We start from the raw sequence: 72089 nt of genomic DNA, 5'->3' as shown, positions 1-72089 counted from the left end.
CATACAGTTCTCCTTGCAGGTCTAATGAGCATCTTTAACTTAACATGGCCCAAACAAAGCTTTCCTTTTTTTATGTTCGAAACTACTTCTCTGCCAATTTTCCTGTCTCAGTATTTACTACTACTAGGAACTTCATTGGATCAAACAAAAAATCTTGGCATTACCTTTGATTTCTCTCTTTATCTCATCACTTCCCTTTCTTCCAGCCAATCCACCAGAAAATCTTGATAGGTCTACCACCAAAGCAGAGCCTAAATCTGTCACTTCTTTCCATTATCCCCCTGGTCCATAGCACCTTCGTCTTCATCTCCTGTCTAGACCAGCATAGGAGTTTCCTGGTTGCTCCCCCTGTTTTACTTTGGCTTCCCTATAATCCACAAACTACACAGAAGCAAAGAACGACTTTTAAAAATGCATATCAAATAATGTCACTGTCCTCTTTAATTGAAGCTTCCCATCACAATCACAACAAAATCCCAATACTTTATCCTGGCTCACACACCTTGTTGATCTGTCCATGCCCACTTCTCTGCTTTCCATTTTTAACACTCTCCCCTTGGTTTACCCTGCCCCAGCCTCAATGAACTTTTATTCCTCAGTTGCACTAAGGTTGTTGCTGCCTTTGTGCCAACCAGTTCCTATGTAGGAAATGTTGTTCCCTTAAGGAGCCAAACCCATTTACAAAACCATAAGATACCTAGGAATAAACCTAACTAAAGAGGCAAAGGATCTGTACTCCTAAAACCATAGAACACTCATGAAAGAAATTGAGGAAGACACAAAAAAATGGAAAAATGTTCCATACTCATGGGTTGGAAGAACAAATATTGTTAAAATGTCTATGCTACCTAGAGCAATCTGCACATTTGATAAAACCCCTGTCAAAATACCATCAACTTTTTTCACAGAACTCGAACAAATAATCCCCAAATTTGGAGGATATGGAACCAGGATCCATGAACTATAGAACCAGAAAGACTGACCCCAAATAGCCAGAGGAATGCTGAAAAAGAAAACCAAAGCTGGTGGTATCACAATTCCAGACTTCAAGCTCTATTACAAAGCTGTCATCATCAGGACAGTATGGTATTGGCACAAAAAAGAAATGTAGGTCAATGGAATAGAATAGAAAACCCAGAAATGGACCCTCAACCCTATGGTCAAAAAATCTTCAAAGCAGAAAAGAATGTCCAATGGAAAAAACACAGTCTCTTCAATAAATGGTGTTGGGAAAATTGGACAGCCACATGCAGAAGAATGAAACTGGACCATTTCCTTATACCATACACAAAAATAGACTCAAAATGGATGAAAGACCTAAATGTGAGACAGGAATCTATTGAAATCCTAGAGGAGAACACAGGCAGCAACCTCTTCGACCTCAGCCACAGCAACTTCTTGCAAGACACATCTCCAAAGGCAAGGGAAACAAGGGCAAAAATGAACTATTGGGATTTCATCAAGAAAAAAAGCTTTTGCACAGCAAAGGAAACAGTCAACAAGACCAAAAGACAACCGACAGATTCAGAGAAGATATTTGCAAATGATGCATCAGATAAAGGGCTAATATAGAAAATCTATAAAGAACTTATTCAATTCAAAACTCAAATAACAAATAATCCAATCAAGAAACAGGCAGAAGACATGAACAGACATTTCTCCAAAGAAGACATAAATGGCCAACAGACACATGAAAGAAGTGCTCAACATCACTCGCCATCAGAGAAATACAAATCAAAACCACAGTGAGATACTACCTCACACCAGTCAGAATGGCTAAAATTAACAAATCAGGACACGACAGGTGTTGGCGATGATGCGGAGAAGGGGGACCCCTTACACTGTTAGTGGGAATGCAAGCTGATGCAGTCACTCTGGAAAACAGTTTGGAGGTTGCGCAAAAAGTTGAAAATAGAGCTACCCTATGACCCAGCAATTGCCACTACTGGGTTTCTACCCCAAAGATACAAATGTAGTGATCTGAAGGGGTACCTGCTCCACAATGTTGATAGTAGCAATGTCCACAATAGCCAAACTATGGAAAGAGCCCTGATGTCCACTGACAGATGAATGGACAAAGATGATGTGGGATATATATATGATGATGCACACACACAAACACACACACACACACAAACACACACACACACACACAATAGATACTACTCAGCCATCAAAAAAAATGAAACCTTGACATTTGTAATGACATGGATGGAATTGGAGGGTATTATGCTAAGTGAAATAAGTCAGTCAGAGAAAGACAATTATCCTATAATCTCAGTCACACGTGGAATTTAAGAAATAAGGCAGAGAATCACAGGGGAAGAGAGAAAAAAATGAAACAAGATGAAACCAGAGAGGGAGACAAACCATAAGAGACTCTTAATCATAGGAAACAAACTGAGGGTTGCTGGCGTGGAGAGGGCATAGGTGGAGGGATGGGATAACTGAGTGATGGACATCGGAGAGGGTATGTGCTATAATGACTGATGAATCACAGACCTGTACACATGAAACAAATAACACATCGTATGTTAATTAATTGTATTTAAATTTTTTTAAATCACCTGAAATAAAAGACAACTTATTTAAAAAAAAAAAAAAGGAAATATTGTTCCCTCAGCCCTTGTGGTTAATTTCATGGCATTCATGTTGTACCTCAGAAGTCTCCTCGGGGCACCTAGCTGGTTCAGTCAAAGAGCACTCTTGATCTTGGGGTCTTGAGTTTGAGCCCCACATTGGGTGTAGAGATTACTAAAAAAATAAATAAATAAACTTTTTTAAAAAATCACATCCTCAGAGATATCTTCAAGGATCATCTCATCTAATATGGTCTCCAGTCTATCACATCACCCATTTTAATGCTCAGCAGAGCAGAGAAAACTATCACTTCTGACTTTTCTTATTTGTCTATATCTCTCCAACAAGAATATAAGTTCCCTGACTACAAGAACCTTAATTCTTGTTTGCTGCTGTATCCTCAATAATTAAAACAGTGCCCAATAAATATCTGTTGAGGAAGGAAGGAAGGAAGGAAGGAAGGAAGGAAGGAAGGTAGGTTGGTCTGTGGTTTGAATGTTTGTGCCCTCCACCCCAAATTCATATGTTGCATCCTAAGCTCCAAAAGTGATAGTGGTGATAGCACGTGGGGTCTTTGGGAAGTAATTAGATCATGAAGGTAGAGCCCTCATGATTGAGATTAGTATTCTTATCAAAGAAACCATAGCGTTTTCTAGTCCCTTCCTCCATGTAAGGATAATAATATAAGTCTGCAGTTCAAAAGATGGTCCTCATCCAACCATGCTGGCACCCTGATCTCAGACTTCCAGTCTCCAGGATTGTAAGCTAACACCTGGTCTGTGAAACTTTGTTATAGCAGCTCAAGCTAAGATAGAAGGGTATAGAACTATTCTTAAAAAAGTTGTCTTACTGGGTTCCTCAATCTAGTTGTCTACCTACTTGTGAAGATATAGTCCAAATCCAACAATCTTGAGAGACTTTCAATAATCCTTTGATCCTACTTGGTGAACTTTTTTCTTTTCATTTAATATGCATGTTGCTTGACTGTTGAAAATTTCCCACAACCTACACCTGACCTTCTGTAAATTAGAACATTTTTCTTCTTGTTAATTTCACATGTGACAACCAAATAATTCATTTGCAATTAGAAGCAAATCCATGAAAAATCACAACATAATAAGCAAAGTGCAGATAAAGGCTTCGTATATATGTAAGGCAAAAATAGTTTAGGAATTCTAAAGAATATACACAGTACTATTAACCAGCTATTTGGCATCAAGCAGATTTTTTTTCAAGTAGATTTTTAAAATTTAACTGAATTGTTCACTTTTAACACACTACATTAGCAGCATTGAACCAACTAATTGAAGCCTAATATCAAGCAACTTGGTGTTTCTTTCATCCCTTGAGGGTAGTCTGAAGAGGGAGGTAAAGGCAAGAACTTGAAAAGAGTGGGGAGACACATGAACTCTCCAGAAGTCCTTACTGGTTTTCTCGATACTCTAGTTGACTTGATTCACCTCAAGAAGTATCAGGTCTCCACTGACTTTCTTTGGAGGTATGGTTTAGGGAAGATCCCAAATAACAGTTAATGGTTTGAAATCTATTAAAAATACTTCCCTTATTAAAATTAACAAGTCAGGAAATGACAGATATTGGCGAGGATGTGGAGAAAAGAGAACCCTCTTACACTGTTGCTAGGAATGTGAGCTGGTGTATCCACTCTGGAAAACAGTTTGAAGATTCTTCAAAAATTTGAAAATAGAGCTATGCTATGACCCAAAAATTATACTACTAGGCATTTACCCCAAAGATATAACTGTAGTGATCTGAAAGGGCACCCGCACCCCACTGTTTATAGCAGCAATGTCCACAATAGCTGAACTATGGAAAGAGCCCTGATGTCCATTGACAGATGAATGGATAAAGAAGATATGGTATATACATATATTACATACACAATGGAATACTACTCAGCCATCAAAAAATGAAATCTTGACATTTGCAACAACGTGGATGGAACTGGAGGGTATTATGCTAAGTGAAATAGGTCAATCAGAGAAAGACTATTATCCTATGATCTCACTCATATGTTGAATTTAAGAAACAAAACAGAGGAGCATAGGGGAAGGGAGGGAAAAATAGAACAAGATGAAACCAGAGAGGGCGACAAACCTTAAGAGACTCTTAATCACAGGAAACAAACTGAGGGTTGCTAGATGCGAGGAGGGGGTTTGGGGGGTTGGGGTAACTAGATGATGGACCTTAAGGAGGGCTCATGATGTAATGAGCACTGCGTAGCACATAAGACTGATGAATCACTGAAGTCTACCTCTGGAACTAATAATATGTTAATTAATTGAATTTAAATTTTTAAAAAATCCCAGCAAATAAACAATTAAATAAAGAAATGAATACCAGGGAAAAAAAAGAAAAAGAATACTGCCCTTAATATATATGTGATAAGCCATGGCCAAGCCTATTTCATTTAAACCACAAATTAGTGGAGTACAGCATAGACCACGCAGAGGTCTTCCCACCTATGATCACAGGGTAGACCTCATGGGTGCTGAGATGGCTCATCCCATCCAAAGTGCATGGTTGGGATTTCTGACCTGGTAGACTTCTCATTTTGCATGGGTTTTCCAAAAGCACACATAGTGGCCAAGAGGCAAGCCATGGGGATCTAGGATATAACTCATCTTTTTTATCTTGTGAATATTCTTTACATTGCCTTTGAAAAGAAATCAGTATGAAATCGAAGTGAAATCAGTGTGAAGCCAAATCTAAGTCAGTATTCTTATCAGCCTTCAAACTGAGAAAGCAGCCTGCAAACCCCCTACCTGAACAGCTCACCAAATGCAGTAAGGTACATGGAAGGTACCTGGGTGGCTCAGTTGTTAAGTATCTGCCTTTGGCTCGGTCATGATCCCAAGATCCTGGGATCAAGTCCTGCATCGGACTCCCTGCTCAGTGGGGAGTCTGCTTCTTCTTCTCCCTCTGCCTCTCTCTCTCATGAATAAATAAAATATTTTTTAAAAATAAGATGCATAGAATTCTATAAGAGATAGTGTCGCTGTACCGTAGAAATGGAACAAATATGTGAAGATGTGTTCTCACTCACTTCCAAAGTGTGCATGTGAGGTCTGGTGAACTTATCTCACGAGGTTGGTAGAGAGATGTCATCCAAGCGTTGGGCAGGGCTAGCATTTCCTTGGGTTTTCTCAGTCCAGTGTTTTTCTAAACATGTCCCTCAAAATCCTAAGTCCTCAGAGGCCACTGCAGTGGGTGGGCAGAAGGAAGCAATTGGTCCTACATTATCCACCCTTGCATTAGCTAATGTGGCTCCACTTTTGTCTCTTTTACATAATGGAATTCAGAGTAAGATTTGTTTCAAAAAAAAAAAAAAAAAAAAAAAGGAAAGTATCAATCAGGAGCCCAGAAGGAAGAATGTAATTGAAGAAATTTTAAAGGAGGGAACTGCTGAAGTAAGTATGGTCAGAAGTTAAGAAAACCAGTAAGAAATAGGAAAGCACCCCTAAGTTAGCAACAGCAGGAATTACCCCAGATCTAGCTGAACTAGTGCCTAAAGGAGGAAGAGGAGGAAGCAGCTGCCAGAATGCAAGGAGAACTAGGCAAGAGAGACAGGATAGGAGCCGTGACCTTCAGTAGAGGAATATTTAAAAGACACTTAGACATGAAAGAGAGGGTACCAGGGCACTGTAAGTCTTGGCCTCTTTCTCCCTTCCACCTTCTGGATTTCCTGCAGGGGTTTCCCACTGGTCCAGCCCAACTCGGAGCCAAAAAGCAAAGGAGCCTGTGAATGGAGTGAGCAGATCAAGTTCAGCCTTTGGAAGCTGAGCAATTAAGATCTCATACTAAGTAAGAGTCGAGCTATCTTCCCTCTGGAAGAAATGTTGGAAAATAAACTGGATTCTACATAGGTTCATATATACTAGATCTAAACTATTAAGAGCAAAGAGTCTGGCCTGGTTCTAGACATGTCATCCACGCTGTCTACAACTCTATTTAAATGTTATATATGAGTTCACTAAAGTTCAAAAGTCGGAAACTTACCCATGCCTACAAAGCTCTGATTCTTTCCATCTACCACACTGAAGGAGAAACAACTGTCAACATTTTAAAACTCTTTTCAATTAGAAAGTTCTGGAAATGGATGGTGGGAATGGCTGTACAATAACGTGAAGGTACATTATGCCGCCAAAGGGTCCACTTAAAAATAATTAAAATAATTAAAATAAAATTTAAAAATAATAATTAAAAATAATTAAAATTTTATGTTAGGTTCATTTCACCTCAATTAAAAAAGATGTGACAGTGGAAGCAAGGGGTTGGAATTGATGCTGGCATGCTGGGTCTGAGGACCCAACGGGGGTCCTGCCCGACCACCCACGAGGGTCCTTGGCTACATGCAGGATAGAAAACCAGCATGAGGCTCCTGACTGGCTTAGTTGTAGAGTATGAGACTCTTGATCTCAGGTCATGATTTCAAGTCCCACACTGGGCCTAGAGCACACTTAAAAATACATAAACAAATAAAAATTAAGGATGGAAATCAACCATGAACCAGCAGGAAGTGATAGCAGAGTTTATTGAGAATGTACACAGGGAGCAGAGACAGAGGGAACCTCTGGGAGACTTGGAAAGGAAAAGGAGAATGAGTCTCGTCTTTGCTGGAAGTATGGATTTTTACTGCGGATGATGGTCTGGTGTACGTGTCCTTGCAGGCATCCAGGAACTGGTCAAACAAGTCCTTGTTCTGATGTCCTCCATAAGTCCCTAAGGCTCTGGAGCATCAAGGTGTCTGGAGTCGGTGGTCTCAGAAAACATACATGATGACCTCACCTGGTCAGTCCCCAGATATCATCTATTGTGCTGGAAGACTCCAGAGGAATCATTAACTCCTTGACCTTTATAGGGAGGACAAACATTAAAGCCTCTGTAAGGCAGGGGTACAGGTCCTAGCAAGAACAGATACAGGAAAAGAAGCAAAGAAAAAAAAAAAGAGCTTTTTTTATGGAGTCCCTTCAGTTTCCTTGTCTCAGAATGATTCAAGGAAGGGGTCATGAGCCAAGGAGTGCTGCCAGCCTCCAGAAGCTGGAAAAGACAGGGAACGTTCATTTCTTGAGTCTCCAGAGGGAATCAGCCCCTGAAGACACCTTGACTTAAGTCTAGTGAAACTGATAGCAGCCTCTCACCCTAGAACTGTAAACTAATAAATCTGCACTGTTAAAAAAAAAAAAAACACAAAAACCTCTTTTTAAAGAACAATATGTGCATTGAATTTGGAATTTACTGATTGTGACACCATGTGTAGCCTATATCTATAAATGAGTTTTGAAAGATGAATGGAAAGAAGGAAGGAAGGAAAGTGGGAAGGAAGGAAGAAAGGAAGGAAGGAATTTCAGACCACCTGTTGCTAGTAAACTTACTGAGTAAAGCCTCCAAGACATGTAGTCTCTTTTTCCCTGACTGTGGTAATTTAAAAATATGCCTGGAAAAAAAAATACATCTGCAAATTCTTGGACACTCCTTCCACCATAAGGTAGACTCTAATTCTTCCCACAAAGCTGGGCAGGACTCAGTAACTTGCTCCAAATGAATACTTGCTACATGACTTCGGAGGCTAGTTTAGAGTGTTTGCCAAATACAAGTGGATTGTTTGCTTGCTTGTTTGTTTTATGTGATTGTTAGCTCAATAAGTCTTCCAAGAAGTTGTCTTGTTTGAGAAATCATGTGATGAACTTGACCTTGAAGCTTCTAGACAAGCACTAGAACTACTCAACTTTGGAAGGACACTGCCAGAAGGTACACAGAAGAGTGACTGGTATTGTTATTTCTTACCTCCCATATCCTTCTCAATGGATCACCAGACATTCTATGGTTTCTATTACATATTATTTATTTGCTAATGATCTCCAAATCTGCAGTCTGGCTCTCTCTTCTAAATACGAAGCCAAAGGGCACCTGGGTGGCTCAGTTGGTTGAGCAAGAGACTCTTGGTTTCTGCTCAGGTGAGGATCTCAAAGAGTCATGAGATCAAGCCTCATATAGGGACTCTGTCAGAGAATCTCTCCTTGCGATTTTCTCTCTCTCTCCCTCTGCTCCTCCTCCTGATCATGCTCTCTCATAAATAAACAAACAAACAAACAAACAAACCCAAATATTTAATAGCCTACTAGATAAATCTACTTCAACTATGGAATCATCAAGCTCAATCTGAAATGTCTCAACTCTAAAGTGAGTCATTGTCTGCCTCTTCTGCTCACCCTTCACTCGATTCCCTGTGACCCCCACGGTTCCCCTCACAGTGTTGGCACCAGCATGCCCAAATGAGAAACTGTCCTCTTCACCTGTTCCTTTCTTACTTTTGTCCATATTCAATTAATCGCCCACTCCCATAAACTCTATCTCACATCATCCCATTTTTTGAGTCATTCCATTCTAATCTGAGATGCCAGCTCACCTCTGCTTTTGGTCTTGCGTTTCTCTAGTTCATTCTCCACCCTGTAGCGGGAGTGAGCTTTCTAAAGCACAAATCTGATCATCATTACTCCCTTATGAGAAGCTTAAAACTTCTCATGAGTTCCCCATCCTCTTGAGGATAAAAATTTAAATCCAGTGCTGTGGCTTACAAGGCCATCACATGCCCCTGCTCCAGCTACCCCTCTGTTCTTATCTCCAGACATTGTTTCCTTTGTACTGTTACAAATCAGGCATGGTGAACTATCGCTCTTTTCTGGTTCATCAGTCTTTCCCTTATCTGAGCCATTACATATACTATTCCATACTCCTGAAATGTTCCCTATATTCATCCTCCCTTTGTCCAATTCCAATTCGTGCCCAACTCTTAAACCCCCCCCCACACACACACCAACTAAGCTACACAACCTATGTGCACCTCAGTTTTGTACTCAAACCTATTATGGGGGAGAAGAGACCTCAGCAGACTCAGAACACTCTAGGCTACAGGACAAGTTTGTCCCTAAGGTACATCATTCAACTACCTCCTCTTGTTCTGAATACATGACCTCCCCTCACCCCACCACCAGTTTTTCAATTATAATTGGCTTCCTAGGCAGTTTTGTCTGTAAAGAGGAAATGTACTGGTCCTGTTGATGTAAGCATAACAATCCACATGAATATTTTATTGCCCATTGTAAATTAATAAAATGACATTTCAGTCTCGGTGAGCTTGGATAATATGAGTTTGCCAAGAGAAAACTTTACTTTCAATGTGCTGACGAAAGTTCAAGTTTTGAGCCTGCAAAGCGAAGATTCAGAGCTTGTACCACAGTGAATTTACCAATGTAAATGAACTTCCTGATATCTCTTGACAGCCAGTTGGCCTCCCTGGGCTGCATAATTAGAATGATGAGTTGCAGAGAATTTAGACCTACCACACTTCCATGTCCCCCTTACGATTTGATAGGAACTCAGTGCTAGAACATTCCAGAAGCCATCTATTTCAGCACTACATTGCTTAAACCCATAGACAGCTTTAGAATAGTCTGAAAACCTAAAGTAGAATATTATAGTCAGGATTCAAAGAAATGGTCCTTTATAATTTACTAATGTGAAAATGTCTTGCCATAGATATGGTGGGATGAGTGAGGAGTGAAAGATGATAAAGTACTTTACTTAGTATTATTAATAGTTAAATTATTATTGTGCAAAAAATATTTCAGGGGCATGAGGCACTCCCACACATACTTTCTCTATATCTTTCGGTATTTTAAAAAGAAAGAAAGAAAACAGAAAACAAAAAAACAAAAAAACCAGGGTGCCTGAGTGGCTCAGTTGATTTAAGCTCCTGACTCCTGGTTTCAACTCAAGTCATGATCTTGGGGTTGTGAGATTGAGTCCTGTGTGGGGCTCCACACTCAGTGGGAACTCTGCTGGAGTTTCTCTCTCTATCTGTCAAATAAATAAATAATAAAAATCTTTGGAAAAAAAAAACTCTTTATTAAGAGAGAAAAAAATCTCCCTGATAACTCATATCAATCACCTCATTCATGTTATCATTTCTAAATAATATTGAAATATTTAATATCATTATCAGCAAGATTACATAAAAAACACATGGAACGCTTTAAAAAATGCTTTAAGGACAATGCTTGTTACAGGTTAGTTGACTAAACTTTGGGATCCCAAAAGATATTTCATTAGACAGATTTTAGTCAACATATAAAATGGACAAGCAAATTAATTAATCTAGTGAGAAAATTAAAGAAGATCTTGGGGGAAAATAGTCTCCTTTCTCTCCCTTTTACCATGGAGATGAGGAAAAACTTCCTCTACCTGATTCTCAGCTTAAGTACCTGGGGATCTGGAAACTAAAGTAACAGAAGACAGGTTAGCAGGTGAAAAGGCAAACAATTTTTATTGATGTTAGTATTTACATGTGTATAAGGACATCACAAAGAAGAAAAAAGAGGAGGATAAAAAAGAGGTGGAAGAAAAAAAAGAGGAGGAAAAGAAGAGAAAGAAGAGAAAAACCAAAGAAGTGGTTGGATTTGCGGGCTAATGTGTCATTTTAACAAAGAGGGGTATGTTGAGAAGTGACTAGACAAAGGGGAAGGGTGTAGTTATCTGTGGCAGATAACTGTGGGAAAGTGACTAGTGTGGGGGCCACTCTGGCAGGCAGATAATTTTGAGCTGAAGCCAATCAAGACCCTGTAGGCTCAACAGAAACTTTTACCCCTCCATTAATCACATAGAAGAATCTAAATTGGAGGTCTTTCCCAGAATAAGGGTCATTAGCAGAGATAAATTTTATCTGAGTGACCCATCTGTAGTCCTGGGCAAACATCTGTTTACCAAACATTTACTCTTTTTCATCTTGCTATGAATGGCAGTCCCTTCCTTTGAAGTCACACACTCCTCCCCCTTTCTTAATTCAGAATGACAAACAAACCTCATTTTGCCTGTCTTTGGAATTTCCAACTCTGTGTGGTTTTCCCATATATAAGTACATAACGCTATTAAGTTTGATTTTCTTCTGTTAGTCTGTCTCATGCTAATTTGATTCTTAGTTCAGCTAGAAGGCCTTTAAAGGAGAGAGGAATTCTTGTTCTGGGCACTGGCAAATAGAAGTCTTGCCCTTGGCTGGGTGGATGGAATGCTAACTTACCCTTCTGATTTGGCACTGTCCCATTCTAATCAACTTTGCTCAAATAAACTCTTACAATTTTTAATATATCCTAGTTTATCTTGTAGCAAGAAGTAAGGATAGCTCTCCTCACCCGGACAGGGGAGGGAAGTCTATGTCTGGCTTTTAGGCAGAAAGAGGGAGGGCAGAGAACTCTGTTATAAAGATGATTTAAGAAGACAATTTAGGTTCTATGGACAAACTTTATTTCACACTTCATGAAGCGGACAGTCTTCTTTCGGAGAACTGCAAAATGGGGCAGAAGGCAGGGGCGCCTGGCTGGCCTGGTGATAAGAGCATGCGTCTCTTGATCTTGAGTTTGTGAGTTCAAGCCCCATGTTGGGTGTAGACATCACTTAAATAAATAAAACTTAAAAAAAAAAAAAAGCGCAGAGGGCAAGAAGCTTTTATAGGATAAAGAATAAAGGGCCAGGAAGAGACAAATGCAAAATACCTGATGGGCAGGGTCCACATCATCAATTTCAGTGAGAAGTCCCATACTTTCCTTGGCCTTTGGGGATTGGTTGACTGGGTACACAGTGCTTCTGGTCAAGCTCCAACGGTAAAGATTATCTAAGCTTTAATAGGCTTTTGTGACAGCCTCCCTCCCAGCCCTCCCTAGAAGCAGCTCCATCTTGGGCCCAGAAATTTATTTCAATGGCCCTTGATTCTGTCCACTGTTTCTCAATTGCCTTTAGCTCAAAATATGCCCAAGTGGCATGGTCTGAACCCCTTCAATCTAAAACACCTTTCCCAAGGTATGGAGCATAGTGGGGTCTTCAAAAACAATGATTAGGTTGCCCAATTCATTTGAAATCCAGATGGGAATTTGGTTCTGATGGGTTGCAGAATATGTCACCCCAAAATACACCTCTTTGGCATAAGGGTTATTTAGAGCTGATTATTTTGAGAAGTGGCTGATGCAGAAACTGTGAAACAGGATGTAAGTTATCCTTTTGCAAGGAAATCTGTTTGTAAGAGTGTCCCCTCTCAGTACTAGGAAGAGGGGGTACTGCTCCTCCTGGTTACCTCCCATAACTGTCCCCAACCCCAACCTCCCAGTGATGGACCAACACACAAGCCTTTTTTTTTCTTTCATATTTACCTGAAGATGGTTTTTAAACTGGCTTTGGCTTCTTTGGGGAGTTGCTGATTTCTCCCTGGGTATCCCCTCTGTGTACATAGGTATGTATGTGAAAACATTTCTATTTGTTTCTCTTTATCTGACTTTTATTACAGGTGTCTCAGCCAATGAAGGGTAAAAGGAAAGTTGTTTTTTCCTCCCCTACCATGCATTCGAGAAACTACCGCACACTGCAGGGTTTCTTTTCCTACAGTGCCTGTGGTTCTTGGTCATGCTGCTTAGAAGAACGAAGAGGTAGACCAGACGGAAGGCGCTGGGCAGTAAGGCAAAGTTTACTGGGCAACAGCACAAAGGTCTCACAGAAGTATTGGACCCGAGAAGGTTGCCTTGGAGGGTCTAAGTCTAGGGTTTTTTAAGAGATTGTTGGAGGGCTGTTTTAATCTGATTAACTTTCCCTGCCTACCAACCAATCAGGTTTTTGTCCACGTGCTCATCTACCTATCAGATAGTTGTTTATGTGGAGAAGAGTGGTATAGAATAACAAGATGGTGTCTTTTTCCTTTTAAGGGTGGTTTCCTCTGGGGGACTAGCCCTTGCCTGCCTTTCTTCTGACTCTCCTCCATTAATTGCATTATAAAATCCAAGGATAAAATGTATTTAGAAAACAAAATTCAGCCAAGTAAGTTGAATGTTAAAGATCTAATTGGCTTTATCCAATGAGTCATGAATCAGCAGCACCCTATCTCGCAAAGACAAGGAAGCTCTCCACAAGTTGTAGAAAATGGAAGTTTTTTATGGGCTGAAGGGTGGGGTGGGGGGGGACAAGGAAATTTAGAGCAGATTACTCCAGGAAAGTTTACCTTCCCCTAGAGGAAGGCAGGGAATCTCATCATGGAGATTACCTCACTAGTACTGCCCAGGAAATTCCAGACTGACTGGATTAAAATTCCACCTCTGGGAGAGGCTGGAACTACCATTAGGTGAGGTATTTAGTGTTGGCGGGACCTAGCAAAAGTGATCCTGTTTTGGGCCCATTTTTTCTTTTTAACAAATGTAAAGCTCATAATAAATACTTTCATCTTGTGGTGGGAAATTCGTGACAAAAACCATCTTTAAATTCTTTTATATACTGAAGAAAGATTCTAAGATAGTATGTAACCAATTTAGTGGAGTAATTTTAAGTTGCAAGGTTTAAGGTATGTTATGTAAACCAAGATTTCTGTCCATCTATGTTGACAATCTTGATGAGTTCAAAACACTGTGTGGCAGACTAGAATAAAGAGATCCATTGTATCTTCTGCTCTGACTTGGAAAGTTGAAGACACTTGGAAAAACAAATTCATTTTTTAAGCCTGCATAGTATTTGCTGAACCTCCTTAGGAAGTTGGCTTGAATCATTGTGCCAACAGTTTAAAGGGAACTGTATCTATTTTTGTTTTCATTTTATTGTATTTCATTGGGGGAAGCATATTTTTTTTTCTGTTGTTTGGGAAATTATTAACTGCTAACTTTTTGCAGAAGTGGGCTCACTCATAAATCCTCTAAAGAAATGTTTCCCAGATCTTTGTATTGCCAACTGCTCACTCTTAACAGTTAGTTTAGGAAGTTTCTTTTTCAAGCAAAAAAGCACTATTTGAGACCTAGGTTGACTAGAAAACAACATTTAGTTGTGGTCATAAAGTGTTCTGTTATACTATAGAATAAGGATTAAATACAGGTGGGTAAGAATCCATTTTGATTTGAAAAAGCTCTGCTAAGTACAATTTTTCAATAGTGAGAAACGCCGTTCTATTAAACATTGCAAACATCCTGCATTGCTTTTAATGTAATTGACAAAATGATATAAAGTTGCAATGGTTACTTACTTATTCTACATTACTTTGTTTTGTAACTTTTTGTTGCAAGGAGAAAGTAACTCAACAGAAAGCTCACAGACAACATGTATTGAACACTTATTAGCGCTGTTGGGAACTTCTTAACATCACCTCACACTAATCCTATGAGACAGAGAGAAATTAAATAACTTTTCCAAACCAAAAAGTGGTTGAGCCCAAATTTGAAGGCAGGTAGGCGGTCTAACTCCAGAGCTTGACCTAGTAATTATTTCAAATGCTTGAATACCTAGTGGACTGGTATAAAACACCAGGGTGGAGGCCGAGAAAAATCAAGGCCATCCCACCTCAGGTTTAGCCTTAGCATAAGTACAGCCATCTTAGCTCTGGCAGCCATCTCAGACCCCTGTGCCCAAGGGCTGAACTTTCCCCCACCCTACTTTAGTTCCAGAGATCCCCACCCTGCTTTGGTTCCAGAGACCCCTACCCTGCTTTAGTAACAGCAAGTCCCACCCTGCTTTGGTTCCAAAACCCGCCACCCTGCTTTAGTAACAGGAACCCATAAATACCCCTGCCTTAACTAAGCTCAGGGTCCAAGTCCTACTCTGCTGTGACGGGTATACTTGGCCCCAAGCTTAAGCTTGTCAAATAAACCCTCCACGTGTGATTGCATCAGTGTTGGCTCCTTGGTGGTCTCTTGGACATGAAAACTCGGGTATAGCAACCAGTAAAGTAGGTAATATTATTTGAGAAGTTGAAATGTTTTATTTATTTACCTATTGCTAAAGTAGTTAAACAAGGAGGCCAATGATGAGATGGCTTTAATGCCACCCAAGCAAACCAAAACCTAAGCCTGCAATGCTTCAAGATTAAGAAATCAAAACCTGAGAACAACCAATCACAGTCAACTAGACTTTTCTAAATAAGGCAAACGTATAAGTTAGAGCCAATCAAATCATTCCCTTGCTTTGCTCCTGCACCTTATCTAGAAGTCTTTCCCCCAGCTTCTGTGGGTAGAGTGCTGCCAACCACATCTCATTGGACATTGCCAGATTCAAATGGATTTCTGCTCAAATAAACTTAAAAGGTTTAAGATGCTTCAGTTTATCTTTTAACACTATATATATTTTAAAAAGATTTATTTATTTATTTATTTGCAAGAGGGACAGATAGAGCATGAGGCGAGGGGAGGCAGAGAGAGAGGAATAAGCAGACTTCCTGCTGAGCATGAAGGCTGATGAGGGCTTGAGGTAGGGATTGATCCCAGGACCCAGAGACCATGACCTGAGCCAAAGTCAGACGTTTAACTCACTGAGCCACCCAGGTGCCCCAATTTACTTATTTGACAGAGAGAGCTAGAGAGCACAAGCAGGGGGATCAGTAGAAGGAGAGGAAGAAGCAGGCTCCCGGCCGAGCAGGGAGCCTGATGTGGGGCTCGATCCCAGGACTCTGGGATCATGAGCTGAGCCGAAGGCAGACAATCAACCATCTGATCCACCTAGGTACCCCATATATATATATAAAAATAAATAAAATAAATAAATAAAATAAATAAAAACTTAAAAAAAAAATAAAAATGGAGATCATGAGGACCATACAGTTATAAGGGATGAAAGGTTATTGAGACTGTTATATATATATGATATATGTGATATATATATATATATATAACAGTCTCAATGATCTCCATTTTTATTTTATTTTATATATATTTTATTTTATTTTATTTTATATATATATGTGATATATATATATATATATATAACAGTCTCAATGATCTCCATTTTTATTTTTTTTTAAGTTTTTATTTATTTATTTGACGGATCACAAGAAGGCAGAGAGACAGGCAGTGAGAGAGGGGGAAGAAGGCTCCCCGCTGAGCAGAGAGCCCAATGTGGTGATCGACCACATGACCCCAAGATCATGACCTGAGTTGAAGGCAGAGGCCTAACCCATTGAGCCACCCAGGTGCCCCATGATCTCCATTTTTAATGCCTACTATTCCATCAACATTAGAATATTTAAAACAACCCACAAGGGTTTGTTTTTCTTTTAAGTTCTTGTTTTATTTTTTTAATATACATATTTTGAAATATCTGTATTTTTTACTTTTTGGTTGTTCACTAAAGATGGTTGGCAAATCAGAGCTCAGTAAATCAATTCTATATGATCATATAGAATTTTCAGAAAGTTAAAAACCCTGATATAGAATCAAAGAGATGTTTATCTCATTAATGAAAGAGCCAGAAAGGTGATAAACCATAGGGCATAGGGCGGACAAACTACTTCTAGTCACTGAGGGAAAAAATGCTGGAATAAGTTTACTAAATTACATAAAAATTGATTAATGCCCCACTGCGCAATAAATCTAATCTTTGGGTTCTAATCTCTTCTACCAGGCACAAATCATTTGCATCTCTAGGGGACAAGGTTATTTACATTGCTATCACTTACAGATTATTCACATCAATCACTGTCTAGTGTTCTACAATTTACCATCTATTCTTACAGTCATTTTTGCCATTTGTCACTCTAATGTTACATATTTTACATATTTATCTTGCTTATTGTCTACTCCCTCCATTAGAATATAAAGGCAGAGTATTTTCCCTCTTTTGTATACTATAGTATACCTGAAACAGTGCTCAGCATATAAAAGGTACTCAAAAATATGTGTTGAATGAATAAATGAGTAAAATCAAAGAAGGATGTGGTTCACTTTGGCTTTAAGAACACAAACCATTTTAAGAGGAAAATTTGAAAAAATATAAAGTATATAGGCCCACAGTAAATTAAAAAGTAAACTAAATTGTGGTTACCTGAAGGATACCCAAGCCCTCAATAGTGGTGCTTAAATAGAGGCAATTTCCTGACCAACTGTCTACAGACAGATTAATAGAAATGACATATGATGAGGTAGAAAAACAAGCAGCATCTGTAGAAAATCTGTTAGCCCCTCACTTTCAAGATGAAAGTGGAGAAGAATTGTGTGGGTTCTCTGAACAGGGCTGGGGTATGGGGTGGTGGTGGCCGGGACACCTGATCCAGATTGTGAATTTCACCAAGATAAATCCTACCTCAAGCACCCACTCATTGTTGAAGATGACCAGAATATACCACCTCAAAATATGCTACTGTGGCATAATGATTATTTTGAATCAAAGGCAATTAAGATATTACAGTCATGGGAAAAAACTCTCTGCCCTCCCCCATACAACTAAAAGCAGGGGAAACTTTGCCATTCATAAAGATGTCTCCTTCTCCTGTACCAGGAAGAGAAAAACAACTCTTAATCCCAGGGACTCTCAATCACTGGAGACAGCTCGACTCTTACCAGACCCAAGACTGGTACCTGATTAATTTGTGTGACAAACTTTGCAAAATGTTATTATCTTCCATCTTTCTAGAAGCTCAGATCCCTTTTCCTTTGTCTTGTCCCTTCTCCACAATGTATTGCTCTTTGTTAAAATGATATATAAGCCTTTGGGTCTGATCTCCTCTTTGGGGCCTTCACTTCATTTCTGTGAGGACTCTCACCACACATATAAAATAAACCTTCTCCTGTTTATCTATCTTTGGTCATTTCAATTTGCAGGACTCCAGGCACTGAACTTAAGAGAGTAGAGGAAAAACAATTTTGCTCTCCTACATTTTCCGACCACAAATCCCCCTTGCTGGCATCTACTGTGAACATCAGGTCATATTTTTTACATCATATTTTTAAGGCTATCACCTAAATCTCTTAAATCACTTGATCAGCAATATATTAAGTCAAGTCAGTCTAAAACATTTGATAATTACATGAAAAAAAGGAATTTACTGAGATAACTCCAAGTTGACAATCATGTATAAACATTTTGTTGTCTCAATTATAGACTTTTCTTCATACCATAATAAGAAAATGTCTCTTAAATGATTCCCTGCGTCCTCAAAAAACCCACACACATAGAGTATTTGATTTCTCTCTTTAGCATAGGAACTTGTAAAATCAAATTTCTAGTCTATAGGCACCTATTAAAATAAGGTAGTAACTCCCATAACTTTTTAAATGTTAATATTTTTATGATAGAATCCTATTTCTAGTTGTCATAATACACTTATGAGCTTTATACCAGAGACTGAAGAACTTTTTCTGTAAAGGGCCAGATAGTAAATATTTTAGGACTTGCAGGTCATATCATCTCTGGGTCAGCTACTCAATTCTGCTGTTGTATTGTGAAACAGCCATAGACAATACCTAAAGAAATGGGTATAATTGTGTTCTAATAAAACTTTATCTGTGGACACTGCAATAAGAATTTCACATAGTTTTCATGTGTGATAAATATTCTTCCTTTTTTTAAAACTATTTAATGTTAAAACAATGCTTAGTTTCTAGCTTACAAGATAGGCATCAGGCAAGATCTGACCCATAGGTATGGTTTGCCAACATACTGTATATAACATGTATACATAACATTTTAAGAAGAAGTTAAAGGAGGGGCACCTGGCTGGCTCAATTGGAACAGTATACAACTCTTAATCTCAGGGTCACAAGCTTGAACCCCACATTGGGTGTAGAGATTACTTAAATAAATAAAAACTTTTAAAAAAAGTAATAATGTTATTGAATGTTTTTTCTATACCTATTAAGATGACCATATTGCCTTTAATCTCTTGATGTAGCAAATCACACTGATTTTCTTTCTTTTCTTCTTTTGGGGGGGGGGCGGGAGAGGGGGAAAGAATCTTAGCAGGCTCCACACCCAGTGCGGGCTGGACAGTGGGGTGGGTCGCGGGTTGAGCTTACAATCCTGAGATCATAACCTGAGCTGAAATCAACAGTTGAACACTTAACTAACTGAGCCACCCAGGTGTCCCATACACAAGCTGATTTTCTAATGTTGAACCAATCCTGCAGCCTTATAATCAACTTGTCAATGTTATATGGTCTTTATCTATGTCTTGTGGTATTCGGTTTGCTAATATTTTATTTTAGGATTTTTGGCATCTGTGTTCTTAAGTGCAAGGGCTTATAAATTGCATTTCTTACAATGAACTTGTCTATTTTTCATATCACCATTATACCAAACTTCAGAAAATGAGTCAAGGACTGTTTCTCCTCATTTTCTATCCTTTGAAAGTGTATTAGAACTCACTAATAAAATTGTCTCAGCTTGGTAGGTTTCCTTTCATGCATGGAAGGATGTTAAAATACCAATTCAGTTTTTTATGATTTTAATCACTTTCCCTAAATTTGTTCTTTTGTGTATTCTTTCCTTTTAATTTCTGTTTATCATTTATTATTTCATTATTATATGTAATATAACATTGAATTACATATTGAATTAATATTGAATATAATATTTACATTATATCCTTTTCCCCCACTCTCTTTGGTTTTATTCTTTTTTTAAAGATTTATTTATTTATTTGAGAGAGACACACACACAAAGACAGAGATGGGGTGAGGAAGGGGCATAGAGAATCCCAAGCAGACTCTGTGCAGAGGTGACACAGGGCTTGATCTCATGACCCTGAGATCATGACCTGAGCCAAAACCAGGAGTGGGGCACTCAACTGACTGCGCCACCCAAAAGCCCCTTGTTTTAGTATTCTTTTTTAAGATTCTTATTTATTTATTTGAGAGAGAGACAGTGAGAGAGAGCACAAGAGGGGAGAAGGTCAGAGGAAGAAGCAGACTTCCGATGGAGCTGGGAGCCTGATGCAGGACTCAATCCCGGAACTCTGGGATCATGACCTGAGCCAAAGGCAGTTGCTTAACCAACTGAGCCACCCAGACACCCAGTCTTTTGATCTCTTTTCCAATCTCATAGGTTTGAGATTAGCGTAGCTCATTACCTTTTGGTATACTTTTCTTTCTAATATAAGCATAGTGAATTATGCATTTTCCTCTAAGAATTCCTCTCCAGAATGTTTGATACGTATTTTCATTACCATCCAAATTTAAGTATTGAAAAATTGCCATTACAATTTCTTCTCTGAGCCATGTTGTTTTAACAAGTATGTTTATAACATTTCCAATCATGTAATATTTTTAAAAATCTTTTAACATGCATTCTTAACTCAATCACATTGTATTTAGAGAATATGGTCTGTGTATTCCCGCTCTTTTAAAAAAATTTTTTTATTTATTCTTTTTTTTTTTTTTTCCTTCAGAAAGAGAGAGTGTGTGTGTGAATGTGGGGAGGGGCTGAGGGAGAAGGAGAGAATCTCAAGCAGACCCCACTTGGAACATGGAGCATGACTCGGGGCCAGAACCCATGACCCCAAGATCACGACCCAAGCTGAAACCAAGAGTTGGATGCTCAACTGACTGAGCCACCTAGGTGGCTCTGCATAGACCAGTTCTTTAAAAAGTTCTCAAACTTGTTTTTTGGCCTGCTAAGTTTTGACATAAATGTTTTACGGCAAACTGCCAGGAATGTAAGTAATTCAGTTGTTGGGTATGGAGGTCTACATGTGTTTATTAGACTAAGCTTGTTAATTGTACTGTTCAGATCTTCTATATTTCCATTGCTATCTTTTATGATTGACCTATTAATTATTGATACAGATGTATCAAAGTCCCCATTATGGTAGTGGATTTCCTGAGACTCCTTGCAGTCCTGGCAACTTTAACTTTGAGTATTTTAAAGCTGTGCTATGAGACCCATAGAACCTTCAATTATTAAATCTCAATGAAGCTAATCTTCTATCCACGTGTGTATCCTTATCACAGTAGTGCTTTTTGCTTTAAAAATCTAAATTGTCTGATATGAATATAGTCATGCTACCTTTGTGTTGGTTAGTATTTGCTTAGTAAATATTTTTACATCCTTTGACTTTTAGTCTTTCTCTCTTTTTTTAACGACTTTGGCAGTGGTGTGCTGGCAGATGCTTAACAATGAGCTCCCCTGGGAGGGGAGTGGAGCCTGATTTCTAGCATTTACTGGTTTCTGTTGTGTCAACGCTCCCCCCTGGGTTTCAAGATAAAATGCAGGACACCCAGTTAAATCTGAACTTCAGATAAGCAAGGAATCATTTTTTATATAAATACATCCCAAACATTGCATGGAACATGCTTGTATTTAAAAAGTATTTGCTATTTATTTGAAATTCAAATTTAACTGGTTGTCCTGTATTTTTACTTGCTAAATCTGGTAATCCTACTCCCACCAACATGTCATTGACTGCAAAGTTGGGAAGAAATGTTCATAATCAACTGGTTTTAAAATAACTTCTATTAAAACATAATTCCCACATTACACAATTCACCCATTGAAATGGACGGTTCATCAGTTTTAATATATTCAGATTTACACACCTGCTACCACAACCCTCAATTTTCAAAGATGTTCATCACCCAAAATGAACCCTTGTACTTATTAACATTCACTAACCTCCAACCATCCCCTCTGTTCCTGTCCTAGGCAACTGCTGATTTATTTTCCATCTTTATAGATTTGCCTCTTCTGGACATGACACATAAGTGGAATCATACAATATGCTGTGTGTGTGTGTGTGTGTGTGTTCTTTCACCCAGCACATGTTTTCAAGGTCCATATGTGTTGTAGCATGTATCAATATTTCATTGTGTAAATATACAACATTTATTTATCCATTTATCAATTGATGAACATTGATTGTTTCCACGTTGGGGCAATTATGAAAAATGCTGCTGGAAGAGTCAGCTCTTGTGAGCTGTAAGAGCCCTATTTACCCCCACCACCGCCCTCCCACCACCGACCCCCAACTCTCCCCAGTTGAGGTATTTCTTAGAGGTGGCATAGGGTGCCATATTATAATCACCTATTACTTATCTCTGTCTCCCTCTAGCTGATCAGCTACACAAAAAGGATACTGTTCGCTATAATTACATTTCCTAATGCAGTTGCCTGATATTTGATGTTTAATTAATACTGTGTTCGTGAATGAAGTACAGTATGGTGGTTAAGAAAGACAACTTTCTGAGTCATTTAAATCTCACCTATGCCACCTATGTAAATGCAGAAAAGTGAGCAGGTTAACGTTTCTAAGACCTGGTTTTTTTCCTGGTAAGACGTGAAGGACACTGGCACCTTCTTTAGTAGGATTTTATGAGCATTTACCATGTGCCTGGCATATTTTAGTACTCAATAACAGATAGTTACTGTGACTTGTGTCAGACATTGATAACCCATCAGATCCAGTGATCTCCCAATTCCTCAGTCATAGTCATCCCCTTCACAAAGTGTGGTGGGACCACCACAGGTCCCAGAACCACCTTTGGATTTGTGATCACCCAAAGCTACTTCATTGCAGATAAACTGAACTCCCAGATTCCAGTCTCTGATAACAACCTTACTCAAGGAAATTGCATAACCAACATTGAGATTGTTCTTTTCAAAACAAAAAAAAAGCCAGTTTAGGAAGAAAATACTATCTAGATACCATATGTACTTCTGTTCTGATTAGCAAGGTAGAATGTTTTCAGTTGACTGGAAATATGCGTTTCTTTTGTGACTTTTTATGTCTTTTGCTCATTTTCTACTTGTATGTTAATCTCTGTCCTTTGCATTTGTAGGAGCACTTAATGTATTAGGAATATTAATTCTTTGTCCAGGATATATTTTATAACTGATTTTTCCAACTTTGCCTTCATCTTTTAGCTTTTCATGGTACTTTAAAATATATAGAATTTTTCTTATTTCTAGGAAGTAAAAAATATCAATTTTGCCTATTAAAGTTATATGACTTAGAATGTGAAATTCCCACATGTTTTCACTTTCTGCCCACTCCATGAAAACCACTGGTAATGATTTAGTATATCCCCAAAACACATGTATTTATATTCAATATATACCACCAACTGTCTGCTCTTTTCCACTCTTAATGCTGCCAACTGGTCTAGGCCACCATTATCTCTTGCCTCTCTTCCACCCCTTCCTCTCTAAGTCATTGTTCATATAATAGTCAGAATGGTCATAAATGACCATAAATTAACATAAATGACTCTTTTCTAAACATACACTAGCATACAGGTCATTAACACACAGTGCATACATAAGATTCAGCTCTCTGTTCTATTCTCACTTAACAATTTATGTTGAACTTCTGTCTTCAGATGTTGCAGTAGTATTCAAAACTAAGTTTAGCTCCTATACTTGAACGTTTTACCATTCTGCCACACCAAAGACCTTAAATATATATATATATATATATATATATATATTTGATATTTAAAGGGCTTCTTAATTTAATTTTTAATTAACTTTTTATTATAGATAAAATTTTAAGATTTATCTATTTGTTTTAGAGAGAGAGCGTATAAGCAGGGGGAGAGGCAGAGGGAGAGGAAGTTTTTTTAAAAGATTTCCTTACTTATCTGAAATTCAAATTTAATTGGGCATCCTGTATTTTTACTAAATCTTGTGGCCCTATGCCTGTCATTGGTCCAAGGTGGCTGTTCCAGCTGTAGTTTTCTTTCAGTCACGGGAAGGAGGAGCATATCTCCAGTTCTAAGGGAGAGTTTAAGGGCAGAACCTGGACATGTCGCATATTTCTACTTTTATCCCATGGTCCCTGAGTCACGTGGCCTCACGGAACTTCTAGGGATGCTAGAAAATGGAGTATTTGGCTGGGCAGGTAGCTGGCCATCTAAAACCCTATTTCTATGGAAGAACAGAAAAATGGTTATCATGGAACAACTAGTGGCCTGACACAGATAACAATTCCTCCATCAGATACAGTCACCAGAGGTACCCAACCCATTTCCCCATTCCAATCCATGGATGGGCACGTGACCCAAACAGGGCCATTCGGCAATTCTGTCTCTGAAACTGAAATGTTGAGCAAAATGATACAGAGACTTCCAATAGTCCATTCATCCTGATTATAGTGACCTGAGGAATTTAAACATTATGGCTTTATGTTATTCAGATCTCTACTAGAGTTTTTCTGGTTCCTGAGCTTATCCTGAGCCTTCCCAGATCCAGATTGTCCTTGCATGCTCTAAGATCTCTACCCCCCACCCCTTAAGTTACTCAGAATTGTTTTCTGTGACTAGCAATCACAGAACTCCAACTGATCAAAGGTCAAGTCTGGATGGATTTCAAGGTGAGGAGAAATAAAACCAGTTCCCCACTCCTGTGGATTTCTATCTAAGCACTTTTCACGTCAGCATTGCAATCTTCAGACTTAAAAGTAATAAGGCCACTATAATATCAAAGACAGTAGCTTAAACAGAGAAAGAAATGAAAATGAAATCTGATAAAGCTAATATTAGCATTTCCTCTGTGCCTCCTTGAGGACATTACTGATTTCTCTAATATTTGCAGCTACTCTTCACTTCGTTAAGTGTTATATGTATTATCTCATTAAACGCTTGCAGCAACAATCATAGGGCATTCTTATTATTCCCATTTTGCAGATGGCGAAAATGGGGCTTAGAAAGTTAAGTGACTTGCCTAAGGTCACATAACCAGTAACAGTTGTAGCTAGTATTCAAAACTAAGTTTAACTCCTACACTTGAACTTTTTACCATTCTGCCACACCGCAGACCTTAAAAAAAAAAAAAAATATTTGATATTTAAAGAGCTTCTTAGTTTAATTTTTTTTAAAATATTTTATTTATTTATTTGACAGAGAGAGATCACAAGTAGACAGAGAGGCAGGCAGAGAGAGGGAGGGAAGCAGGCTCCCTGCTGAGCAGAGAGCCCGATGTGGGACTCGATCCCAGGACCCTGAGATCATGACCTGAGCCGAAGGCAGCGGCTTAAACCACTGAGCCACCCAGGCGCCCCTTAGTTTAATTTTTAACTAACTTTTTATTATAGAAATTTTTTGTTAAATATTTATCTATTTGTTTTAGAGAGAGAATGTACAAGCAGGGGGAAAGGCAGAGGGAGAGGAAGAGAGAGAGAGAAGCAAACTTCCTGCTGAGTGGGGAGCCCAACTCAAGGCTCTGTCTCAGGACCCCAAGATCATGACCTGGGCTGAAATCAAGAGTCAGACACTTAACCAGAGCCACCCAGGCGCCCCACAGAAAGTTGTACATATGTAAGAATAGAACAGTATAATGCAGCATCCCCATACCCATCGCCTAGCTTCAATTATCATTCCCATCCTACCATTTTTTTTTTTCATGGATCCTCTCCTCAAATTCACACTTCATTTTCCTTTATCTTATAGTATTTAAAAATGAATCCCAGACATCATATCTCATCACCTATAAATGCCTTACAATGTTTCTCTAGTGTATAAGAACTTAAAAGAAAAAAAGCATAATAGCATTATCATGCCCTCCCAAATTCATAAACATTCCTTCATACATTTAATATCCAATGCAAGTTCAACTTTCCCTGATTGTCTCAGAAATGTCTTTTTACAGTTGTTCTAATAAAAATTCAAATACGGGGCACACATTACATACTTAGACATTCTCTTAGGTTTCTTTCAATTTATGACAATTCTCCTTCTCTTTTTTTCTTTTAAGCCATGTGTTTGTTGAAGAGAAAAAGGGATTTTGTTCTGTGGGATTGTTTTTTCTTTCCACATCAGATGGGTAAGGTACCAATTATGTTGTGACAATGTCTGAGGGAGGCACATTTGACATGGTGGCTGAACACCCAGTCATCACACTTGTGAGCAACAAAACGTTCTGTCCCGTGGCATTGCTAATACTCTGAGTTGGCTGATGGCATCCTCCTGGTGTCATTAGCAAGTTCTTCCATCTCCCATCTTTTCCATCATCTGCCAGTTAGTTCAAGAGGCTTGATTAAATTCGGGTTCAAAGTTATTATTATTTTTTTGTTTTGGAAAGACTACTCCATACGTGTAATAATTACTTTTTAACTAAATGGTGTAACTGCTCTATTAAATGTGCTCAGTCAGTGACTAAAATTAGGAAAACAGCTTTTCTTCTCCCACCTCTGCCTTTATTTTATTTTTTAAATTTTGTTTGTTTATTTATTTATTTATTTATTTAGAGCACAAGCTGGGGGGAGGGGAAAAGGGAGAGGAAAAAGAGAATCTTAAGCAGGTTCCATGTTCAACACAGAGCCTGACTCGGGGCTTGATCTCATGGGGCTGGATCTCACAACCCTGAGCTGAAATCCAAAATTGGACACTTAACTGACTGAGTCCTGGTACCTTTATTTTGTTTAATTTTTAGTTTTTTTAAGTAATCTCTACACCCAACATGGGACTTGAACTCCCAACCCCAAGATCAAGAGTTGCAGGCTCAACTGACTGAGCCAGCTCAGTGCCCCCTCCCACCTCCCCCCCGCTTTTTTTTTTTTGGTCAGAGAGAAAGCACATGTCCACACAAGCAGGGGGAGTGGCAGGCATAAGGAAAAGCAGACTCCCAGCTGAGCATTGAGCCCAATGGGAGACTCAGTCCCAGGACCCTCAGATCAGGACCCGAGCTAGAGGCAGATGCTTAACTGTCTGAGCCACCCGGGGGCCCCTCACCTCTGCCTTCTTTAAAGATCTCCCTTCTGTGCCCCCAGTGACATTTCAGGCAGGTCCCTTACCTTTAGGGTCACTTTCAGATGTGAGAAGAGTCTCATTTTCAGCTATGCAAAATTCCAGTTCAACCTAAATTCACTTTAATTTTCATTAAATTCAAATCTCCCTGTTTCTCTTATTATGGCATGGCCTGTCCTTTTATCTCATTTAGTAGAGTGTCTCTCCACCTTGTCCCCTTGGTCCATGAGAAACATAGCTCATTCTTGCCCAGCTGAATGCTAGAACCTTCTGTTCACATCCAGCCACCAAGGGCAGTCCCAGCCAGCTTCCAGTCTACTATCTCTCTATACTCCTCAAACTCCAGGGGACCCTTGTCAGATTCTCCCCAAAGTACTCCTTGAATTCCACTCCTGTCCCAGCACAGGGCAGGTGTACCCATTCTCCCAGCCTGGCAAGCATCTGACCAGGGAGTGAGAGTCCCACATTCTTTTCCATCTAGGCTAGCATTCCCAGTTCCCTAAGGAGTTCTCTCAAGGCCTTCTACTCTTGGCTCTGGTAGGAGAAGTGATGTCCCAGGTGCACAGTAAATGCTGTTGTGCTCTCTCCTCTTGCAAAGTCCCCCTAAAAGATGCATCTGCCTGACTGAATCTTTGGCCTTCTCTGCTAACGGCAGTGCGAGAGATGGTTGCTGGACTGGAATGTCCCTCTCACAGTAACACCTGTGTTCATGAGTTGAGAACCCTTCTCACTCATCTTCTACACCTGTGTGGCTCTATCATCAATTTTTATCAACAGGAAAATCTCCATCTACATCTATACAATCTATTATGATTTACCCTCAACTTCACTTTATAAAGTAGTTTTGCTAGAGATACAGAATTTCCTACTTTATTTTATTTTTTTTAAAGATTTTATTTATTTACTTGACAGAGAGAGAGAGAGATCACAAGTAGGCAGAGAGGCAGGCAGAGAGAGGAGGAAGCTGGCTCACTGCTGAGCAGAGAGCCCAATGCGGGGCTCAATCCCAGGACCCTGAGATTATGACCTGAGCCGAAGGCAGAGGCTTAAGCCACTGAGCCACCCAGGTGCCCCCTACTTTATTTTAAATGAAATGATTTAGGGGCGCCTGGGTGGCTCAGTCAGTTAAGCATCCGACTCTTGATTTCAGCTCAGATCATGGTCTCAGGGTTGTGAGATGGAGCCCCACCTCAGGCTCCCGGCTGGGCATGGAGCCTGCTTAAGAGTCTTCCCCTCCTTCTTCCCCACCCCCTCCACCCTGCCTGTTGTCTAAAAAAAATATATATATATATATAGATATAGATATAGATATAGATATAGATATACAATGAATGATTTATATGGACTCTAATTTAAATACATAAACTTTAATTTAAATACTACTCTCCAGGATATTTTTTCTCATGTGTCAGTGGGATGTTGTTGAATGTCAAGCACAAGTACCAACAACATTTGTCTTCTGTCCTTACTCAAGAAGACCTGGGTGTTGTATGAAATACCAAAAACAACAAAACAAGGAAGGGGCAACCACAGAGGACAAGCAAGCAGATCTACAGTGATACATCGGCCAAATTAAATACACCCAGTCTTGTTCAATATGCCACACACAGATCTATGTACTTGTTGGATTCCCATTTTATTAGATAGAACCTACAACCATTTTAACTGGTGTGTGAAGGTCTATGTGTATTTTTTTAAATTAATGGGTTTAATTACAATTGCTGGGTGGAGAACTGCTTATTCCAGCCTTAACTAGAATTAGAATTAGGAAATAAAAAGGCTTACTGACTCACCGGAGAGTCAGCTGAGTCCATTTTTATTCTGCTCTCAAAGTAGGAGCGAACCATAAAGTAACCAAAAACGGCATGCTGGTGAATCAGTGTCCGTGGATGAATGTGTGTGCGTGTGTGTGTGTGCGTGTGTGTGTGTGTGTGTGTGTGGAGAGGCAACTCTGTTACATCAGATTGGCTGCAATAAGGAGTTTAAACATGAATGAGAGTTTCTGGAGGTGTACCGGCAGTATAATGGGCCAATTTCATCACACTGAATCATGTTAATCGTGGATACAGCTAGCTAAATAGGCCTGAATCCAAGTATTAGATGTCCAAAATGTGTGCACCTAGCAGAGTTTCAGGCTCACGTTAGGATCTTAACAAATGTTTGTGGAAGGAGGAAGGAGGCAGGAGAAAGGGAGGAAGCGGGGTAGGGAGGGAAAGATGGAGGGCGGGAAGGGAAAGTCATTTTTATTACCTCATTTTAACAACTGAGTAAGTATTGATGGGTTAATGGTCTTCCCATAGTGTGCCTAGCATGGAATTTAGGCCTGACTGTGCAAAGGGGGAAAAAAAAAAGTAAGAGTTTAATAAAAATCATGTTACAGTAACAACTGAAAGCTGACAGCACAGGAGTTGGAGAAAGGAAGGAATATTAAACATTCAGGTTTTATGTTTTTGTTTTTAACTCTGGCATTATGAATTAACTTTATTAACATACTTAGCATTCCAGAATATCAAGCCACTGATCTGTTCTCTTAAAAACACCCTTTTCCAAGTCATTTGAATTAAATTACAAATATTTTTAAACACAAAGGCACTACTAATGAATAGAAAATGAGTGTTCCATTAAGGAATGTAACGTAGAATGCATTTTTACAGCAGAGCTGATGAAACAGAATTTCAGGACAAGATAATATATTAGTCATTCGAAGTCTGGGTCATGTGCTGATTTCATAATCATTCTTTCTGTCTTCATCCCACTCTTGGACCCTGACGGCGGAGGGGGCAATAGCCATAGTCCCCTGGCACCCTCTCCCTGAAGGCCACGCCCCTCAGACTTCTCTCTCCTTCCTCTCTCACTCCCTGCTTTGGCTACCTGGTGCTGTCTACCTCCCATTTAACCCTCTTGGAGAACTCTTTAAAGACCTGAGGAGAGACGTGAAATTGCCTCATGGCCAAAGTAACCCTCCCTCAGGTGTTCTAGAACCATCCAGGACCATACTTTTCTCAGAGGCCATCATAGTTCTCATCCCTAGAACCCAGACTCCATGTAGAACCAGTCCATACTCACATCTGAATCCTATCTACATGTCCAACACCAGTCCAACACCAATCTGTGTTAGATACTACAGTTTAGAATTGAACAAAACAGATGTTGTCTTCGGATTTGGGAGGTGTACCATCTTCTGAGGAAGAGCCTTACATAAATCCACAGGGAAAACAGGAGAGTGCGATGTATCCTATGAAGCAAGAATCCAGGGTGCGGGGGTGGGGGGCGGTGGCAAGAAGAGCAGGAGAGGCAGACTCTGACTGGGGGTTTAGCAAAGCTTCTCTGAGGAACCAGCGTTTAACTTGAAGCCCAGTATGGCTCGGGTGATTCAGGTGATTCAGGCTTGAGGGAGATGCAACCGTGTGTGGAAAGTGTGGGGCCCCTGGGGCTGGAATGGCCAGGCCAAGGACATAGGGATGGAAGAGGGTCCTGGGTCAAGAAGCCATGGAGCCTTAGAGGCCACGTTAGGGATTTTGTATTTTATCCTAAATGTAAACCACTGAAGGTTTAAGCGGGAGATGAATGTGTTGTGTGTACTAACGTGCCTTGTGTTTACTGGTTAGTATTGAATATTTACAAACAAACGAATGAATTAAATACACACAGTAAATCAGTGATATAGTTTGATGCCATTTTAGTTTTACCAGCTCTAGGCAGTTAGACGAATCGGATACAACTTGTTCTTGGGAAACCAAGTGGAAACTAGTTGACTTTCAGCTACTCACCACTCATTTTTCTCTTTCTACCAACCCTTCATTTTCTTTTAGGTAACACGTCTCCCCATTGTGCGGATTCTCGGTGGCTGGCTCTTCCTTGGCCGAGAGGCAGGTTGCAGTGGAATTCCACTCCTGGGGCTTAGAGTCTTTAGCAGAGGAAAGGAGGGTATGGGGGGAAATGTCTGAAGAAATGTGTTTCAGCCATGCTAAGTTTAAACCATGTATTTCGGGCTCTAGTGTGCCTCAGAGACAAAACTAATTTCTGAATGCAGTTTTGTCTTTGCCCTATTGATTCTGCCAGTTTTGGTTGGAAACCACTCTCTTTGACTTAAAGACTGTTTTCCAAATTATGTTCCACAAAACACTAGTGTCAATTATTACGTAAGTCTGAAGAGCAGTGAAGACTCTACCCTTTCCTGGGGTCTTAAAGGACACAGTAGCATCTTAAAGCATCCAAAAAAAAAAAAGATCCTGCATATAAAGAAATCTGAGTATTTTCCCAATGTTTCCCAAATGTCTGGTCATGCAAATCTTCTTCCTGCAAAAGGTACTAAAGAAGCAGCATTTTGTGGAACCCACTTTGAGAAGTGCTGTTTTTGAAAATCAAAGCAAAAGTGGGGTTTTTCCATTTTCTCTGTGCCATCTGTTCATGTTCCCTTGGCAGTAGGTTTATTCTCTTTCTTGTTTTTCCTGCTTTAAATACTCCTTGGACATTCTTTTTGTTATTGTCCTTTTTAGAATATTTAAAGGCCTCCATCCCTGCTAGCAAACACTATACTTTGGATTTATTCTAGAGATGGCCCTGAGATGCCTCTTAATGTGAAGTCCTGTCACGGTGCTCTAAGAGTAGCCACAGGGTTCACTTATTTTTCTGAGTGTGACTTTTCTGAATGTCTCTAAAACTGGGAGTGATATGGTAGAGGGAAAAGTCACCATTTGGCCCCTGCATTTAGCCTGTGTCTTATCACATGCACACGAGAACACATGAACATACACAAATACATATCATAGAAGTAGCACAGTCCATTTGCAAGGTTTCCCTAAAGACATCCAGACAATCCAAGCTGAGATGGAAAATGTGGATGGAACTGTGGGAACAGATCATTGCTCTGCCAACTTGCCCTGACTGATCCAGTAAGAGCATGAAGGGAAAGTCAGGGGCCCCAGAAAAAGGCCAGGTTGGACAGGAGGAGGGCAGGAGCCAAAGATTAGCCATGATGGCTGTGACCTTGATCTAAGAGATGAGAGCTAAGCAACTAGCGTCTTTCACTCTTCATTCACTCATTAATTCACTGAACTAACATTATTCAGTATTCATTCTGTAAAGACATTCAGCTTGGTTCCTGTCTTCAAAAAATTTCCTGTTGCAAATGGCAAGATTTTATTTCTTTATGACCAAGTAGTATTCCATTGTATGTTGTGTGGGGTGTGTGTGTGTGTATGTGTGTGTGTATCTCCCAGTTTCTTTATCCATTCATCCATCTATGGACACTTAAGTTGTTTCCATATTTGGACTATTGTAAATAATGCTGCAGTGAACGTAAGGGTACAGATATATTTTTGAATTACTGTCGTCCTTTTCTTTGGGTAAATATCCAGTAGTGAAATTGTTGTATCATAGGGTAGTTCTATTTGTAATTTTTTGAGGAACCTCCATACTGTTTTCCATAGTGGCTGCACCGACTTACATTCCCACCAACACTGCGTTTCTCCACATCCTTACTAACACTGGTTATTTCCTGTGTTATTGGTTTTAGCCATTCTGACAGGTGTGAGGTGATATCTCATTGTGGTTTTGATTTGGATTTCCCTGATGATGAATGATACTGAGCATCTGTTCATGTACCCATTGGCCATTTATATGTCTTCTTTGGAAAAATGTCTATTCAGACCCTCCACCCATTTTTTAAACATTGTTTTCTTGTTATTGAGTTGTTTCAGGTCTTTACATATTTTGGATATTAACCCATTATTGGATATATAATTTGCAAATATCTTGCCATTTACAACAACACGATACCCTAAATGAACTAAGTCAGAGAAAGACAAAGACCACATGACTTCCATTATATGTGGACTCTAAGACCAAAACAAAGGAACAAAACAAAACAAAACTTACAGATACAGAGAACAGAAGGGTGGCTGCTACAGAGGAGGGGGATGGGCTAAATGGGTGAAAGGGATCAAGAGGTACAATCTTCCTGTTGTAAAATAAGTAAGTCCTGGGGAGATTATATACTGCATGGTGACTATAGTCAATAATATTGGACTGCATTTGAAAGTTGCTAAGAAAGTATATCTTGAAAGTGCTCATCATAAGAAAAATATTTTTCTGTAACTCTGTGTGGAGATGGGTGGTAAATAGACTTATTGTGGTGATCATTTTATAATGTATACAAGTGTCGAGTCATTATGTTGTACACTTGAAACTAATATAATGTTTTTGTCAGTTATACTTGAATAAAAACATTTACTGTCATATTGGGCAATAAAAATGCGCAATAGGGGGGCACCTGGGTGGCTCAGTCCGTTGAGTGGCTGCCTTCGGCTCAGGTCATGATCTCCCGGTCCTGGGATCCAGCCCGCATCGGGCTCCTTGCTCAGTGGGGAGTCTGCTTCTCCCTCTGCCCCTGCCACTCGTGCTCTCTCTCTCACTCTCTCTCTCGCAAATAAATAAAATCTTTTAAAAAATGTGCAATAGAATCTGCAAGTATTATGTTAGAAGTAAGAACAAAGCGCTTTTCTGCATTAACTTACATATTTAGATACATTCTCTAACCTAAGCTTGTGTTGCTCTAGAAATACATTATTCGTTTCATGAATGTGCTTTCAATTTTCTCTACTAGCTCATGTTCATTCACGTTCACTGCTTCATAGCATTTTTATAGCGTTGCATTGCAAAATATAATACCAAATTCAAATTACCATAAATATTTGTGGCTAAGTCAAATATCCATCTTATTGATGAATGTTCAGGTTTCTTTCATTTCTTTGCGATGCTGCAGGGCTGTTCTCACGTACACCTGATGGGTGCAAAATGTTCCTAATTGTGGTTTTAACTTGCCTTTCCCTGATTGCCAGTGAGGTTGGGCATCCTTCATTTGTTTATTGGCCCTTTGGGATCCTATAAATTCTTTTATACTTTCTTTCCATAAAATACAGTACAGGACTATGCCTTCCGCCCACCTTCAGTGAGTACTGAAGCTCCTCCTTCCCAGGGTGAAGTACTTTGGTGATTCCCACACTAATACCTTCCAAGTTAGCCTCACTGAAGCCTGGTTTTGCAAGCAGGTGGGTTCTGAAAATAGTTGTTTTTCTGTCGGCCCAATGTCAGCCCAACACTCCCCTAAATCTCACTAGGGTGGGGCTAGTTTGCCTTCATTTCCCTGAGAAGGAGAGTCCAGCTCTGCTCTGCTGGAGCATTGCCAAGTCTCACCATTCCTCTTCTAGGGCCCTAGAGACTCTCCACTGACCCTGAGTTGCTGGCTGAGGTTCTGCTCCAAAAAGATGAAGCATTGCGCAAGTGTGATATTAGTTCCCTCCTAACTTGAAGCATCCCCTGTGCATGGAGCCCTAGGCTGACAATGCTCCACCTGTCACCCGGACCCCCTTAGGTATCAGCACTGGATGCAATTACATTTTTTTATTCCTCCCCTTTGAACATTAACTTGGACCACTGGCCAGCATCTGCGGGGGTCAGAGCCACAGCCAAATCCTGTTCCTGAGCCTGCTTCCAGCCTCTGCTTCCTCCCTACCAGCCAGACATGTGGTCCTGCACGCCCCGAGGCTGCCCTAGAGTATGGAACTCTGTTCTTTTTCTTCCGTTATTAATGTCCCCATTAAATGGAATTGTTATTGATTTGTTCTTTTAAGCCAATAGAACTTATTTTGCTTCTGTGAAAGCTCCTTCTTCAAGGCCAGAAAATAGTAGTGGGTAAGTCACAAAGAGAGATCAAAGTGTTACCCTGAATCCCCTCTCTCCAGTCTCCCCTCTTGACTTAACTTTTTTCCTGTCTGGGACTCAGACATTTCAATCCAAGTTAGATACTTATTTAAAATCATTTTGGGGATGCTAGGGGTGTCTGGGTGGCTCCGTCGGTTAAGTGTCCGACTCTTGGTTTTGGCACAGGTCATGATCTTGGGATGGTGGGATGGAGCTCCGCACTCAGTGGGGAGCCTGCTGGAGACTCTCTCTCTCTCTCTCTCTCTGCCTCTGTCCCTTCCTGCCCCCCCCCAACACTTTTTCTCTCTCAAACAAATAAATAAAATCTTGTAAAAAATAAAATAAAATCATTTTGGGGCTGCCAGGCAAGAATGGCTATGAAAATTTCAGTAAGAAAATAATCAAGCCCAAAATTCCAAAAGATTTTCATATTTTAGGTCAGCAGATTTCTTCCGATTTGGGTATGTGGAAATACTGTGGCATTTAGTTTACAAAATAGGCCATTCCCTAAGACAGTCATGGAGACAGCAAGTCCTATGAACATAACAGCTTGAGGAAGCAAGTGACTTTCTGCCAAGCTCACCGCAGGCAACCAAACATGGCCCAGTTCTGCACCGGAGGAGAAATAATAATTCTCTAACCCTGTACCTCCTTCTTCGGTTGTTACGCACAAAACTGTACCCCCAGCTGCTGCCCTGAGCTCCTCTTCCCCCACCCCTGCATTTCTGGGGCCCGACCATACTGTTTGATCTAAATTGTCTAAAAGTACTTCAGGCATATTCCAAAATTCTGAGAAAGGAAAAACACTGTTCTTTTAGGAAATGTTATTTTCTCAAAGATTTTTATTTATTTATTTGACAGATCACAAGTAGGCAGAGAGGCAGACAGAGAGAGAGAGAGAGAAGCAGGCTCCCTAGTGAGCAGACAGCCCAATGGGGGGGCTCAATCTCAGGACCCTAAGATCATGACCTGAGCCGAAGGCAGAGGCTTAAACCCACTGAGCCACCCAGGTGCCCCAGGAAATGTTATTTTCTGTTGTCCCTTGGAATGAAACATTTACAAACTCAAAGTGTTTTTTATAATATATCTTAGAGGAAAAATATCAAGTTGCATTTTTTAAAAAGATTTTATTTATTTATTTGACAGAAATCACAAGTAGGCAGAGAGACAAGCAGAGAGAGAGGAGGAAGCAGGCTCCCTGCTGAGCAGAGAACCCGCCATGGAGCTCGATCCCAGGACCCTGGGATCATGATGTGGGGCCTTCACGACCTGAGCTGAAGGCAGAGGCTTCAACCCACTGAGCCACCCAGGCGCCCCTCAAGTTGCATTTTAAGAAGCATTTCAGAAGTGCTTGGGTGGCTCAGTTGGTTAAGTGTCAGCCTTCAGCTCAGGTCATGATCCCAGGGTTCTGGGATGGAGCCTCGCATCGGGCTCCCTGCTCAACAGGAAGCCTGCTTTCCCTCTCCTAGTCCCCCTGATGGTGTTCCCTCTCTCGCTGTGTCTCTCTCTTTCAAATAAATAAATAAAATCTTAAAAAAAAAAAGAAGCATTTCAGAGAGAATTTTATCATCAAAAATCACTAGTCGTATTTTATTGCTTTGATGGAAAAAATGAATAAGAAGTATTCATTCCCTTAAGGCACCAGGGTGGCTCAGTTAGTGAAGCGTATGCCCTAGGTTCAGGTCATGATCTCAGGGTTGTGGGATTGCTCTCTCTTGGATATCTCTTGGATAAATCTCTTGGATAAATAAATAAATCTTAAAAAAAAAAAAAAGGAGTATTCGTTCCTAAAAACGCACAACAATGTACTGCAGGAATGTTGGCATTTGACTTGATTGATCAACCCTAAAATGGGAGAATTAGGTAAATCTTTGAATTCTAGAAGTTTAGACAATGTGCTCAAAGGCATTAAAGGGTGAATGGTTTTTTGTTTGTTTGTTTGTTTTTTAAATATTTTATTTATTTGACAGAGAGAGATCACAAGTAGGCAGAGAGGCAGGCAGAGAGAGAGAGGAGGAAGCAGGCTCCCCACAGAGCAGAGAGCCTGATGTGGGGGCTCGATCCCAGGACCCAGGGATCATGACCTGAGCTGAAGGCAGAGGCTTTAACCCACTGAGCCACCCAGCCCCAATGGGTTTTTTTTTTTAATTAATGTATTTATTTTTAGTAATTTCTACCCCCAGTATGGGGCTCGAACACATGCCCATGAAGTCAAGAGTCACAAGCTCATTAAAAAAAAAAAAAAAAAAGTCACATGCTCTTCTGACTTAGCCAGTCAGGCTCCCCAAGGTGAATGGTTTTCAAAAAGCAAGTTTTGGAAAATTGAAAAGACTTCCCTGAGTTATTTTACTATTCACTGGGTTACCCTTTATTGCTACGTAGCCTTGCATGGTTAAAGTCGTGACTACTGTTCCAATTCTCCATTCCCACAGAGAGGTGATGTTTCTAAAGCAGGGAGAGTGGGATACCCAAACCATTTTGCTGAGCCTTCTGTCAAACATACAGAAAAATCTGTATCCTCAGCTGGAGGGGGGAATCAATTTTATATATTGATCAAAAGCTGGTAACACACCATGAAACTTCATGGAACCCACTGTGTCAGGCACCCAGGTAGAGAACTATTACCTTGGGTCTGGCTTTCTCTGGGGTGCCTGGCTGGCTCAGTCAGTAGAGCATGCAACTGTCAATCTCAGGGTTGTGGGTTCAAGACCCATGCTGGGTGTGCAGCCTCCTTAAAAATTAAAAAAAAAAAAAAGAAGAAAAACAACAGTAACAACATTGCTTTTGCCAGCTAAGGAGCACTAAGCTGTATTTGTGGGTAAGGGCCTTGGCTGATTTGTTCAAGGCAGTGTTTACAAAGTGTCACAGAAAAGAGGTGAATGTTGCATGTACCGGCACCCGGATGTGGCAGTAACTAACCTAACATCACATAAAAACATAATAAAAATAAAAATAAAATCACATGATCCCTTTTTCAATCCTCTTCAATCCTCATCATATCAAAGAGAACCTTCCAGCTTGGTACCACTGAAGTCTTATGACCTCTGTTCTTTGGAGTGACGCAGACAGAAGGAGCAAGGAGGTCATGGACTCACAGCCTTCGGCGGGCAATCTCCTCTTGTTAGCATTGAGCGGAATTGTTCTGCTTTCCTTGTGATTGTGTTTCTTTTTGTTTTTAAGATTATATTTATTTATTTGTCAGAGAGAGATTGAGAGAGAGAGCACAAGCAGGGGGAGCGGCAGGCAGAGGGAGAAGCAGGGTCCCCATGTAGCCAGGAGCCCTAATCTCAGAAGTGACATCCCACTGCTCAGCTATTCTGTTTGTTAAACAAATCACCGAGTCCAGGCAACACTTAGGAGAGCGGATTATACAAGGGCCTGAATGCCAGCAGGCAGGGAGTATTGGGGCCATCTTGGAGCCACCTCCCCCAGAGACACAGTACAATTGCCTCTTTTTCTTCTTTTCCTTAATGGATTAAATGCTCGGGAGTGGGGGTGTGGGGGGGGGCAGAGAGAGGATGTTGTTCATTGTAGTGTTCCTAGTACTGGGTACGGTGCCTGAAACTTAAAATGACTCTATGTTCCTTTTAAGGAAACAGGAAAGAAAGGAAAGTAATAAAGAGAGTAGGGGGGAAGAAGGAGGAACCGAAGCGAGAGGATCAGAGGATCTCAGGGGATCGGGTGTTCCGCTTGTCCCTAGAGAGCAGGAGGGAAGGAAAACTCCACGGAAAGAACTCTGGGAAAGGAATTTGTACTTCCATGTCTTCCCTAGTCCTGAGCATGAATAAGCCTCCAGGGAAAGAGAGCATAGCTGCTGTGGATGTTGAGCTATAAAATAGCCTGAGAGTTACTCATGGAAGGACAGCCCTAACTGGGATCCTAACCACAGCTATCCAGGCTCTGCTGAAGGAGCTGTGATCGCAGAAGGGTAGACAGGAAGAACTCCGGCAGAGAGCAGTGAGAAGTTACACCAAATGTGTATAGGCTGCTTTGTCATTTAACCTTAGAAAATAAGAATACAGGATGCCTGGATGGCTCAGTTGGTTAAGCATCTGCCTTTGGCTTGATCACAATCCTGGGGTCCTATATCCTGGGATCGAGTCCCACATCGGGCTCCTTGCTCGGCAGGGAGCCTGCTTCTCCCTCTGCCTTCCACCGCTCCCCCTGCTTGTGCTCACTCTTTCTCTGACAAATAAATAAATAAATCTTGAAAGAAAAAAAAAATGAAAGGGAAAGAAAGATACTACTTAGTTATAGAGCTTTTGCAAGCATCATGTAAGGTACCGTGGTAACATAAACCATTCAGCCGTTACAATCCTGTTGCCTTTATGGGTCATTCTCATTTGTCCACTGTTACACACAACAATGCTGGAATGGATGCTTTTGCAAACCTGTCTTTTCACAATTGTGAATATCTCTTTAGGTTAAATTCCTAGAGGGAATTGTAGGGTAAAGTCTATGCACAATGTGTGTGTGTGTGTGTGTGTGTGTGTGTACGTGTACTGACAAACTGCCCTCAGAAACGATGTACAAACTTTCATTCCAGAAGCACCTGCTACCACACACACGCTGAGACCAGGTTTTAGTTATCTTTGTAAAGTGACCAATCTGACAGCTGAAAAATAATAGGTTATTACTGTTCTGATGACACGTTGTAGTTGTTCACACTGCACACCAAATATTTCTGACTTTCTCCTCCCCCCCCACCCCCCACCCCCAATCTCATAGTAGGGTTGAATTTCACGGCCTTTGAGGTTGGGTGATTTGTTCTGGTCACTGAGCTGTGAATACACGTGATACTTGTCACTCTGGACTGAGATTTCATTGCCAGCACGAGACCCTACAGAGCTGCCTTTCACTTGGGCTATTGGTTACCAGCAATAACATTCCAGAAACTGGCCCGGTTCAAATAATTGATTAACATGGACATGCCATGTTAATCAATTCCATGGAACAAAGCCTCCAGCTAGACCGCAAAAAATATGAGCAAAAAAGAAACCCTGGTTGTGTAAAGCCACTGTGATTTGGGGCTGTGTTACTGTAGCATTGCCTAGACCTTCATGACCAAGGCATTAAACATCTTTGATCTTACTGAAATTAAACACATTTTCCTGGGGTGCCTGGGTGGCTCAGGTCATGATCCCAGGGTCCTCGGATGGAGCCCCATGTGGGGCTCCCTGCTCAGTAGGGAGTCTCCTTCTCCCTCTACCCCTCCCCCCGCTTGTGATCTCTCTCTCTCTCTCTCTCCTTCGAATAAATAAATAAAATCTTAAATAAAAAAACACATTTTCCTATATTTATTGACCACCTGTGTTTCCTTTGTTGTAACTTTCCTGTTCATGTGGGCGCATGTTAAGTTTTTAAGTTTATGGTACCCAACTATACATGTCAAGGCTGAGCCTGATCCCCACTGAGAACGAAGGGAGAGTGATGAGGTCTATGAATTATAACACAAAGTACAAGGCCACCACAATAGCTTTTTTTTTTTAAGATTTTATTTATCTATATGACAGATAGAGAGTATAAGTAGGCAGGGCTGCAGGCAGAGGAAAAGGGAGAAGCAGACTCCTTGCTGAGCAGGGAGCCCGACGCGGGGCTCCATCCCAGGACCCTGGGATCATGACCTGAGCCGAAGGCAGCCGCTTAACTGACTGAGCCACCCAGGTGCCCCCACAATAGCTTTTTTAAAGTTTTTTAAGTGACTTGTTTTCCTTTCAATGATAATGCCAAAAAATTAATATAAACATATTGTGGATCATTTGAATGGCCACTTTATACTGGAGGAATGCTATTTACTTTCATGATCTGAATGGTTTTGTAGGGTGTTGGGTATCCCTACTTGACACACAGACTAATAAATAAAGAACACATGTGAACTCAGAATGTTAAATAATGTATTTGCACCAAGTCAGGCCCGAGTGACGTCCCAGCACATGGGCACTTAAGATCAGAGATGTCAGAGCAGAGTAAGCGGAGGAAACCGTGGGAGCACTGAGTCATTGCCCAGCCCAACATCCACACCAGCAGGATCAACTCAGCAGAATCTGGCACAGCCCCCAGTACCATTTTTATGTTGTCAGTTGTCTCTGTTATGATCCTTTGCTTGCAAACAACAGAAAGAGATTCCGGCTAGCTCAAGCAATAAAGAACTGATCAGAATAATATAAGAAAATGCAGAACTGGAAGAAGAAAACCAGCCTCAGAAAGAACCAAACCAGGACAGCTCCAAGGATCTCCGTTCCAGGACTTCCTGGAATAGGACATTTTGGAGGCTGCCGGCAAGACGATTCCGCCCCAGCCATTTCCCAACTCCCAACTGCGTGTCTGTATATTCTGTACTGAAATTCCTGGGTTCATTTGGGTCACGTGCCCATCATTTGCTGGGATGGGGGAAGGGAAGTTGTAGGGGACTTCAAAATGCTCAAGTCATCTGGATGCCTGATAAAAATAAAAGGTTATATTTTCTCAAAGTAAGTGTGAGATCCCAAGGGCCATTCCTAGAGCACTTGAGGGATCTACTCCTCCCTGGGCAGGGGAGTGCACGAGGCCTCTTCCTCAGGTTTCTTTGTTTGTTTGTTTGTTTGTTTGTTTGTAAGTAGGCTCCACACTGGGAGTGAAGCCCAACATGGGGCTTGAACTCACCACCCTGAGATCAAGACCTGAGTAGCTGAGAACAGAGTCTGTCCCTTCACCAGCTGAGCCACCCAGGTGCCCCAAGGCCTCTTCCTTACAAAGACTCTTCCTTGTAAAGGAAAGGAAACAGATGAACATCCAGAGAGGCATTCAGGAAGAACATAAATTACAGAAGAATGACCTGTAGACTTGAGGAGAATGTGAAAGAAGGATGCGCTCCTTGGTGAAATGGATGACGGAGAGGGGAGTGGATAGGCCTGTTTCTGGCTACGTCAGGCCTCATGAGGTCCTGTGTTGGAGTCACATTCAAAGAAACAGCCACCTCCAGAAAAATAAAATCAAAAGAAATTTCATTCTTCGCTTAGTCTTTTGATGAAATATTGAAGTTGGGGTAGCTTTTTAATTTACAGCAAAACTCTTTGAAATACACTTCAGATACCTTTCTTATCACTAAGTTCTCTTTTGTGCTCTGCAGCAGCTTCCCCTAAATTCACGTTCTTCACTGTCTCTGTTTCAGAAAGCTCGACTTGACACGTTCCCTTCGTTTGTGCCTCGTTTCACTATTATGGATATCAACCGAGCCTCTTTGGATTTTTTAGTTTCCTTTTTACTTTACCCTATTTCCTCTATTGTCTACAACAAAGAAGCACCCAGACAGTGACCTAGAAATCAATGGGCACAAGGGGTAGCCAGAAAATGGGTGGACCCTGCAATTTAATAATTTCCCTATAACACTAACTGTGTGTCGCTGACATTTTTCATTTTCATTTAGCTCACAGTATTTGGTAATTTCCCTCATGACTTATTTTTTTGGCCACGGGTTATTTAGAAGTGTGTTGTTTAACCTGAAACTAATATAACACAGCATGCTAATTATACTGCAATTAAAATTTAAAAAAAAAACAATAACAACACAGAGATACACACACTTTTTTTTTTAATTTAAAAGAAATTAAAAAGAAGTGTGTTGTTGAATTTCCAAATATTTAAGGTTTTTCCAGATACCCTTCTGTTGTTAATGTCTGGTTTACTTCTGCTATTGCTGAAAAGCATATATTTTTTAAAAAATTCTCTTTGGGGAGTGTTTTATAAGGTCAATTAGGTCAATTCAGTTGATCTCTAAGTAAGTGCAGTTTACCTTCAAATAATAACATTTCCTGTAACAATATACTCCCGATTCACACCTCCCGTCTTTTGTGTTACCGTGGTCTACATTTTCCTTTACATGTGGGGCGTGCAGTTCTATGGTAGTACTGTTTTTGCTTTAGTAAGTCACCTACCATCTTAGAGAAAACAGAGCTTAAAAAATGTTCATATTTACCTTCATTTATGTCATTTCTAACACTATTTCTCTGGGCAGATCCAAGTTTCTGACTGGTACAACACCACTTCTGTCTGAAGAAATTCCTTTAAGATTGCCAGGAGTGCAGGATTGCTTAGAATTCATTCTTTCAGGGTGTGTTTGTTGGAAAAAGTCTCTATTTATCTTTCATTTTTTGGGGTGCCTGGGTGGCTCAATGGGTTAAGCCGCTGCCTTCGGTTCAGGTCATGATCTCAGGGTCCTGGGATCGAGCCCCGCATCAGGCTCTCTGCTCAGCAGGGAGCCTGCTTCCTCCTCTCTCTCTGCCTGCCTCTCTGCCTGCTTGTGATCTCTCTGTCAAATAAATAAATAAAATCTTTAAAAAAAAAAAAAAGAAAAAGAAAGCTATTTTTGACAGTTTTGTTCTCTTGGTACATTAAAGATGGCACTCTGCGGCACTCTGGCTTCCATTGCTTCTGACGAGAAGACGGCTGGAATACTTTGATCCTCCACAAAATGTCTTTTTTCCTCCGGCTGCCTTAGAGATTTCTCTTTATCCTTGGTTTTCAGTAGCTTAGTAGGATGAGTCTAGGTGCCGGTTTTGTTTTGTGTGTGGACCAGCTGTGTGTTACAGCAATGCATTTCAAACGTTAGCTTGCGTCCGCCTCTCCCAGGGATCCCGTTAAAATCCGGCCTTGATTCCCAGGTCTGTGCCTCATCTTGAGTGTCTGTATTTCTAACAAGCTACCCGGTGAAGGCAATGTAGACAAGGCATTGGAGCACTAGCAGAGGTAAGAGAGGAGAGGAATTCACGTAGCAACAATTTCTGATTTTTTGCCTCTCCCTGGTCAGTTTCATCCAGTGCGCTGTGACTACTGCCCCATCATTCTGAGAGATTATGACTGCCCTTCAGGCGGCCACTGAGGAAGCCTTGCCTGTCTGGTCCTGGATGTAAAAGATGCTGCCACAGCCGCTGAGGCTGCAGAGCCTGGGGAGGCGGAAGCAGCCATGGGTAGTAGCGAAGGAGGAAAGGGCAGCCTTCCTGGGAGTGCTGTGCAGCAACGCTGGGCAAACGGCAAGGTCAGAGGACTTAGTGCTCTCTGAAAAAGCATCTCTTTTCCAAACCGACATGTGTACTTCTTCTTTATCTCATCGTAGGAGGGTGAGCTTTACGAAAGCAGGGGGTCTCTCTGCGTTAGAGCCTGGAACAGTGGTTAGCACCTAGTAGACAGTAATAAATGTTGCCATCTGAGTATACATAATGGCAGTTGAAGAATACGAGCTTCTTAAAATAAGTTAGGGGCAGGAGAGACAAAAAGAGGGGAGGAGAGACTGTCTCTTCATTTAACCTCATCTTCCTTCCCCTGGAGAAGGGTTGCTGTGCCAGACAGAGGGAGGGAGCCACCAAATTAAAAGAGAAACAGAAGAACCAATGTTTTGGCTTCTAAGTTGGCTGATAATATCAGGGGTTTTCACGGATAATTTGGACAAATGCAATTTTTTGCCTTAGGCACTGGCATTAGAAACGTTAACACGCTACTTGAGATAGGGTTTCTCATGCTTATGAAAAAAATGGCCTATAGAGGGTGCTAGATCACTTCCAAAAACCAAAATAAGTGCCTAAACTTCCACTGGGTCCTGGAAAGTTTTCAGAGCAAGCTGGGAAGCAGTTTCGTTAAGAGCTAATGAAACATTTAAATTTCTCACATTTTGCTTCACAACCAAAGTTTAAGAAAAAAAGGAAAGCTACCCGTGAAAAGACCTCACTCTGGGGAAAAGAAGCAGCCTCGGGTTTTTTTGTTTTTGTTTTTGTTTTCAAAAGCAAAGAAGAGAAGCCAGGCCAGGAGAAGCATCTAGAAGAAAATATTGTATGTATTGTGAAGGAGAAACCTGAGGCTGGGAGAAGTTGCAAGTCTGGGAGGTGAGGCTGTTAGGTCTCTGCCAAATTCCACCCTGTACTTCATGCCCAGAAATGGGGACTTCCGGGCCTGGTGTGAGGTGTCTGTAGGCTCTGTAAATGGGGCCGGGGAGGGTGTTGTTCTGACCGCTGTTGAACTAAGCACATCATTCTTGAAACTGACACTGGTTTCAGTACTCAGCAAGGATTAGGGGGAGGAAGAAACACTTGGGAGTTTTGAAATATGTAGTTGGTCACAGGAGGCTTAGTGGCAAGCCTGGTAGGAAGGAGAAGTCTCTTCAAGGTTTGGATCTGCAAAGAAGTCTTCAGAGAAGGAAAATGGAACCCACCAGTGAGTTCTTGTGAAAACTTCTGGGCCCTCTCGATGAGCAGCAATAGTTGAAGCAGCTTTGATGGTCCAGAGCTGACCTCAAGGTAGAGCTATTCTAGCCTTCATATTCCAGTGATCAGATGCAAATTTTCAAGGAAGAGTTGGACTCAAAAAACCGTAGAGTTGGGACACGTGGATTATGCATGGTCCTTTTGACTGGCGACTGTCCTTGCTTTTGTTAGTTTAAGGTGGACTAGTCGCTTTACTGTAACGTTCAATGGATAAACTTTAAACCAAATCAATAAAGGACAAGGAATGAGTTTGCAAAAACAATCAGCCACCTCCCTCGATTTAATTGTAAAATCAATCAAGTCGGTTCTTTGGCACTGTGTAGGGCAAACATCTATTTTACCAGTGAACAATCTCATTGATTGAATGATTCATTTGGAAGACATAACTACAGCCTAAGATTTAAATCTTAAAAAAAAAAAAAAAAGGTTTAACTACCAGACACATTTTTTTCAAGATTCTGAAGTCTACTTCTTTTCCCCTTCCACCTTGTCTTTCATGGTTATTTTTAATCATTAGCCATGTATTCAAGTTAGAAAATCTATTCAAATGCTTAAAAGCGAATGGAAACCTTACATAAGCAGAAACACCAGCAAGTAAGAATGGAGAGGGACCAATTATGGAGGTCCTGCTGAGAAGCACTTTATCTTACTTTGACCTCAAAACAACTAATGAGACAAGTACTGTTTGCTCCCTGTCATCATCAGGGTTAACAATTCGAGGCCACAGACCCAGAGGGTAATTTCAATGAGCGAAGAAGCAGGTGGGTTAAGAAGACAGTGTTGCCCTTTGGAGAGAGGCAAACAATGTTTCCAGCTCCTATTTTTCAAGAGAAGCTGGAAGATTTATGTGAGTCTCCTGATTTTAAAAAAAATAAATAAATAAAAATGGTGGTAACTAATTAAAAGAAATGTTTCCGGTGCTATGTGGACCAGATAAAAGAAATCTGGGGCTGAATCTGGCCCAAGGACTGCCATCTGGTTATGTCTGGTAGCAGGGTAAAAATAAGGCTTGGGAAGGTGACGTCACCACCCTGCACAGCCGTGGCAGGTGATAGGCGAGCGCTTCCTGGAGCCCAGGATTTTCTGACTACACCATTCTCAGCTAGGGACACATGCTGCTGATGGGTTACATCTATGCAGTCCTTTTAAAGTATGCAAATGTAGCAAAATCCTTGGTTCTTTTTGTTTGTTTTTTGTTTGTGTTAGTACAAGGTAAACAAACATTGGTTTCTGGAAGGAGTCAGCCTCAGGGCTGGACCTCCTCTAAGGTATCTGGCCTCTGCCTGTAAAAACTGGCAAACAAAAAATGAATTTGGATTTGGGAGGGCGAGGCTTTATTCAAAAGGATTACTGGGAAGGGGAAGACAGGAACTATTGTAATCGGGAGAAAGCTCTGAGCATAAGGTCTGCAAATGTCCCAAGTGTTAGTCCAGCGGTGTTTCTCTCTTACTAGCAGAGGGGTATACAAGAGCCAAGTGTGGGGAAAGGGTGGGGAGTGGGCCAGAGAACGCCTCAGACTGAGGCCAGCCTTGTTTAAGGAGCGGCCCTCAAGGAGGCGCTGCTTGCTGGCTCTTGCTGAGGGGGGACCAAAATTCAGGGACCTGGGGTTAGGAGGAAAGCTTCACCAACGTTTGGTTGAAAAACGTTTTGTCCTGATTGATCAGTGGGGGACAAGCTCAATTAATCATTTCTGAGGCATAGAGCAAGAATAGGGGTGGGTCTATGTCTGCTCTTGTGATGGGAAAGCAAGGGGGAGCTTCCTGAGTCTTCTGTAAGTCATACAGAGAGGGGTGTTTGCAGTAAGCCATTTTCCTGACACAAAAGAGTGAGGGTCTTTCTTAACCCTCAGGTAAAACTCAAGATGGTCCACACAGAGCACAAGATGGACAAAGGGCGAGGGTAGGATCGTCAGGCCTAAGCTGGTTGAGTCCAAGGTAGGTGTTACCACAGGAAAGAGGGGAGAAAGGAAGTTAGGAAGGTTCTGGTTTCTTGCACAGAGGGGCAGCTGTCAAAGACTGGGGACTGCTGTTCCTAGGGGAATACAGAGGCTGTCATGGTTTGCTGGAGACAGAGCTGTGGGGAGTGACATCAGCTCTGCCAATGTCCTGGGAGCAGGAGCAGAGCTGGCAGGTCATAGATCATTGGTCTCTGGTCCCCCAAATCCCTCGAAATGATTGGGAGTCATTTCAGAAATCAAGGAGCCAAGAGAAAATGTGGAACCAAAAAGACTCCTTGGCTTCATTCACAACCATCTCCATGGCCATCTTGAGCCATCAAGAAGGACGCTCCAGAATTCCAGGAATTGGCGACAGGGACCTGTGCAAAATAATAGTTTTTCTTTTCATTACCATTAGCTTGTACTCTTGTCTCAGGCTGAGGTGACCTGGGAGATAATGTTTGCTGTGTTAATGTTTATAGAAATGCTCACATCCTTTGTATGTAAGTTGGCCATCGGCAATGGCTCTTAAATGAACTTCTATTTCATTAGATCCTCCTCCTGTTTAACTTGATTTCATTCCTACTGTTCCACTCAGGATTGATTGTCAACGTCTTACATCCTAAAGGGCGGAGAACCGTCTTTGAAGTGGACATGAGAAGTGTCACCCTAAATAGACTACCATATATCATTTGGAAGTTTAAAACAACAAACACAACAAAAATGCTCTCCATGGTTCTGAGCATCCTACGCGGTCTTCCTGTTATTTAAGGGAGTATAAATTGCTGTCATTCTAGTGAATGAGCTAACGGCTTCTGTCCGGCTGGCAATTAAGGCCACTTTCTTAAAATCCGACTACAACCTCAACTTGAGTCACTTAATGTCCAGGACAGCACTGTCTCATACTAATATGATGCAAAACACGTGTCATATGTCGGGACGCCTGGGTGGCTCAGTTGGTTAAGCAGCTGCCTTCGGCTCAGGTCATGATCCCAGCGTCCTGGGATCGAGTCCCACATCGGGCTCCTTGCTCGTGGGGAGCCTGCTTCTCCCTCTGCCTCTCCCTGCCATTCTGTCTGCCTGTGCTTGCTCTCTCTCCCTCTCTCTCTCTCTGACAAATAAATAAATAAAATCTTTAAAAAAAAAAAAACACGTGTCATATGTAATCATATGTAATGTTGTATATTGTAGTGGCATCCACATTTTTTAAAAAAAAAGGTGAAATTAAATTATCAACTTAATAACACATTTTATTTAGCCAAGTGTATCAAAACTATTATCACTTCAGCAGGCAATCGATATAAAATTATTAATGAGATATTTTACATTATTTTTTTTCATCATATGAAGTTTCTAGTGCATATTTTACACTGATGGCACACCTCGATTCAGTTTTGCTGCTGAGGGGAATCAGGGTTTGCCCCTCCAAAATACGCCACTTTGGTATAAGGATTATTTGATTAAAGGCAGTTGGGAATCAACAGATGATTGGAATTGTTCTCTGCTCTTCTTTATCTGCCTAAAAGCCAAGGCAGACGTTTCCTTTTGTAAAGATGGCCCCTTCCCTGTGCTGTTATCGCTGGAGATATGGAGATGAATTTGCAACAATAGGCCTTCCTAAGATAACCCTTCTGTTCCATTAGTTCCCCTGTATATTTGCCTGCCATTTCTCCATGACTTATCATCCCTTCAAGTCCTAACCTTCCTTTGTTAAAAGGAAGCACCCAAGTCTAACCCCTTCTTTGGGTTTCACTTCCTTTTTATGAACTCCTGTGCACATAAACCATAATACAAATTCTGTTGCCTTTTAGCCTGCTAACCTGTCTTTTGTTCATTTATTTTACAGGTCTCCAGTTACTGAACCTAAGAGGTTAAATATTTTATATTTCAAGCACCGAGTAATATTGGCACCCACAGCATTGGACAGAGCAGGTCAAGGAGAACGATACATAGTATTGTTCTAATCTATGCCTCATTTCTGATCCATACTTTTTTCTTATGTAAAAACTATTCTTGTCAGAACTTCCTATGGTTGCAGATATTCAGTGTAAACAGCATTGCATTTTAGCAACTGGTAACAATAGCTTAACTGAGGATATACTATCTCTTTTTTTAAATACTATCTCATTTTTACATCCTTAGATGTTCTAGAGAACGAGAAAAAGGTCAGTCCTTTCTTAGATTCCTTCATATTTTGGTCCTGAAAAAACTGTTTTTAATAGCTTACCAAAATTTAAAAAAAGAAGAAGTTAGTCTTAATTTAAAAATCACATGTGGTTTTGATTCAACAACAAACAAAATAAGACTAATTCAAAGTAAGGATCAGATTCATACCTTGCTGGGATTTTCTAATTATGTAATCAACTGTGGTTTCTAGCAGTACTTTTTTCTGGATCTAGGGTAAGCAAACTTTTCAGAGTCCAAATAAAATAACCACGTGTTCTAAAGTTAATTTAAAGTATCCATCCTTATGTTATAAATAGTAGAATATCCCATTCAATGGCTTTAATTATTTCACATCTTTGAAACAGAAAATGGATTGGGTTAAACTATAATCTGCTTTATTAAAATTGAATTGAGGACATATGTTCTGGCACTTCGATTATTTTTCCCAAAATGAAAGATGTTTCCTTTCCCATTTGTATACTTCTTTGGTCTCGCTTAAAATTTATACGACCCTCAAGACCTAAAATCTAAGATTAGGATTAGGTGTAAAATCACTATGTCCTTGTCATTTTATTCTTCCCACAACACATGTCAGACACAAAAATAAATTGCCAGACCTCTGGTCCTGCTTTTCTTCCTTGCTGTGCTTTGCTACAGCCCTTGTCTCCTCCTCTGAATGAAGACTTGCTGTGGCAATGAAATAAAAATAATATTCCTTTTTCTTTAAATAATCTTTACCCCAAGGGGCATGTTTTCATTGTACATTTCCTGGTGAAGGAGGAGATGAAAATTCACCATGAACAGGCCTGGCTGGACTTATGGTGCTATCAATTAAATATTGGTGTGGGGTTTTTTTAAGTATTTTAAAAATTTATTTAGAGAGAGAGTGGAGGTGAATGGCAGAGGGAGAAGGAGAGAGAGAGAGAAACCCAGCAGACTCCATGCTGAGCATGGAACTTGATGTGGGGCTGGATCTCACGACCCCGAGATCAGATCCAAGTGGAAACCAAGAGTTGGATGCTCAACCGACTGTGCCACCCAGGTGCCCCTATCAATTAAATATTTGTAAATTAATGACCATATGAATGTGGAAATGAATGGATAGAGCCATAACCCAAGATATAACAAACACCCAGGAGACTTGCAGCAGAATTAATACTCGGGTCTGGGAAGGCTCTGAGAGTCACCCACCATCCTTGCCCAGCCTTCCAGGCATACTCTGTGATGACTATGCTCTAGAAGATTGTACAAAGGTAAATCTGCAAAAGGTCATGGGTGTTTTTGGCTGTTAGCACAATTCCTCAAATGGTCTGATACAATCTTTTGCAACTCTGCACTGCTCAGACTTTGCCACATCACAAACACAAAATCCCTGGCAAGCTGCTACTCGGTTTCCCTGTTACCTGACCTACTTTCCTAAAAAACTGGAACTGTCAAGAAAATGAGCATTTCCTTCGAGTGACTCTACTGAAAGTCAAGTCAACAGCACTGTGGTGCTGCCAGCCTTTTCTTGATCCTGGCTCTACCTCGGGAGTTTTAACCTGGAAACAGCAGACCCCTACTCAAAGCATGACTTCGAAATCATGGCTGTGAACTTCTGTAAGTAATGTGCCTAGTTTCTTTTTTCCATCTTTTCTGCCAAGAGCTTCTAGTGGATGGATTCTTCAGAGCACCCCTGCTCAAAGCAGGTACTCGTAAACTGGGAACAGAGGCTAAGCACTGTTATAATCAGACAATGGAGAAGAGCCCATGGATGCCTGGTGGCAGGTGCCTGGCTCAGCTGCTTTGCGTGGAGAAAACATACACCTCTGGCCTGGTCATCTACATCAACAGTGGGATGGCTTTTGGAGTAGAGACCTCAGTCCATTCCCTACAGAACTGTCAACTATCCCAGGCTTTATGAATCAGAAATTTTAGCTATGAAGATCTTGCAGGAGCAATTTATCAAATGGCCGTACCTGGGTCTTTGCCACAACTACACAGAGATGGCCCCTGAAGTTACGAGCATCACCTTTTGATACAAACAGCAAAGGAAGAACTTGGCCACAGGTAACTGCTCTGTCACACGCTGGTGTTTGGGGCATGTGAGGGATGGGTGAAGCCACTCATCTGTAGATCAGGTTAAAAGTTTATCCAGGTTATTGAACCAAAAAACCATGGAACAAAAAAAGATAACAAGTGTATTCATTTTTCATTCCAACTATTTACTGAGTTCACAAACAAGAGAATTTATCTCCCTGAGAAGTTTTATGTGTCCATCCTGGCCCATGTCCTTTTGACTAAAGAGGCAGAGAATGAGAACATACTTTTTCAGCAAAATTAAGTTCGGTTGCTCTTTTACTCCTGTAATTTAATTAATATGAAAAGCTACATGCTTTACATTATCCATTATCTATTAAACGGGAGAGTACTGAAGGGTGAATTATAATAGTATACGATGTATTCCAGGAATGTAAGGATGGTTCTAAGACAGAAATTTAAGCAATGTAATTCATGTTAATGGACCGAAGGACAGAAATCACATGCTTTTCTCTTATATATGCGGAAAATAATATTTAAATCAATTGTGAACTTTTGAAAAAGGTTGTTTAGAAAAGTAGGAATAGAGCAAAAGTTCCATACCTGATGAGGCTATCCAGGAAAACTCAGCAGCAAATTTAGTATTTCTTGAAGAAAGATTAGAAGCATTTCCTTTAAGATTGAGAATAAAACTAGGTTGCCTTTTCTCCGCCTTACTTTCCATGTGATATTGGAAGTCTTGGCCAACAAAATAAATCAAGAGAAAGAAAAAAGTTCAAAAATGGAAAGGGCAGACAGTCAAAAGGTTGAGCTGTCCTTCTTTACAGATGATAGAAATAATCACAGAGAACCCAAAGAGATTCAATAGAAAAACTACTGAGAATTGTTGATGGAGTTCAGCAAAGGGTTTTGCTACTTCCCCAACCGTATTAACCTATGGATTAACCTAATGAATAGGTCAAAATCTTGGAGAAATCCTTAAAATTCTATGAAAGTACTGTTTTTAACACTTTAATGTACTTGCAAATCACCTGGGGATCTTGTTGAAAAAGCAGATTTTGATTCTCTAGTTGGGGGGAAGGCCTAAGAGTTGGCATTTCAGAACCTCCCAGGTGAGGCTCATGCAACTGGCCATGGACCATACTTCAAGTACTATGCTACAGTTAAAGAATAAATGGAAATATAAGGCATGCTCATGTAGAGAAAACTAACCATTGTAAAGATTCTAATTCTCTCCAAAACAGTTTATGATTTTAATATAATTCCCACTGAAATCCCAATAAAATTTGGGATTCAATATTTGCTCAATTTACATGAAAAGGATTACATTTTTTTTCCAGAAAAAAAGAACAGAGTGGGAGGAAGGGAAATTCCCCTACTGTACATTAAGATATAAAACCAAGGTAAATAAAACACATTTAATAACAGTACAAGAACAGATAATAAAACAATGGAACAGAATAGAGTCCAGAAGACCCCAGGATCTTGATCTATGAAAGAGGTGACATCAAGACTCAGTAGCGATAAACAAACAAACAAACAAAAACAACTTAGTAGGGAGAAAATATATTGGTTGGTAAATGGTGTGAAAAAAGAACTGGCCCACCATATGGAGAGGACAAAAATTAGAATGCTACCTCACAAGCACACGTGCACACACACACACATGCACAGCAAAGATCTGCATGGTCTGTTTCTACTTAGAACTGATCTGGGGCTTCTGATCCAGAGCCAAAAGCAGAGGCAAGACAAACCCTTTTAAGCAAGTTGGCTCCCCACACGAGCACATGAGATTTGCCACTAACCTCCTTCTTTACTTTCTTTTGGCCTCGTAATGCATGGAAATTCCTCTGAGGTGTGTAATGAGTAGGCCCTCATATATGTTCCCAGTACACCACATTCAGAGTTTTCAAGATTTTTTTGTCTTCATAAATATTTCATTGTGAAGTTGGAACAAGCCCTATTAGGAGCTGCTAGCCAGATGACAGTTTAACCACACTTGACTTTTCTTGATTATTGAGTCCAACATATCAGTATGTTTTCCCTTTGTATTGTCCACAAATTTGACTTTCATCTCTTCTTGGTTTTCATTCAGGTTCATAATAAAAACATTTGAATAGATCAGGGTCATGGAGAAAGGTCTTAGACAAATAGTTAAGAGATTTTCCTCAAAGCTGATATGGATCCATTGATTAATGAACAATGTTTGGGATAAAGCATATTCCTTATTCTCTCCCCTTATATCTCTACTCTCTCTATACCTGAGGCCACTTGATTTCCATCTGTGGGCTTGTCCTCCCCATCTGTATAGGAATAATCCTAGGAATTTGAAAATGTCCAGACCAAAACTCTAGAAGTCAGCACTGGGTCATATTTTCTCCTAGCACTGGCCCTCCCACAAGGTGTAACACACAGCTAGGCTTCTGCTGTGGGCCCATTCTTAAATTATTGCCTTGATAAACTGCTTTTAAATTCCTATTATCCTATGATTGGAGACCTTCTATTTTATTTATTTATTTATTTGTTTGTTTATGTTTTTTGTTTTGTTTTGTTTTGTTTTTTGTTTTGAGAGGAGAGCTCTAGCAGGGGGAAGGGATAGAGGAAGAGGGAGAAGCAAACTCTCTGCTGAGCAGGGAGCTCAACTTGGGATTCAATCCCAGGACTCTGGGATTATGACCTGAGCCAAAGGCAGGGGCTTAACCGACTGAGCCATCCAGGCACCCCTAGTTCAGTTTAGTTAAATAGGCACCACACCTAGTGTGGAGCCCCACACGGGGCTTGAATTCATGACCCCGAGATCAGGAGTCGATGCTTATCCAACTATGTCACCCAGGTGCTGTAAGACCTTCTATTTTTTTTTTTTAATAGTTAAATTTGGGATCTTTTCATCTACTTCTCCCTAGATCCCCATACAAAGATCCCTCCCAACCCTTTAGTCCCAAACTCCAATACAAAAATGGGAACCCTGTAACCTGTTAATTTTTCAGTGGTGCCAGCTCTTGCTTGCTTAGGTTTTCAGTTATCATTTGCACCTGATTCCCATACACCATCCATCTTTTAGTATGCCTCACCATGTGCCTGAAACACTTATCAACCTCCACCATCTGACTGCTTATTGTCACCTACTTGTTACCTGTCACAATACCTTTATTCGTTTTTAAAGTCTACTTAGTTTTTTAGTAATCTCTGTACCCAATGTGGGGTTCAAACTCATGACCTCAAGATTGAGAATCAGATGCACTTCCAACTGAGCCATCCAGGCCCCTGTCATAGTAGCTTTAAAGTGTCATGACCTGTTGACCAGTTTTATCTTCCTCCAGCATCTGGTCTTCCCCCCCACCCATATTTTCCCATCTTGTTGATCAAAATATCATAAGCAATTTTATCTACAGTTTGCTGAAATCAAATACTTGATGTCCATGACTTTCTCTGCTATATAATCTACTAATTCTATCCAAAATAAACAAATAAATAAAAGATTTTAGTTTGGCACACTTGTTCCTAGGGAATCCAAAGTAGATCCTATGGTTTGCCATTCCCTTCTCTGAATACTTTATATAAATGTTCCATACTCTGGGATGACTCCTCTATGAATATGGAGATTTGAATATCAGTCTTCGGCAAGATTCTGGACAAGCAAACCAGCAATTTATAATCATCAATGTATAAACAAAAGGAAAACATACTATCTCATATAACAAGAAATCCTGGGTAGCCTGGCCACAAGCTGATTGAAGAAGTGGCTCGGTAATATTAGCAAAGACCCAGATTCTTTCCAGATCTCTCTTTTACCATCATCACTATATGGATTTGTCCTTGGCTGGTCCCCTTCCACAGCTCAAGTAGCATGCTCAGTCAGAAATAAGGACTGCTACTTTTCCTCTAAGTCTCCTTTTAGGAGCAAGGAAACCTTTCCCAGAAACTCCGTCTAGCTGACATCTCATTATGTTTTATTGCATAGAACTGGGTCACCCTGGGTCACCGGCTCCTTACAAACCCATCACTGGCAAGCTCAGACTGATCCCTGACACACAGGGAAAAGACAAGCAACCCCTTCAAATTGTTTCTTTTCGAGATAGGAGAAGTGGGCAAAGGCCCTTGGCTAGGCAACCGGACTGTCTGTCTGCTCCATACAGAAGGACTTACTCCCTAATTCGAAGGACAGCTATAGAAAAGAGCCCGGATTTTTATCTATTCAGAATAGTTTAACGCAGGATCGTGTCCAAAACAAAGGGGCAGATTAAGTTATCTCGAAAATTTCCCGCCCACAGTTTAGTGCTGGGATTGTGTTCCCATCGCGTCTGCGGGGAATCTGCTTGCCGCTTGGAACTGCCCATGTCAGCAATCTTTGTGCCACCAACAAAAGTGCATAGTCGCTGATCTGTGAGCGTTTCCCCTAACGGCACGTTTGTGGAAAACTGAGTCATGGGGATTCTAGGGACTAGGAATCCATGGCCTGAACACTCTTCTGAATGCCTTACATCTTAGATACCAGCAGCTTCCTTGTAAAGAAATAAACTATAATGAAACAATTGACATATAAGGAGGAGTTGGGCAAAGCAGGTTCAGCTAACTTGTTTTTACTGGCAATGTACCTTTTTATTTGTTTGGAGCTGAAAGATTGTGTTAAATAAGGCAACAAATGGTTTTGGAGGTTTTGTTTAGATTTTATTTATTTACTTATCAGAGAGGGAGAGGACAAGCAGGGGGAGTCGCAGACAGAGGGAGAGGGAGAAGCAGACTCCCCCACTGAGAAAGGAGCCCTATGTGGGGCTCGGTCTCAGGACCCTGGGATCATGACCTGAGCCGATGGCAGACGCTCAACCCCCTGAGCCACCCAGGTATCCCAGTTAGGTAACAAATTAAATGTGGATGGCTGTGCCTGGATAGGAGAGGACCTTTACAGAAAAGTCGACCTGACTCATTCAGTCACACGCAGAGTCATTACCATGCTACATGGTGAGCTATTCACGTGGAATGCAATCCATATGACTTCCACCTGAGCAATCCAAGCCCTTCCAGCACTAACCAGAGGAAGGGAGGGTGAAAATGCGGTGGTGGGGGGAGTTATTTTTGTGGCCCTCAAGGTAGGATTGCTTGTAGATCCGTAATTTATAGCCAAGGCTCTGTCCTCTTGGGTGGCAAGAATAGAGACGGGCGGGGTCTCTAGGACTTTATAGGTGAGGCTGGGTCTTCAGGACATTAAGCAGCAAGAACAAAGAGTTGAAGATAATGTTGAGCCTTCTCATCGGGAGATTAAGCAATATTGTTGAGCAACTGCGGAATGACGAGTTCTATGCTAAGTGTCGAACACAATGATTACCTGTCTTCTCCCAGCAGTTCTATTCAGTTTAAGTACTATTGTTATTTCCATTTTACAACTAAAGAGACTGAGGCTTCAGAGGGTTAACTTAGTAAGTGGCAAAGGTGAGACTGAAATCAAGATCCTAACTCATCGCCACCTTCTGCCCTTCTGGGTGAGGAGGAGGAAAAGCAAGTTTCCCCTTAGGCATACTGAGTTTTAAGTGTTGGTGGTACATTCAACTGAAGATGTCTGGCAGGAAACGTGAAACTGAGTTTAGAAAAGGGTTTAGGTTGGAGGCTACCTCTGGCAGTCATTTGCTGAGAGGTAGAAGTTAAAGTCGTGAGCTTGCCCTTGGAGACCCTGAAGCTTACTCACTCCGTTTTGCCCTGCAGCTATCTCTATGCCTCTCAAACATCGGGCATTGACAACAACAACAACAAAGCCCAAACCAAAAACTGATTGACCCCATAGGCTCAGCTTCTTGGTCTAACTGACCCCCTGACTGCCTGCCTGTGTGATTCTGGGTGAGTCACTAGAGCACTCTGAGCCTCTGTGAAATGAAGTCTCTTCCAGGACAAATGAGGGCCTAGATGTGAGAGAGAAAAAGAAGACGGACGCCAGTTACTATAGACACAGTTGATCAGATGCCAGAACAGGAAAGTGAAGGAGAGAGAAAAGAGGGAGGTAGCTTTCCTAGTCTAGAGCTTAGGACCATCAGCACCATTACCCGAGGCGGGAAGGGAGTGTGACGCCACAGGTTTTTGGAAAGATGATAATAACCTTTGAAAAATGTGAGGGGTCGCCCACATGGTAGTTCTTTGGGCACTGATGAGCAAATTGCTGGTCTAGAAAAAACTGAACAAAGATTTGAAGTAAGAGGGCGGAGCCAGGTGACATTGAATAACCTGTCAGACCTCCTCTGTCTCAATGCCTCTAGGGGCAACAGTCTCCGTAGCAACGTGACTCCCTGCCCCTGTCGCATGACCTCACAGGTGGATCAGCTGGTTTTCCTGCTCCCTGACAAAGGACAAAGCACCGGCAATATTTTCTGAATGAGTGGCAGTGTGGTTCAGGGTGCTTCAGGTGTTCTCCCATACCCCAGATGATTACAGCTTCCCTTCGTCTTTATACCCCTTTCTAACAAGCCCTGCCTTTAACTTTTCCAATCTTGATCTGCTTTCCCCTAATTTGTCACCCCCTCAGGGGCTTGCTCCTTCTGTGGGTAGCTGTTCACTATTTTATGCACCTTTTTTCTCCATTGCCTCCGGTTTCATTCATGCCCATTCTTAGGTCCCACGAAAGGCCTCCTGCTTCCTTAATTACCAAACAAGGTTATCTTACCCTTCAATCTCATGCATCTTTATCCTTACTCAGTATCTTTATCATCACCTTTAATTGCTAATTTGTCCCAAGCCTTGAATTACGCATTCTACATGCATTAGCTCATTCAATCGTAATGATTCTATGTGGTAGCTTCTCTGTCCTGTTGTACAAGAAAAGGAACTGAGGTTTGAAATGATGACATTACTTGCCCAGGTCCCACCATGAATGGGGCAGCCGGAATGGACCCAGATGGCTTCATGCCAAACCCAGCTCTGCCCACCACGTGTCTCCTCCCTCTCCAACCAAACTCGTGTTATTTCTTTCTTATCTTTGCCACTTTCATTCCACTTTTCAGAAGTGTTCTCAGTATTTTCATTAACATAATGAATATAAGGGCACCTCAGTGGCTCAGTCAGTTAAGTGTCAGCCTTCAGCTCAGGTCATGATCTCAGGGTCTTGGGATCGAGTCCCGCATCGGGCTCCCCATTCGGTGGGAAGTCTGTTTCTCCCTCTCCCTTTGTACCTCCCTACCCTGCTGCTCCTGCTCTCTCTCTCAAATAAATAAAATCCTTTTTTAAAAGATAATGAATACAACTATTCAAGCAACTAATAGTTTTATATAGTTCTTTAAAAATTGCTTTTAATTCCTCTCTCTCCTTATTACTCCCAAGCCAATCAGACACTCACATCATATTCTCTGAATCATGTACGCAAAGTCCCTCTCATGCTTTTATGTCATTTCCTTTCCTGCTCACCTCATTCTGATGAGGTTAACAAGGAAAAAGATTTTACCTAGTAGGAGAGGGAAGCATTACAAAAGATGAGACCCAATTTCGTTAAAAAATAATAACAACAACAGCTTGTATGAGATACAAGATGTGCACACGTAGAGGAGTTAAATAAAAGTAAACAAGGTGAATGGTTACATGTCTTGATGAGACATAGAAGTGGTCCACGCTGTGGGAATCCATGGGAGAAAAAGACCTTCAGGCTGAGTGGGATGTTGGAGGTGGAGGGCAGGAACCAGAATGAAGACAGAAATTGGCATCTTCCTCACTGACAATAATTTATCCAGCACCTCCATGTGTTGGACATTAAATTACAGTTCTCAGGATAAAGAGATGTATAAGGTACTGTCTTTCTCCCAAAGATTGATGAAATAAACAGCAAGACACAGAGACACTAATACACAGAACAAGAGCTACCGTAATTCTGAGAATGAAGGGAACTGACCTCCATGAGAATGCTAAGTCCAGGGACTGAGGGCAAGCTGGTTTGCATGGAGCAAAGGGATCACACAGTAGGAGAGCCTTCTATAAGCCAGGCACAGAACACAGTGGACTCTCAGAGCTCAAAGCCAACAGGAGGAACCCGGAACTCTAAGGTGACATGTGGGGCATGACAGGAGTGGAGGGGTACCTCTCCCAGTCTGAGGCATCAGAGAAGGCTTCTTGCCAGAGAAAAGTGGCAGTGGGAGTCACAGGGGACAGAGCGGGCAAGCAGGCTGGGAAAGAGCAAAAGCACAGGTTAGAAGATGTACTCACTGTATAGAAAGAACAGAAACTATGGGTCACTCCATGCTGCTGTGAGACCGTGAAGTACAAGGCCAGGGATGGTGAGGTGATGTGGAAGACACGGACAGAGGCTGGACTGGAAGGGCCCATTGGTGAGTTTGCTATGACCATGGTTCCTACAGTTCAGAGAATAACTGGACACTGGGTATTCCAAGAAAACAGCCCGATTCAAAGCAGAGCTGCAGAAAATTTATCAGCACTGAAGAGCAAAGGATGCTATTCATGGATGATTCACTATTTTAAAGGTCTGTAAAAAAAAAAAAAAAAAAAAAAAAAAAAGGTGAGATTGCTCTGAGGTCTCATTTCAAAATCCAGAGTGTCTCTCCATCTATATCTTCCACTAATCACTAATTCTGAATAGATCTAGAGAACTCTGCATTTCCTCTTCTTCTCCCACTTTTTCTTCTTTATCTCCAACCTTTCTGTTCCCCTGTGTTCTTTCCATGCCACCCCGCCCCCCCCATGATGGACTACTGGGCCTAAGAACAGTAAACGCTCATGAGGGCAGTTGTCCAGATGAAGAACACAGGGCAAAGACAAGATGAATAGCTGGTCCAGAGTCACACAGCTGGTAATGGACAGGGCAGGGCTTGCATATGTTTTTCAAGTATGAATCTGAACACGCCCTTCTGATTCAAGTACTTGGTTTGAAATGGTTTCCCAATGCTGTTAGGATTAAAACCAAAAATCTTTGACACGATTTACAAAGACTAGCGATTCCTCTCTCATCTTACAACCAAACGCAGACAGCTGGCATCCGGGGTCCAAGGTCCTGACCCCTCTGGTCCAGTATCTCTGGGTGTTGAAACAGTCCATTTAATTTCCTTTATATACTATGAGTTAGAAATCACTGTGAGTTTTTCTTTTCTTTCTTTTTTTTTTTTTAAGATTTTATTTATTTATTTGTCAGACAGAGAGAGCACAAGCAGGGGGAACAGCAGGCAGAGGAAGAAGCAGGGTCCCCGCAGAGCAAGGAGCCCAAAGCAAGGCTCTGTTCCAGGACCTGAGCCAAAGGCAGACGCTTCACCAACTGAGCCACCCAGGCACGCCTCTCTGTGTGTTTAGTTTCTGGTATTAGTTTACAGTTCTTTCTCACCAAAGAGATGTTCAATAGAAAAGAGCCTTTCCAAGTGTGGTTCAGTGTGGTGTTGGTTCCTCCTCTAGGTGTACTAGAGTTCATCAGTGTGTCCGTCCCTCCTCTGAGGCTACACTGGTCAGTGGCAGAAGGCTGCTTTCCCAAACAGGGGCTCTAATCTCCCATCCGCAGAAAGTTTATGGGCTTTCCCTCTGCTGAACTTGTCTTATCACTACGTGGCTCTGATACCTTCATGCTCTCTAGTGTTTTTTATCAGCCTAGCTACCCGTGGGTGTCCAGTACCATAGCCAGACTGTCATTTCCAAAGTGTCGCCCGCTTGAAAAAGCTTAGACTCCCATGCAAATACTAGAAAAGAGAATTTGTAAGTGCATTAACTAGGACCCCACTTGTGCCACTGCCCAATATAATTTCTTAAACTTTCTCTCTTTATGATGTTTATCATTACTTCTTGTAAATGGTAACTGCTGTGAAGGTCACAAGTTGTTTAGTGCCTTTAAATTTCATCCAAATGTAATTTCCGGCTGAAAAATTCCATGATTCCAAGTGTGTATCAGTTTCACGTCAAGCAGGATCAGAGGTTTGGTCAATATTGTTTTTTCCACAGTGAAACCGTGTAAGGCAGGAGATCTTACTTAAGCTAACAAATGTGTATCCTTCAAATGGAAGAATAAATAAAAGTATAATTTGTGAATCTGTGAAGGGCTCTTTCCTGCTAGAAAATGTTAACCTTTTCTATTCCTTAGCAAGAACTTCATCCATATGCATAGTTTTAAATCAAAATGTTGGGGAATTTTGGTGTCTTGCAGTGATGTTCTACACATTTCTTTCCTATCTCCCAACTCACTCTTCCTTCTCCAAATGTTATTTTTTTTTAAATAATTTATTTATTTATTTGACAGACAGAGATCACAAGTAGGCAGAGAAGTAGGCAGAGAGAGAGGAGGAAGCAGGCTCCCCGCAGAGCAGAGAGCCCGACATGGGGCTTGATCCCAGGACCCTGAGATCATGACCTGAGCCGAAGGCAGAGGCTTTAACCCACTGAGCCACCCAGGCGCCCCTCTCCAAATGTTCTTGAGGCTCTATTTGCATGTATTCATCATCACGGAGATGTCAGTCTTCTTTTCTGCTCTGCTCTGACTTCACCAGTATTTCTGTATTTCCTAAGTCATTATCTTCTACAAAGAAACCTCCACCAGACATGTCAATAATTGGAAGTAACTGACACCTATAGAAAATTTGCTGTTTACTTGATATAAAGACCTACCCCAAAGTAAGGCCTGGCATCTTTGTATCTATTTATTTGCTGGGGGCAGGGGAGATCAAACTGTAATTCAGCTGTGGTAATGCCACATATTGTATCTCAGTTGCCATAATCAAATTGTTTCTAAATATTAACAAGAAACACTTTCGTACAAGTAGCTTTTGGAACACCCAAGTAATCCAAAGGGGAATGAGTTTTCAAAAAATAGAGGGCACAGTGCTCGCTTCGGCAGCACCTATACAAAAAATAAAGGGCACAACACTGCACATTTTAGTCTTCAGGCTGAGCAGGGAAACATTCACAAATTACCTCTTCCTATTCCGCTATTAACGTGGATCGATGGAAAACTACCCGCTGTGGGTGAAACAGTCAGCCTCTGCAAATGGTCTCATTCTGAAACTACAGGTGTCACGGAAATCGTGTTTTCCTTCTACAGCTCATTGAAATGGAGATGGGATGGAATGGAGTAAAGGGATCTGCTTTCTAATGAGGCACAATGAGATGCATTTGAATTGGGGCATGGACGGAAATGAAGGGAAAATCCAATCAGTACCTCATTTTTACATCCTTAGAAAGCCTTTCAGCAGCTGGGCAGAGCAAAACTACACCCATGCTCAAAATGTCCCAAGTAGGATACAAAATTCACGAGCAAATTATTTTCAACTTTCATGGAATCACTCTATTGCTTCTATGATCAGTGTAGAGGGAAAAAATGACTAACCTCAGAGACACATTTTCATATTTTCCATCAACTTAGTTTCTTTGATACATACATAAGCAACCACTCCAATCATCATGGAGTCCATTTGCAATCTTCACGATCCATAGGATTTATCTGATGGAAGCAAAAATATCAAAGCAAACACACACAACAAATGAAAACAGCTACAACAAAACCTTTCAAATATCGCAACTAGTGAAAAACACATATTCTAAAGAATTGTGATACAGGATACTATAGAGCTAGACTACATTCCCATTTCTACCATGGGTGTTTATAAATTAACCTACCATTGGGAGAGAAGAAAGTGAAATTTTACACAATGGATAATGGGAAACAAACTAATGAAATCAGCCAAATGTTCTGAGTTCTTAATTTACATAGAATGCCTCTTAATTTTTGTCTATTTAATCCTCTTATATTTCAGAATGAGAGCATTCTTAGGTTAGTGGTTCCCAAACTTAAATTTTTTAGGACAGTAAAACTTCCAAAGCAATTGAGAGAGATAACTAATGTGGAGTTGCCAAACTGTTCATTTTGCCAACAACAACAGTAACAAAAAGCTATCATTTCCAACATTTCAGAAAGGAAAGGATATTTCAACACCAAAAATGTAGGAAGTTCATAATTTCAGAACAAAAGAAAGCTCTTCCCAAGAAACACTATTTGTTCATCAGAGATAATTTTAAAGCAACAGTTAAAAAAATACATGGCAACATTTACAACACTGAATTTTATTTTACGATACAATGTATGCTATGTTTCCTTGGTACAAGTTTTCTTTTAATCTGGTAACATTGTATATATGTGATACATTAGTATGTGATTGAACCCATGAGGATGGGCTGTAAAATGCAGCTTATTTTGCTGTTTCATTTTTATCACTGTCCCTATCAAAAAATTCTCCTTCACTTTGAAATGAACAAAAATGAGAATGATTTGCGATTGATTTGAAATAGTTTAGGCATACTGTGATGCTAAGGAACAAGAGCCCCCACGTTCCCAAGCCTTTTCTTCTATTTTGCCTGCAAAGGGCAGGTAGGAAAGCTAGGGGGCCCATAGGAAGTAAGCTGTGGGCTTACTAATAGCCTATGGGCTGGGCCCATAGCCCAGTGAGTGCTCCCCACTCATTGCTCCCCATTTTAGGACAGAACCATTATGCCCCTCCCTGCTTTATGGAGGGAAGATAGACATTTCTACAGTAGGGTTCTAAGGACAAGTAAAAGCTTTGTCCCTGACCAGTGTTGGGAAATGCTGCTGTGGGCCACTTTGTCTTTGAATCTCTAAATGCCACCTGGTCCAAAACAGCCCATGGGGAAGTGCGGTTGTAGGTTGAATTCACATCCATCAGAAAGCACCTCTGCATGTATAAGTTAAACATAGTAGAAAAATCTCTGTCTCTAGTCAATATCTACTTGATTTCTTGATGTTTTCTGATGTTTTTTCTCATGCTGGGACTGGGTTATGGAGTTTCGGTAGGAAGGGTACACAGGTAAAGGGCTCTTCTCGTCACATCCTATCAAGGGTACATACTATCATCACAACTCTATCACTGTTGATGTTAACCTTGATCACCAGGCTGAACTTACGTTTGTTAGATTTCTCCATTGTAAAGTTATTCTTTTTTCTCTTTTTCCACACTGTGTTCTTTGGGAGGAAGGCACTCTATGTAGCCGATGCTTAGGTGGAGAGAAATGCACCCAGACAATGTAGTACCAAATATAAATTATTTGGAATTCTGCATGAAAGATTTCTTTTCACTTCCATTTATAAATATATTCATCCATTTACTTATATCAGTATGATATCGCTATTTTAACTATTCTAATATGTACATAGTGATAGTCTTAATTTGCATTTCCCTTAATGGCTAATGAAATTGATTATATTTTCAAGGGCTTATCTGCCAGCCATAAATTCTCTCTGGTGAGAAGTCTCTGCACATTTTTTGTCAGTTTTCAAGTTAGAACTTCTTTTGAAGTTAAATTTGAGAGTTCTTCATATATTCTAGATACTGATCCTTTGTCAGAAATGTGATTTGCGGGGCACCTGGGTGGCTCAGTGGGTTAAGCCTCTGCCTTCGGCTCAGGTCATGATCTCAGGGTCCTGGGATCGAGCCCCGCATCAGGCTCTCTGCTCAGCAGTGAGCCTGCTTCCTCCTGTCTCTGCCTGCCTCTCTGCCTACTTGTGATCTCTCTCTCTCTCTGTCAAATAAATAAATAAAATTAAAAAAAAAAAAAAAAAAAAAAAAAAAAAAAAAGAAATGTGATTTGCCAATATTTCTCCCAGTCTTTTGCTTGTCTTTTCATCAACAGTGTCTTTTGCAGAGCAAACCTTTTACATTTTGATGAAGTCCCATTTTTTCAGTTTGTTTTTTTTTTCTTTTATGGATCACATTTTTGGTGTCATATCTAAGAACTCTTCACCAAGACCTATGTCCTGAAGACTTTCTTCTATCTCATCTTCTGAAAGGCTTGTAGTTTTACATTTTACATTTAAATCTATGAGCCATTTTGAGTTTTTTTTTTTTATTTAAATGTGAGATTTAGGTGACGGTTTATTTTTTACTACCAAAATCCACTGAGCCAAGAGTATTATTAAGGAAGCAATATCAATGGATATGGACCCTAAGCTAGACAACAAAGAAAATGAAGATGAGGGGAGGCTTACAGATCATTCTTTTTAAAAGGTAGTATAGATTCTTCTTCTTCTTCCTTTTTTTTTTTTTAAGATTGCTTTATTTCAGTGTGTGCAGTGGGGAGGGGCAGAGGAAGTGGGAGAAACTCAAACATACTCAGCACTGAGCGTGGAGCCTAACGAGGGGGTTGATCTCAAGACCCTGAAATCAGACCTGAGCTGAAACCAAGAGTCAGACGCTAAACCAACTACACCACCCAGGTGCCCCTTAAAAGGTAGATTCTAACCATAATGTAAACTAAGTGTAGCTACAGAGCAAGTCAGCTGATCACTAGGAAGAAGGTAGGGATTGGCGATTTCAGAAAGGAAGCAGTTACTGGTGATGTCAATAAAGGTCCAGGGTCCACCAAGAGGGTAGATGGCTGAGCTGGAGTGGAGGGGGGTGGCAGGGTTAAGGAACTGGGAGGCCAGGGTCATCTGTGAAAGCCAAAGCTGCAGAGTGATGGGGAGGGATAGTGTGGAGAGGAAATGCATAGGTCCAGGGCTCAAGTATTTCCTGAATGAGCAGGAGTAAAAACAGGTCAAGGAAATGACTGGGGCAAGGTGAAGGAAAGGGGCGAGAGAGAGAGCAGTTTCAGAAGGGGGTGAGGAGACAAGAAGACCAGAGGTTGCTTTTTCTACTTCTCAATTGTAAGGTTCAAGGGGCATGGGAGGAAGAAAGAAAGGAAGAAAGAAATTTTTTCCGACCCTTCAGGAAGCTGTGGGGGAAGAAATGTCCTCAGGAGATTTCTGTTAAGGAAAACAGGTGAAGGGAATATTTGGAGAACTTATTCCATTAGCTGATCACCAAGTGAGGGGTGGGGGCGGGGGACAGCTTCCAGGTCCCACAAGTGCGGGTGGTGGGGAGAGGCTTTGGATCGGACTGAAGAGCTGAGCCCAAGAGACAGACAGACCTGAATGTCATGAAATTCTGGAGGACACACTGCTGTTGGACAAGGTCTGGAAGTCAAGGGAGGAAGCTCCAGGGGGCTTCTCAGAGAAGAGGGTGAGCAAACGTTCGGGTCACGAGAGAGACAACTCCGTGAAAGCACTTTGTTTATAAAATTGTATCTTAAAAAGCTGGAAATTACTAGTTACAGTGGCGAAAGGCACTGTACAAAGCAACTTAATATGTCTGATTCTCGTTGTCTAGAAATCACTTATTTATTATTCCATTTGCATGCACAGTAGTGTTTTGGAATATTCATTGGCCTGCCCGTGATGATCCTTTAGTCACAGAAGATAAATATATGAACCCCCACACATACACAAACACAATTAAGTCCCCAACAGTAAATTTAGCAGTTATAAAACGATCTGCCAGACATTCCACAGACTGTGTTTTAAGGCCCTGGCTGGTTCACTCCATCTTCTCACTGGTTCCTGCCTCTTCCTCTTTTGTTCCGTTTCCATTTTTCATCATGTTTTGACAGGTGAGATTGTTCATGCAAAGTGATCCAACAAAAATACGGGAATGCCACCTTTGCCTCCTTATCAGGACAGAGCAACCCTCCCTTTCCTCCTTGCAAACAAAGCAGGCTAAACACAAAGTCTGTCAGCACCCCTCACTCGAGTGGGATGACGGATGACGGGGGCAGAATTGTTTTGCTTGCAGGGAGGGAATGTGTGTTTGGTCAACAGGTCACCGGCCCTCTCAGCTTGGGATCAGCTCTCTGCCCAAATCCCCCTGTGTTTCGGTCTTAAAATGCTTCGGGCTTCAGCCAGCACAAACATGTCACAGCGAGAGGGACAGTGATGGTATCTCCATGTGCGATTGGTTTAAGCACAGGCTTTGTTTGATCCTTATATACAGAAAACAACTTTATTATTACATTATAGCCAAAGGAATTTAGCCTTTAACCTGTAGTTTCCCTCTGCTCAGGAATATAAAACCTTCTCTTCTGATAAGAAGTGAGGTCTGATGGGATTTTCTTCCTTCCCTTCATTCCTGGGGGTGAGGGAATGAACAACTCCTGTTTTATACCAACTAAAAATAACAGAAAGAGGTCTTTGGCTACAGGGAGGAAAGAAAGAGACTCTCCTGGCATTATAATGCAGACAAAGACACAACAGAAGTGACTGATATCTGCAAGAGAAAGACGTTTATCTTGTAGCTGCTTCACCCTGAGGTCATATCAGGTGAACCCCTTTCCTTTTCAACCCTCCAGTGGACAGAAGAGCAGGGGCTTGAGCCCCCCTCCATGGCCCAGCTCCACTGAGGGCTCCAGGGCTTGGGAGCTATGAGTCCACAGACCACTGAGAGGGAGAGGACCAGCTGGAGAACAAAGGGAGGGAGAAAAGAGAGAAAGTTCACCCCCCACTCCCACCCCCCACTGCTCACTGAGGAGGACGATTCTTCCGGATTGATTTCCACCAATGGAAAAAGCCCAAAAATGGCTTTGCACCATCTTCTGGACCCTATGTACATGTCTGCCTAATCATCAGATAGCAGGTTTTTTTTTTCCCTCTCTCCAAGCAATGATCTCTGTATTAATTTTCTACGTTGTGTATCAAATTACCACAAGCTTAAAACAACACTATATCACAGTTCCTGTGGGTTAGGGTCTTACAACATTGCTGTCTAGGTGTTGGCCAGAGCTGGGGTTTCATCGGAGGCTTAAAGGGGGAAAGATCTATCTCCAAACTCCCTTGAGCTGTTGAATTGACTTCCTTGCCACTGTAGGAACCAAGGCAACTCGCTCCTTCAAAGTCACCAACAGAGAGAAAGAGAAAGGATAGAGACTCTAGTGGGAGTCTACTGGCAAGATGGTGTCTTATATAACCTAACATAATCTTGGGAGTGACACTCCATCATCTTGGCCATATTCCCTCAGTTAGTTCCAAGTCACAGGCCCTGCCTACACTCAAGACAATGGGTTTTTATGAGGGTGTGAACCCCAGGAGGATCATGGGGGCCACCTTAAAGCTTGTCTGCCTCAGTCCCCCAGCCTTAGAACTTTAAGAGTATGGCTAGGGAGTAATGAAAGCAACATTTGTAGGGGAACCATGGAATGAAGGAACTTTTTTTTTTTAAGATTTTTATTTATTTATTTGACACACAGAGAGAGATCACAGGTAGGCAGAGAGAAAAGGGGAAGCAGGCTCCCCGCTGAGTAGAGAGCCCGATGCGGGGCTCAATCCCAGGACCCTGAGACCATGACCTAAGCCGGAGGCAAAGGCTTTAACCCTCTGAGCCACCCAGGCACCATGAGGAAACATATTTTATATGTACACATATACTCACCCATTCTCACCTAAAAAGTAAATGAACTTAAGCCATTTCTTGATGGTTGATGGCATGAGACTTTGCAGCCATACAACCATGGATTTGAATCCTTGACTTCTGGAGGATTAGCCTCAGTCTCCATCTTTAAAAATGGGAATAACGGTACCAACCTTCAGCTACTCTGAGACTTAGGTAAAGTAGATCAAACACTTGGACCAAGAGAAGTGCTCAGAGACTGTTCACTACCATATCCAGGTGAGAACCTTGGGGAACTTCAACAAGGTAGAGTTTGCACAACATGTTCCAAACACAGAGAACTTAATCCCTCGTGGGGGGTGGGGGATGCCCTTCTGAGGCCTGAAAGGGTTTGGTACCAGTTTGTCTCCATGCTTCCCATAAGGCTGTGGGTGTCCTCTAACCCCTGGGGGGACTGTGCCAGGTGTCTCTAGCCCTTCTCCTGCGTCTTCATCAATGGACCCAGTAAACTTTTGCAAAACTGGATACAAGGTCCCTAGACTTCACAACTGGAATATCTCGGGGGGGCTGGACTCACTCCGGATGCCTCCACCTACACTGTACCCAGGCAGAAACTCTGGTCACAGTCAACTGTTCTATCACAAGCTTCCTATCTGCTTCCTGCTTAGTCCTTGCAACCGGGTTCACTAGATGGGTTCACTTACCTATGACCTCAAGGAGCACTTGCTCAACTCTTATCATGTGCCAGGCACAGGGCTAGTTCTGGAGAGGGAAGACCAATGAATACCGAACCATTGGTCCACTGGTCAATGCAGAGGCAGATGCAAGCCAAAAAACTAAAGCTGACTCTTAGCCTTTGAGCAGGAATGTACCTTTTCCCTCATACCGGTCCTTTGGTCTGTGAATATGAGCTGTTCAGACCGGCCCCTCCCTTCCCTTGTATTGTAGGTCCACCAAGACCTGCACTTTCGGAATACTGTCTCACACCCCTTCTATCTTTCCAACTTTCACTACAGTTTTATGTTTTACCTGATCAGCAATTTCCACACTAGATAGAATACCTTCTTTCTTTCTTCCTTTCTTTTTTTTTTTTTTTTAAGTAGGCTTCACACCCAACATGGAGCCCAAAACACACCCTGAGATCAAGACCCGAGCTGAGATCAAGAGTGGGATGCTTCACTGCCTGATCCACCCAGACTTCCCACTGGAGTACTTTCTAGAACAGTTTCTTTCACAAACCATGTTGTCCATGGAACGTGTTTGGTGGATCATTCACTTTACCAGTCTTGGGCACTGCCTGGCTGAAAGTTCCCCCTTCTATTTCTCCCACATTTCTGATGACTTTCTGGCTAAGGACCATCACTTTCTCAGAACTCATAACTTTTCTTGGCTTATGGGCACCAGCTGATATCCTTTTTTATTTATTTATTTATTTAAAAAAATTTATCAGAGAAAGAGAGCACAAGCGGAGGGAAATGGCTGTGGGAGAGGGAGAAGCAGGCTCCCTGCTGAGCAGAGAGCCCAATGTAGGACTCTATCCCAGGACCGTGGGATCATGACCTGAGCCAAAGGCAGCTGCTTAACTGACTGAGCTACCCAGGCACTCCTGATATCCTTTTTAAAACTTTGTTTTCACAGCCAGCTCTTGAGATAGAGACAAGTACCACCAGCACTTAAGGCATCAGGATACTGATGTTTACAGTTTTTAGGTCATCTGTTCAAGGTCACACAGCTAGTTAGTGTAGTGTGAGATTTCAGTCCCCAGTAGTCTAATACAGTGCCGTTGCCCAGCCCTGAGGAGAGATGTGTGAGCCTGAGAATAAAGTTAACCTACTTAGTATTTGGTCAAAGGTCAGCCCTGGCTTTAAGCCCAAAGAGACAAAGCAAGATCAACAGCTACAAAGTCCAATGATTAGCCAGTCACCGGTACTTTAAGGGTATTTGTCACAGCCCAGCTCGGCATATGAGCAAATAAAGGACAGCAGTGGATATCTGTGCAGGAAACTAATGTGGGATAATCAAGAACAAAAGACAGACAAGGGATATGGGGTGACCTAACTAGGAAGGACTAGGGAGCAGAGACGGTCTCTCAGATAAATCTCTGGATTGAGGAATAAATGCCTTTCTTTGAACAAAACTTGTAATTCTGGGTGTCTAGGTCCCCAACAATGACAGGGACCTATGGGTGGGAAGGGCACTAATCAAAGACATAGTGGACTTGTGTTTACACTGGAAAGGATGCTGGCCCAGCAGAGGCCTTTGAAGCCACTCTTGCTCACGCAGATCATAGTGCACTATGAAGGAATGTCTTCAGAGAAAAGGGGGGGCATTGAAATATACATGTCTAGCCAGTTATTTCACTAAGGCACTTCAAAGAAGCATTTCCTTTGATCATTCTGACTTCTCGTTAATAATAAATGTGGATATATTACTCATAGGAATTACTCAGAGACCTCAAGCTAATGGAGACTTCAGTTTGACCCACCCCCGGGGGCAAGGGAGGAAGATAAAGTAGGAAATAGCACGCCGGCTATAAGGCTTCCACAGGAAGTGACACATATCCCCCTACTCGTACTTCAGTGGCCAGAGCGGGTCACACTGCCCACCTCACTTCAAGGGGGAGGAGGAAGTACAACCTTGCCTGTGCTGGTAAGGGAGGGTGGGACACCGACAAGACCTGGTCAACAGCACTGATGACTCACACAAAGGCCAAGTGGAAAGTAGGTATTTTTAGGAGGTCAAATGAAGACGTATGTTCAAGAGCATATGGCCCCTACGAATTTTGTTACATTTCCATAATAGTTTCTCCGATGGAATATCCCCATAACAGTCTTCAACATGAACAACAGAATTATTTAGGGAAACAAGGTGTCCTGCTCTTACAAAATCACCAAGGAAAAGTAATATTCCCCACCTCTCCCTCCCAAAATGGGGAATTTATATGAGTGGGAGGAGAGAAATTTCTCCTGGGTAAGAGGTGAAGGAAACAATCCACCTGCCATTCTCAATCACTGATGGGAATGCTAAGAAAAATCACTGTAGGACTCTGCAAAGTTAAACTACCAAGGTTTGAATGACCATCGACCTTCTGTCCTTGAACTTGCCTATCGTCTTGCTCTTCCCTGAGCAATTTCAAAGTAAGCTTCCAAGCATTTTATTGTACATCATCATATCTGGAGCTTCAAACAGCCCGACAAGGACCATTTTGTTTCATTCCCTTATTGCTTCATTCAACAAACATTTGTTCTGAGGACCTCCTACATGCAGTATACTTCCCTAGACCCTAGGGATACAAAGATGAGATAGAGTGCTCACCCTCAGGTGAGGGCACTCACTAATAAATCTAAAGTGGGAGAAAGACCAGGGATTAGGAAATTATGCAATATTGTGTAAGTGCACTTATAGAAATAGGCACCATGTATAATGGGAGAGCTGTTAGTATTGGGATTTATTGAGACCACTACCTGCCTCGGAAGGGAGGAGTTAACTGTGTGATCCCATCCAATAAACAGGGCCACCTCTTAAGAGTTGTGCAAGGTGTTCATTGCAAAGTTCTAGGCTGCATGACCCCCTTGCAGGCTTCTGAGATTTGTATGGATGCCAATAAGTTGTCCCGAGCCAGAGATGGGTCTGTTTCCCTCCAAAGTCATCCTGTGGCCTAGCTATAGTACTGCCAGCACCTAACCAAGATTTAGTACTCTGTGGTATTTTCATTATATGCTTACTTTTATTTTTAAAATTATTTTATTATTATTTTTTACATAAGCTCTACACCCAGTATGGAACCTAATGTGGGCCTCTAACTCATGACCATGAG

The sequence above is a fragment of the Enhydra lutris genome, unplaced genomic scaffold (genome assembly GCF_002288905.1).
Source record: "Enhydra lutris kenyoni isolate GAN:26980312 unplaced genomic scaffold, ASM228890v2 scaffoldscaffold7, whole genome shotgun sequence".
Classification (NCBI taxonomy): domain Eukaryota; kingdom Metazoa; phylum Chordata; class Mammalia; order Carnivora; family Mustelidae; genus Enhydra; species Enhydra lutris.
The sequence above is the reverse complement of the archived record's forward strand: the minus strand, read 5'-3'. Positions refer to the sequence as shown.